The sequence below is a fragment of the Lotus japonicus genome, chromosome 1, assembly GCF_012489685.1.
Source record: "Lotus japonicus ecotype B-129 chromosome 1, LjGifu_v1.2".
Taxonomy (NCBI): domain Eukaryota; kingdom Viridiplantae; phylum Streptophyta; class Magnoliopsida; order Fabales; family Fabaceae; genus Lotus; species Lotus japonicus.
Window position 1 is genome coordinate 19,137,322 of NC_080041.1, and position 70,898 is coordinate 19,208,219.

General features: G+C 37.9%; 9 protein-coding genes across 10 annotated transcripts; 3 read left to right on the forward strand and 6 right to left on the reverse strand.

Annotated features, from left to right (window-relative positions):
* The first annotated feature begins 29 nt into the window (after nt 1-29).
* LOC130734003 (zinc finger CCCH domain-containing protein 25-like) lies at nt 30-5,142 on the forward strand. Of its 2 annotated transcripts, XM_057586291.1 has the most exons (5): nt 30-265; nt 359-568; nt 820-929; nt 1,169-1,356; nt 4,206-5,142. In XM_057586291.1, the coding sequence occupies exons 2-5, from the start codon at nt 396-398 to the stop codon at nt 4,920-4,922; spliced, it is 1,188 nt and encodes a 395-aa protein (XP_057442274.1). In that variant the 5' UTR covers nt 30-265; nt 359-395; the 3' UTR covers nt 4,923-5,142. The 2 variants fall into 2 exon arrangements, with proteins under 2 accessions (XP_057442274.1, XP_057442275.1); XM_057586292.1 differs by having other exon boundaries at nt 30-568.
* Nucleotides 5,143-5,732: 590 nt separating this feature from the next.
* On the reverse strand, nt 5,733-7,387 carry LOC130734002 (UDP-glycosyltransferase 71K2-like). Its single transcript, XM_057586290.1, has one exon. It carries the CDS (start codon nt 7,315-7,317, stop codon nt 5,908-5,910), a length of 1,410 nt encoding a protein of 469 aa, XP_057442273.1. The 5' UTR covers nt 7,318-7,387; the 3' UTR covers nt 5,733-5,907.
* Nucleotides 7,388-8,694: 1,307 nt separating this feature from the next.
* Nucleotides 8,695-15,944, reverse strand: LOC130734004 (uncharacterized). The gene is made up of 6 exons (XM_057586293.1): nt 15,768-15,944; nt 15,406-15,506; nt 14,907-15,241; nt 10,037-10,132; nt 9,201-9,260; nt 8,695-9,106 (listed from the first exon to the last, which is right to left on the reverse strand). Exons 2-6 carry the CDS (start codon nt 15,497-15,499, stop codon nt 8,915-8,917), a joined length of 777 nt encoding a protein of 258 aa, XP_057442276.1. The 5' UTR covers nt 15,500-15,506; nt 15,768-15,944; the 3' UTR covers nt 8,695-8,914.
* Nucleotides 15,945-18,227: 2,283 nt separating this feature from the next.
* On the forward strand, nt 18,228-20,056 carry LOC130734005 (UDP-glycosyltransferase 71K2-like). The gene has a single exon (XM_057586294.1). It carries the CDS (start codon nt 18,352-18,354, stop codon nt 19,759-19,761), a length of 1,410 nt encoding a protein of 469 aa, XP_057442277.1. The 5' UTR covers nt 18,228-18,351; the 3' UTR covers nt 19,762-20,056.
* Nucleotides 20,057-20,514: 458 nt separating this feature from the next.
* Nucleotides 20,515-22,152, forward strand: LOC130729242 (uncharacterized). Its single transcript, XM_057580921.1, has one exon. The coding sequence runs from the start codon at nt 20,515-20,517 to the stop codon at nt 22,150-22,152; it is 1,638 nt and encodes a 545-aa protein (XP_057436904.1).
* An 11,224-nt stretch (nt 22,153-33,376) lies between these two features.
* On the reverse strand, nt 33,377-35,258 carry LOC130734007 (UDP-glycosyltransferase 71K2-like). Its single transcript, XM_057586295.1, has one exon. The coding sequence runs from the start codon at nt 35,133-35,135 to the stop codon at nt 33,741-33,743; it is 1,395 nt and encodes a 464-aa protein (XP_057442278.1). The 5' UTR covers nt 35,136-35,258; the 3' UTR covers nt 33,377-33,740.
* An 8,160-nt stretch (nt 35,259-43,418) lies between these two features.
* LOC130734008 (UDP-glycosyltransferase 71K2-like) lies at nt 43,419-45,004 on the reverse strand. Its single transcript, XM_057586296.1, has one exon. It carries the CDS (start codon nt 44,955-44,957, stop codon nt 43,554-43,556), a length of 1,404 nt encoding a protein of 467 aa, XP_057442279.1. The 5' UTR covers nt 44,958-45,004; the 3' UTR covers nt 43,419-43,553.
* Nucleotides 45,005-51,645: 6,641 nt separating this feature from the next.
* LOC130734009 (UDP-glycosyltransferase 71K2-like) lies at nt 51,646-53,277 on the reverse strand. The gene has a single exon (XM_057586297.1). It carries the CDS (start codon nt 53,166-53,168, stop codon nt 51,759-51,761), a length of 1,410 nt encoding a protein of 469 aa, XP_057442280.1. The 5' UTR covers nt 53,169-53,277; the 3' UTR covers nt 51,646-51,758.
* Nucleotides 53,278-66,357: 13,080 nt separating this feature from the next.
* On the reverse strand, nt 66,358-67,149 carry LOC130729258 (uncharacterized). The gene has a single exon (XM_057580947.1). It carries the CDS (start codon nt 67,147-67,149, stop codon nt 66,358-66,360), a length of 792 nt encoding a protein of 263 aa, XP_057436930.1.
* Between the last annotated feature and the right edge of the window lie 3,749 nt (nt 67,150-70,898).

The following is a 70,898-nucleotide window of genomic DNA, read 5'->3' on the forward strand; positions in this document are numbered from 1 at the left end:
GGCCAAATAAACTTACTACTAAAAAATCACAAGAGTCCGTTTATTTCACAATTTCGCTGCTACCTCTCCACCACTTCTCTTCCCTGCGCCTCCCCCCTTCGCTCGTCCATCCGCCGTGGCGGTTGCTATCTCGGAGGCCGTCCGCGTCGTCACCACCCCCTCCGCTCCTATCTCCGTCACCGGCACCCTCTCCGAGGCCAGTTTCCAAGCACACCTTCATCTCCACAGTCTCCTCCAAGCTCCGACACCGAATTGAATTTTTAGGGTTTGTCAATCCCCTCCTCATCCCAATTCAATTTCTCAGTTACAGTACCTTTCACCCTAACAATTTCCCTTTTTCCTCTTCCACTTGCATCAGTGTCTGTGAATTTGCGAGTGTTGAGTAGCAGAGAGAGATGAACCCATTAACCCTAGTGAAGCGAATCCAGAACATCAATTCAAAGGAAGCAGCACTTGGCATCGGTGAAGAAGCTTCATGGCACGCCAAGTACAAAGATTCAGCTTATGTGTTCATTGGTGGCATTCCCTTTGATCTCACTGAGGGTGATCTCCTCGCTGTTTTTGCTCAGTATGTTTGTTTCTTCTCTTTTCTCTTCGATTTAGCCCTTGTTTGGAAGAGCTTATTTGAGCTTATCGGATAACATAAGCGCTTATGCCAGTGTTTTGGGAGAGCTTAATGCAAACAGCTTATGACCTGTTTTGAGATTAATAAGCGCGCTTATGTAATCAAGCTGTTTTTCCAAATGGGGCTTTAATGCAAATTTTTAATCAATTTCTGTGTCAAAGATTGAAAATTTTGATGAATTTTGTAATACCCAGATATGGAGAGGTTGTTGATGTTAATCTTGTGAGGGACAAAGGTACTGGCAAATCATTGGGTTATGCTTTCCTTGCATATGAAGATCAAAGAAGCACAAATCTTGCTGTGGGTTAGTCTCTTTTCTCTGATCCTAATTTTGTTTTCCTTTTCATTATAATTTAAGCTGCATTGCTTTACAATTATTATTAATTTTTGATAGGCAAATGTTAGTTGTTAGTAATGTTAGTATCCCTCCTCAGGGTTCGAACCCTGGACCCTTCACCCTTCATCCCACCCAACCCTTATGTCCCCTAGGCCCTAACTCTTACCACTTTCTAATTATTGTGTTTAATTTTTGTTTTGTCTCAGATAATCTAAATGGAGCACAGATTTTAGGTAGAATTATTAGGGTGGATCATCGTGATAAGTATACGAAGAAGGAAGAGGAAGATGAAGAGACAGAGAAGCAGAATCGGGAGGCACGCGGTGTTTGCCGACAATTCCAAAGAGGTGAATGTACTCGTGGTGCTAGCTGCAAATTTTCTCACGATGAGCAAGTAAGATAAGCATTCTACAATCACATTAGCATGCCACAAATTAAACCTTGACTTTATCTGGAAAACTTTAACATTAGTATTTGATTTTTCTTCCTAAAATGCTTTTTGGCTTATTTGAATATGATGTTGCTCTATGATAAGTCAATATTTTGGGAATGAAACTTTTGTCATGGTGTTATTCTTGTAGAAGATAATTACACCCAGAGCTGAATTTGATTTTTTTATTTCAGTTGTTGATCTGCCTTTGCTACCATAAAAGTTCAGTATTTCAGCTAATAAACAGATTATTTCTAGTTACTTGCTACAAGCCTACAACCTTAACAACAGGCTTGTCTTAGTTTTGTTGAAGTTCATGTATATTCTCTATCAAGCCTTTGCGACTATAAAAGTTCAATATTTCAGCTAAAAACAGATTATTTCTAGTTACTTGCCACAAGCCTACAACCTTAACAACATGCTTGTCTTAGTTTTGTTGAAGTTCATGGATTTTAAAGGGTGTCTGGTCAGACTTGTGAAGGGACTGTATATTCTCTATGAGTTGATGCATATTCTTTTTTCTACATTTTCCCTGTGTTTTTTCATAGCCTATTGAGGACTGACGATCCTCTTATTTTGCACTCCTGACAGTAGTCTCTCATTTTTCGATGAAATTTTCTTTTATCTAGAGGAACTTTTATTTCTGGAGAAACTCATCTTGGTTGCTCAATCAAGTCTTTGCCTTCTCTCTCGGCTTTGCCACTCTGTGAGTGATTGAATCTCCCAACCCCTCCAGTCACTGAACGCTGCAGCTCTGGCCACCAATTAGAAAACAGTTCTTCTGCTCTAGTCAACCACTAACTTCCGCAAGCCACGATCTTTAATTTCTTTTTACCTTTCTTTCTTGTTGCTTGTACTTGGTCTCCCTACTCAATATTTCATACGTTTATGATTATGTTTATTCTCTTTCAGTGCTATTATAGAAAACCAAATATTTCTTTCTGCATGCTGCTTGCTGGGCTTGCTGTCTGGTTTAATTTTTCCTGCCATCTCTGTTGCTGACGGAGCGGTTTTCTTAGATAGAAAAAGTGATGCATCAATTTCCTCCTCCTAGGTTTATGGATTTGGAAACTCTGTTGATGTTTCATTGTTCTTTATAGTTTCCTTTTAAATCATAGAGGATCCCTTATCTTTCCAATTCATTGTATTTACCTTCTCATGCTCTTAATGAATTTGTTCATATATATATTATGATTGAATTATTGAAATCCACAAACCAGAATTGAAAGAATAAATGGAAAATAGAATGAACAAGAAAGAATATATTATTACTGAATGAAAAATGTAGAATCGGAGTTTCACCTTCAGAAAGGATTTCTCCCTTCTCACGCATGTCAGAATCAGAATAAATCCTCTCTACCATCTTTCCCTGTTAATCTAATCGAATCTCCTCTAAGCTAACTAACTTATCTAATCCTAATTGCTTTGACTACCCTGTTATCCTAACATATTATGTAATTCATCAAGAATGAAAGAAAACTAAACAGAAGGAGGATCACAAATCCTCCTAAGTTGCAAATAAACTTCAGTGGTAAGAAAAAGAAGAGAAAAACATCAACTCAATAAAGTACACTAGACCCTTGGCATGTCTTTACTTGATAAAACCTCTAAAATCACTTGTGCTGGAGCCTATGATGCAATAAGAAAACAAGTCTGTCTCATTAAAGCTTTGGAAATGATAGAAATTCTGGAATCACACTCTAGCAAAGAGCAAAATACCAGAGAAACTGATTTTCCTTTCTACTCGTGAAACCATATAACGAGTGGAAACAAGAACATTGATGGTCATATTTAAAAAAGTCTTCTGAGTAGAATGGAGCAGAATGGTTGGTTAAGAAATTCAACATCGAGTTTAATAACCAACTGTGAAGCTTGTTGAATAAAAATTAGCTATTGCAAATTTTTTTATGATTGGTATATACCTTTACTGATTACTGATAACTTCACTGAATAAAAATTAGCTATTGTAATTTTTTTATGATTGTTACATACCTTTAATGATTACTGATAACTTCACTATTATTGTATGGTGGCCTTATTCTATGATGTTCATTAATGAAATAAAAAAGCATTACAAGTTATGTGTGGTGGGGTTGAAATCATTTCTTGAAGAATGATTTAAATTTGAATCTTTGTTCCAGGCTACAAACTCTGCATTTTAGGAGTTGAAATATGAATATGAATTTTAATTCTCTATCCCAAACATTGTGCATGTCTAAATATAACAGATTAACAGTAAAACTAATTTCGACCTTCGTAGAATTGAATTTGAATTGTATCCACATTTTGATTATACACCAAGACCTCTAATTTCTATAACAGTGTCTGGCACAATAAAAGCATATAATTTACACATTCCTGAATATGTTCTTATAGATTGAAGCTGTATTGTTTGACTACTGTTTCTAAAAAATTGCTGATTTTGATCTGGAAGCTCATTGCTGGGAGTAGGACCGATTTTCATTGATGAGTTTTAGTATCTCCTGCCTCACGTAGTGATGAGGAAATCAATGTCATGATTAAGCTTGTGTCCTTGCTGATTGTAATGTATAACTATGGACATGTCTTCAAAGTTCTTACTAATCTGCATTTTTTTCATGACCCTGTTTAATTCTTTGTTGCTTTTGTCCTCTGCTCTGTATAGTTTTATCACTTTAGCTTTATATTTAGATTTAGTTCAACTTTGGGTTTTTCATGGTATAATTTGTGCTGATATTCAGGATAAAACCTTGGCTTAAGATGCAATGATTTATCCAGCTACTTACTGTGTTGTATGCTTTCAGTTCCTGACTATCTTTCTTGTCTTTTTCTAGAGAGCTGCAAACACTGGTTGGGGTCGTGAAGAGGACAATCCAAAATGGGGTCATGACAAATTTGAGGGTCCTAAAAAAGAAAGAAGACCTGGCAACAACCAATCAAATCGTATTGGAGAAACTATAGACAGAGATTCACGCTCCAGAGCACAGAGTGAGATGGGATTAGACTACCAACCCAAGAAAAGTGATAGAAGAGATGAGAAAGTGTCGCAGAGGCATGATGGTGATGATAAATTTGAGGGAAGAGAAAATAACAGTAGAAGAGAAGAAAAGAGATCAAGAAGGCATGGAGATGATGAATTTGAACACATACCAAGAGAAGATCGATATAGGAGAGATGACAAAAGAGCAAAAAGGAATGGTTATGATGGTATGGAACCTGAGCCAAGAGATCATCATAGAAGGGAAGCCAAGAGGTCAACAAATCCAGATGATGCTGAGTTTGAGCCCCAGTCTAGAGATTCTGATATAAGGGAAGAGAAAAGATCCAGGAGGCATGATGATGATGATTTTGGAAGTAAGTCACGACAAACTCATAGTAACAGGGAAGATAGGAGACCGAGAAAGCACACTGAAGATGAATCTGCAGCAAGGTCAAGAGGAGATTATGATAGGAAGCAAGATAACAGATCATATAGAGATGATACTGATCGATCAGAACCAAAAGCAAGATACGGTTATGACAGGAGAGAAGAGAAGAGGTCGAGTAGGTGAGGTCTGGGGTTTTTTTTTTGGTTAAGCCAAATATATATTAATATATTTGGTCTGGGTCTGGGTATGTGCCTCTCATTCCTCCTCTGTTGTGGAGAGAAATGAGTATTGGAGTAAGTTGAATATTTTTTTATAACCTGTAATGTGACTCTTTGCTTGTAATACTTACATTTCTCTGTGAAAACAGGAACAATTTTCCTTTTGGAATGGTGAGTTTGATACATATTTTGTTTGGCTTCATGGTCTCCAGACTCCAGTTACCAATGCTAATGCTATTGCTAGAGAACCATGCATTCAATATATTTTCTCTATATGATCTTTCAATTTTTCTACAAGCTAACAAGGAGCAAAATCTCTTGCATGTCGGCTGCGAATGTTTATGGTGATAGTCTACAAGATCCAAAACATTACGCATGATTATGGATAGTTTGTTTCTTTTGATTTCTTCGTCATTTAATTTATAATTGTAGAGTTGGACCCTGAGTTTACATACGAAAAAGTGTAGACAACATAAATCAATACCTTTGGAAACGTTTTGGGGAACTTAAATTAAGGTGTGATATTGAGTTCATTGACATTCTTTTTTTTACTTGAGTTTGGTTGGGAGATTGCTTTGGAGCAAAAATAAACAAGGTTTGCAAAAATACTTACATAATTAACTTTAAGCACATCAAAGAGGCTCAGTAATAGCTAGAAAGGGAAACACATGCATGTATGCAATGTAGGGTTTTACTTTGGAACCTTTATTATAAAAAGCAAGACCTTTAACATTTTAACAGGTTCGTGAGGCTCAGTGCCATTAAAACCAAAACAGAAAGAAAGCAATTTTTTTCATACATAGACTGCAACTAGTTTCAATTTTCAGTTTAGATTCAGTCAACATTTTCCACTAGAATGATAGCCTGTTTCAGGAGATAGTTGTTTACATATGCTATGACATCTTTATGCATTTATTCTAAGATGTAGCTACTGCATCTATGAAAAAGCATCAGTTTCTGTTCATCATATTATCAATGAGTTTCCTAACAGAAGTAAAAGAAGATCCACCGCTAAGGACAGCTTTCCTGGCCATCTTGTTCATCTCTTGCACCTTCTTGTGCACCATGTTATCTTTATCCATCAAGTTTTTCAGCCCTTTCTCTATCTCCTCTGCCATTACAAGAGCACTACCCCATCTATAGTTCAATCTCAGCTCCACAGCCAATCCCCATTCCCTCACCATCCTGAAAGCATTCAGCTGTTGTTCTGCATAGATAGGCCATGTCAATGTTGGTACCCCAAACCACAAGCTTTCCAAGATGGAATTCCAACCACAATGAGACACAAACCCACCAATGGCTTTGTGAGCCAGAACCTCTACCTGGGGTGCCCATCCACATACCATTCCCCTACCTTCCAGTTCCATCCATTCTGAGAACCCTTCTGGTAAAGTTCTATCTGCATTATCTGTTGTTGGTGGAGAACGCAAAGCCCACAAGAACCTAACCCCACTACCTTGAAGTCCCAGTGCAATCTCTCTTGTTTGAGATGGAACAAAGCTTCCCATGCTCCCAAAACAGAGAAAAACAACAGAGGAATCTGGCTGCTCATCTAGCCATTTGAAGATACGTTCATGCTGTGCTTGGTCTAACTTTGGATTTGGATGGCCTTTAAGATCAATCACAGGACCAATAGCATAGATTGGAGGAGTATGATCATCAGATAATGCATCAATAACATCATGCTCCAACTCAGAAAAAGTGTTAACAATAATCCCTCTGGTTTCTCTGAACCTCTCAGCAAGCTTGTAATAAGCAACATATCCACCATCTTTGTTAAAACAAGCATCAGGTAAAACACTTGGAGGAACTAGATTGGTGAAACCAGGAATCAACAACTCAGGATCAGATTCATTGAACACATCCTCAATCTGACGTTTCAGATGGGATAACATGAGACCCAAAAATCCAACATTTGATGGAATAAATAAATAAGAAGGGATACCAAGTTCATTTCCCACATCAATTATGGGAACACAGAAGAAATCTAGTACCAACCCCACAACTGGGTTTGGATTAGATGATAAAATGTTTTGTACTGTAGCTTTCACATGGGGTATGAGGCTCTCCATGAAGGTCAGGATGTAGTGTTCAGGAGACTTCAGAAACTCCTCATTAGGTGGTTCTACTTCAGGAAGATCAATGAGTTGGATCTGAGGCTGTGAAGACAAAACTGTTTTGATGTATGAGTCTGAAGGAATAAGAGGGAACCTGATGTTGAGGACTGTGATGGAAAGATGGTTATGACGGTTGATTAAGAGCTGTGCAAATTCCAGGGCTGAGGCCAAGTGGCCATGCCCAGGTGCAGGAATGAAGATAAGCTCTGCTTTCTTGTTCATCTCACTCACATTCGAAGCCATTCTCTTTGTTCTCCTTGTGTGGTAGGAGTGGGAGATGAGTACAGTGTTTTATAATGTGCACATTTAATGTTGGTCAAAGTGTGTTGGTTCATCATATACATCAAATTTGGTAGGGCTAGTAATTAACTGATAAGTCAACTTTTGCATTATTACAGTAGTGCGCTTAATTTTTAGAACTGCAACAATCAATCTGGTTGGGCTAGCAATTTGGTAGGGCCAGCATTCAATAGCGTGCTTAGTTTAGCGGATAGGGTATTTAGACTTGGTATTAAACTTGCAATGTCACGCAAAACAATCGGAAACTACTGCTGTGAGGGAACGATGGTTGAGTTAAGGGTAATTGTAGGTGAAGGATTAGGGTTCGAACCCTGAGGAGGAATCATTTATACTAATTTATTAACAACTAACATTTGTCTATAGAAAAGAAATTTTGTGAGGGCACACACAACTGTTGATTAAATAGCCATAGCATTATATCCATCTGATCATATGTAAAATTATTGAATTCCTTGTAGTGGTCCATAGTGAAGATGGACTTGAGAGTTCTTTCATTACTTTTTCTTGGTGGTGTCTAAAATGGGGCAGGAAAAGATGTGTCTCATGGTGCACTGCAAAACATTTGGGGTATTTTCAATTTTTTGCGCCTTTTGTATATTTTTATACAACTTCTATGATTTTTTACAAACCCCTTTGAGCCTCTCGTCGGAAACCACTTCCACCACCACTACTGCTTCCATCTCCATCTTCGGCCCCTAGACCCTCTGTCCAACCGCCATCATCTCCTTCTTCCACGATGTCTCCTTTGACAAGCTTCGATGTCATTGCAGAGTTCATTTTTACAATCAACCAATTAATAGCCACAAATTAGGCCATCCAAAAGGTAATAAAATAAATTTTTTGTAACCTGCTACGTAAAGATGCTCTAACATAAACATCAAGAACATCAACATGTCTAGCCTTTCAAGAAATTACACATCCTATTAGCTGCTCTGCCAAAAGATCCTCTACCATAAACATCGATTTTAATTTAACATAAGCTTCAGGTGGGAACCTCCACCAGAGGGGGGAAATTTCAGGAGGACAGAAATTTACTTCTTTCACCAGTACAAATAACCATCCATGAATGGTTATTATTTCCTACTATTTTTAAAGTAAATTGAAATCAATTCAAGCATAGCAGTTACACACAAAAAGGTACTGCGTTCTTAGCACCATGTTATCCAGAAAACCGATCACGCTGTAGACAACCAAGTTATTCAAATATTCCATACGCCCCATTGGACTTCAGAAATAGAAAATTCCAATTCATATTACAAACGAACATGACTTCTTCATGCAAGTTGAAAATCTACTTATGATTGAATTAATTAAACCATATTTAAATTTAAAATCAAACCTATTTATTGATATCATAAGAAAATCTGTGAAAACTCCTTACAAAGATTATTCATCTTGCACTTTGGGATGACAATCCTTTGTATTCTTCAGAAAGAAGTAAATAATACACCATTTGGGTTTAGAACATAACAAAGTACCTTAGTAGTCAAGGTAAACAGGAGAGGAAGTTAAAAAGTAGAAAAAGTTCTTGCCGGACATTTCAACCTTCCATATCAAGTTCATGGACGTTTCTAACATCACTCTTGTACGCGAAGTCAGCATCAAGATTCTCCATGGTTTTCCCAAAAGCAAATGACTTTGTACCCATTGTTGTAAACGGCATTAAGCCGAAAGCTCGGGCAGTTTTAATCTCCCTAGCAACCTTCCTTTGAGCCTTTGCACTAATTTTAGTCTAGGCAATGAACAAGAAGGCACAGTATGTAAGATCCCACAATTTAAAATAAGATTATAATATACACAACAGGCAACAGTACATTAGAACTCACCATGCTTCTCTTTTTAAGAATTCCAGCCTCTGTTATGAAGTTTGCCAGGAATCTTACATTCTGCATAAGAACATTAAAGACTACTAAGATCCCTTCCAAAATTAGCATTTATAAATCAACATTACTTTAGCAGAATAACATAACAAGAAACAGGCAAAAGATTTAGGAATGAGTTGCATACGAAAAACAACCTGAAATGTTCACACAATTTTGTAGAGATACCAATCTGGCTCTAAGATTTAAAGAAGTCAGGCACACTACTTAAGGAGAAACTGAGGATAAATCTTCACCCTTGTTCAAAAGAATCTGCAATCTATACAAATGATTCTTTGTTTATATTGGGTAACATACAAAGTCATCTTTGTCACAGCACCAATAATACATATTGGAGAAGCTGAATGTCAAGTTACGGACTTCCACTTGACTCATACACCACCAACAACAACAAAAGCCTTATCCCACTAACTAAGGTCGGCTATATAGATCACACTAAGCCAGTGAGGTTGACTCATACACCGTTTCCAAAAAACAATTCCTAAAATTATAAGATAGGGGGCACTGTCCACATAACTTAACCAATCTGTATCAGATATTTTTGACAATTGTCATGCCTAGCTTCTATATATTACAACACTATATCTCAACAATAACTCTGCAACAATCACACACACATTAACAAAGTTTGTATTGTTTTTATTTCATTATATCATATAATAGTTAACTAAAAAATAAATTCATGTACGTGACAATTTTTACTTTAACACAGAAGCATAAGTACAAATAAAATATTCATACAGACTCTATTATAAAGGAAACACTCTGACATAAGTGCTAACCCTGAAATCTGCCTGACTAAGAACTTCTTTCGTGGTTACTTTGAATTCGGGCCTGATTGGAGGTTTTTGTACACCAGGTTTTGTAAGGTCGAGATCCTGTATGAAAGGAGATACAGCACGAATCAGAAAATTAATACAATAAATTGTATAGAAAAGAAACAACAATGGAGAACAGGTCACATATGCCAAGCAGGGAACGTACATAACCATAGCATTTGTCAAGCTCAAAGGCATTTATCAACATTACTAGTTAATCATACCACTGAATGAATTTTAAGAATACAGTGTGTATATGTTATTTCATGTCTCCTTTAATGAATTGAAATTATCCACATTATGACCGCAATTTGAAAAGGAAAAGATGCAGAGAGAGAAAGCATCAGTAATCATGTCCAGCTACCTAAATTTCTAAAAGTGCCACTACACCACACAATTTTTCTTGTTAGGAATATCAGCAAGAAAAGGTAGTTTTATATATTTCAAGATCATACAAGACGAACACAGCCAGTTAAGTTTCTCCCGCGCATATGTTGGCTTTTTCTAGCAAAAAAAGTCCTGGCTTCATTTTCAACTGATATCAATTGATCCATTCGATGCAGATATCTCATGATCATGAAAATAAAATAAACTAAGTGGTTAGAGATGCCTACCATGTGATTTCCAATATCCATTGATCACAGGCTGAACATTCCATGAAACATCAAGATACTGTTCAACCAAACTATATCTATAAATATAATAAAGAAGAAGATTTGGCAGCCTTGAAGGTAAATAGTAGTAACAATAAATTAATCCACATGAATCGCAAATCTTGCATGGTTATATCTGTAAATTTATGAACACTCCCTCCATTCCAAAATATAAGTTGTTTTAGCATTTACACTATGTTCCAAAATATAAGTTGTTTTGCAAACCCAAAGCATTTTTTCTCACTTTCTTCCGTATATACCCTCATTTAATATTATATCTCTTAATTACCACCTTTAATTTTCACCTATCACAACTCTCACTATGCACTTAACCAATAATAACATTTCTCTCTCCTTAATATAACACAACTTTAAATAGGGGTATTTCAATCAAAATATTTATCAAATGATGAGTTCTTAAACAATGTCCATAACCTTAAACAACTTATATTTTGGAATGGAGGGAGTAATTTAATATGAAATCAATCTTGACCATTGTTTAGTTTTAATCTTCACCGTTAAATCTTTTGTGAAGAGTCCCAGCATATGCTCCAGCTCAATCGTGTTTGTCAGTTTCAAATTGTGTGGGTTCTGGTAGGCAATAAAGATTCTCCATGGCTTCTGCCTCTATCAGGCAATAACAGCCCCCACCTCCATATAAGAGGTTGACTTAATTTTATATCTTAATATTTTTAAGATTGTTAAAAGTATAGGGCTAGTCTTTCAAATATAGAGAAGGAAAAGGAACACTCAAAATAATTGAAATCTATTATCGATGGTGAAGTGAATGATAAGAGATATGTTACAAAAATAAAACACTGATCCTAATTTATATCTAACTAGACTCTTAATCCTTAAAAAAAAAACCAAATCAGGAAAATAAGGAAAGATGAAAACAAATTCTAACTGATAATATAATATATCCTAACATATTTTGTGACAGAATAATATTAGTATATTATAGCTTAGCATAGCCTTTGTTTCATTCTGTTATCAGCCATGATAGAAATGAGACCCAAGGAGATGAGGTGGCATCTAGGGAAGTACCGGTACAGCAAGTCATACCTGAAGGAGTACCGGTACAACAGGTCACCAAGGAGGGAATTGAACTTGGAAAGTATATTCCAGAAAGACACATGGTATGGGATCTGGCAAAGGAACACTCAGTGGTGCATGAGAGAAGCATGACACGAAAGGAAAGAGAATGGGTTAGGAAAAGGGGTTATAGGTGAGAGGGTAGAGAGTGAAAAGGTAGAAATGATTTTGGATATAGTTTTTCGGCCTCTTGGCTTGGGCAAGAGAGAGAGAGAGTGCTCTCTTGTTGTTTTTCCCTTGAGTCTGTTTTGTCCTAATTCTTCCATTGTTACTCTAATTTCTGTTCAGTCTCTATCAAGCAACCTGTCTCAGTAGGGTGTTCAAAATAACCAGTTTTTCTGATCCAAACCAAAACCAAATTTAGAAAACCGGATAATTAAAACCGGTCATAACATATATCTATTTTATATTTTAAACCATATCCACAACTAGTACCTCTTTCTCTCTCATTAGAAAAAATTGAAAGTAAGATCTAGTTAGATGCAGGGAGCAAGTGTGGAAACTAAAACGGAAATGTCAAGGTATTTTTGGCAATGCAGTGCCAGTAACCCACACATTTAACACAATACAACAACAAAAGCTTTATCCCACTAAGTGAGGTCGGCTATATGGATCACACAACGCCATTTGAGCTCGATCAAAAACTAAATTATGAGGGATATTATTGATAATGAGATCATCTTTAACAATATCTTCCGATGTTCTTAATTTTTCTATGTACGCTCCGGAATAAAACCTGTTTGGAATCATATCCGGTTTTAAAATTGGTTTTGAACCATATCTAATTTTAAAATCGGTTTCATAACCGGTTTGAGAGGATAAAACTGGTTCAATTAATAAAACCAAACCATATAAGTGGTTTTAAACTGGATATAGTTTGCTTTGGTTAAAAACCATGATATGTCTCAGTATAGGTAACGAAGTCGCAGTGTTGTCAAATCGCGATCGCGGAATATCGCGGCGAGGCCAAAATCCGCTATTTCATTTAGCGGATAGCGTCGCGGGCAAATAGCGGTATCCGCATAGCGGTTAAAATAAGTAAAAAAAATTATAGAAAAACAGCTTGTTTTGCTGTTTGTGCTAGTAAAAAACAGTTGCAAAAAATAAATAAAATTAAGACATCTAATGAAATGCATAAAATGATCATGATAGAACAAATTTTAGAAACAAAACAGGGGAAAAAAAACAGAAAATAAAAAAACATTGTATGTAATGGCAAAAATAAACAAAAGATGATGTGAAGAAAGAACAAATATTAGAAACATAGGTTCACATTCACAATGGAAGAAGAAAAACAGAACAGATCATGATGGGAGAGGAGAAAAAGGAAGAACAGATATTAGAAACAAAACAGGACGGAAAAAAACAGAAAACAGAGTGTGAAAAAAAAAAGAAAAAGAGAGTCTGAAAATGTGCAGAAAGAAGGAAGGGAAAAAGAAAAGTAAAGAAAACAGGGTATGAAAAAAGTAAACAGAGGCTAAAAACAAAAAACGGAAGAGTACGTAAAAGAAAAAGAAAGAAATAAAAAAAAAAACAAAAAAACAGAGCATGGCAGAGTGAAGAGATGGGAGCCAGAAACTCGCCGGAAAAGTCATCAGAAAAGCTATTGGGGTTGCCGGAGATGAGGGTCAGAAGCTTGATGTAGAAGGAGGAAGAGAGAAGGGAAAACTCGAAAGGTTTTGAGGCTTTTATAGAGTGAAGATTTTAAGTTATAAAACTTTTCTTCCATTAATTGGGTACAATTAATTCAGTCGGTGGCTGATTCCCACCTCCCAAGCGGTGCCTTTTTGAAAAAAAGTCCTAAAATCACACGTGATCTTCTCTTCCACCGCTATTTTCGCTTTGCCCGTCGCGGCGCTATTCAGTTTTGCGGCGCTATTGCGTTTATCGCGTTTGCCGCTACGTCGCGGCATCGCGATCGCGGCACGGCGAATTTCCGCTACGTTATAGCGGCATAGCGGCGCTATAACCGCTATTTAACAACACTGCGAAGTCGTCATAAAGAGTAGGGCAATCCTCAACATGAACTAGCTTTTAGGGTAGAGTTAGGCCTAGCCCATATTCTAAGAAATAATGATGAGGTAAGATATTTTTCAACTATCATTCCTCTTCCGACTGGCATTTACTACTTTAACCTTGTTATAAACGAAACCTTTTAAAGAGAAAAATATATAAGGACTTCACAAAACATGTTTGGAAAGTCAACTCAAACGAAAATCGTGCCCAAATCGCATCAGAGATAGAAGCCAAGACCAGACTGCATCTAGGACAAGAGTTGAGGCAAATCATATTTGGGAAAAAGTCGCAGCCCAAACACATGAGACAAAAACCAGGGTCAAGTTGCGGACAAAAGTTGGGGCCAAACAATGAGTAGGAAAGCTAAGGCCAAGTTGAATCTAGGACAGTAAGGGCCAATTGACATCTAGGGTTGCTGAGGCCAAACTATATATACAAGATAGTATATGCCAAACTATATTTAGGAGTTTGGGACGGATAGGAACAAACGGCATATAGGATATATTGGAGTATATATGGTTAAGCTACAATCAATGTAGAGAATCCTGAACCTATGAGTTACTTGCAGTCAGTTAATGACAGTTTATAAGTTAGTTTCAGTTCTCCCTATCTCTCTCCCTCGCTCCCTCCCTCTCCCTCTCTCCCTCTTACTGTTTCCATTATGGAATCAAGATCTTAGCAAACTATCAGTTCTGGTATTCTTCTGCACCCTGTTGCACCTTCCTCTCCTTTATTCATGGTTCTGTGACGCAAATTGGGCTGCTAACCCTGATGACCGCAAATCCACTGTCAACTTATCTTGCCCACCAAACGGATACCAAGAAACCAATGTATAACAATATTCCAGAAAACATTATTAATTATACTTCATGAAATAGTTCCTACAAACTTCTATATATAACTTATACCTACATCAAAGATCAATTCAGACTTAAATTATAAAATACCCTTTTTTGCCTAATATGAATTTTAAAATATTAGAAATAATTTAAATATACACAGAACATGTGAAACTAAATATAAAAAAACAGTGATAGCCAGGTGAGTTTGGGATTGCCATTAAACCATACCTTCGCATTATATGTTGAACCAGGATGAAAAGTGGTATCATATCGAAAAGAATAATCCTCTTTGTCTATTTCCTCTGGATCAAATTCAAAGTAATTGGCAGCCTCCTTGAGTTTTCCATCCAATCCATCAGATAATGTGTCAAAACTTTGCTCTAGATCATCAATCATGGACCTTCCAGCATCAACTGAACTCGATCTATCTTGAGTCTTTCCTTGTCGATTATGCCTATCGAAAATGGCATCAATTTTCGAGTATCTATCAGAACCAAACATCCGCTGCTCATACTCATCAAGAGAGTCTGACTTATTAGTCTTCTGATCAGCAGGTCCATTGTCTGCTTAAACATTGAACAAGTAAGAAGATTATTAATCCCGCATATCAAACCAAGTGCGTGTTATTAAAAATAAAACAGATTTGCAAACTCGAACTTCATTGAAACCCAATAATTAAAATCAATATTATTGAATCAGCAACAGTGAAACAAAACTAACTAGGTACCTGAAAAATTCCAGAGGGAAAGACCTCGGGTCTGGTGAAACCTATGAGATAAATTGCCACTCAAGGACCTGAGTGCAAGTGAAACAATCTTCATTTTTGTCCTGCTCAAACAAAAATGTTAATTTATAAGCTCATAAGCTATTACAGAAATTCCAAAAGAATAAAAACAATTTCACCACTGAAATCAAACTTGTCGAATATCTCCCTATTCAAGAAGAATCATTGCATTGCAAAAGTGTAAAGAAATAGATAATGGTATTCAGTTTTATGAATCGTTTCATTCATCACACCAATGTTCATTTCAGTTTTAGTTGCGGTGAAAGTCTGCATTCGAAAGACACCAGATGGAACAAAGACCATACCTGAGACAGGTGAGTGCGGCTGCCGGCGGCGGCGATGTCGTCCACAACAATGAGCACGGCGGGCGGTGGAACTTGCAGAGGGAGAAGGGGAGTGGAGAGAGTTAGGGCTGCAGAAGTGTTTGGCCCAAAGTTTGTTTTTTTGGGTGAATCTCTCATTTACTACCCATAGACCATAACCCAATTGTGAGGAATTGCTATTGTCACCACCCAACAAATAAATATATTATTCTTAAATTGGAAAAATACTAAAATACTTTTAATGAAAAAAATCTCGTATCAATTGCCCATCACCCCGTCCTCACATCCTCCCTCCTTCTTTCCCATCCTACCCTCACTCACACCATTCATACTCACCTCCATACTCGTCCTTCCTCTTCTCTTTGAATTGAAATTCCTTGAAGTATGTCACTATCACTTGTCACCTCGCTCTCCGTCGTCGTTGACTAGCTTGCTCTCTGTCGACGTTTTTGTTACACTCGAAGGTAAGCTTGTCGTCATTTTTGATTCGTTTATGTTCTGCAACTTAAGACACTTTAATAAAATCTTGAATGAAACTAGTGATCCGATCACATTTTAGCCGATTTGGACTTTGAAATGTGGAAGTTTGTTAGCCTAAATTCATTACTTGAGAAAAATTCCTAGATAAAACATGCTTTAAAAGAGATAATGCAGTTCTTGTTGATGAAAAGAAATTCATACTTTTAAAGAAGGAATATTCGATATGGATATTGAGAGTTTTGCCATAATTAATTAATCTTTTAAGTGATATTTTCGTCCAAAACTTGAAGAGAAAGTCATAATGGATCTATATGCCACAAATATAGGAGCTTCGTGTCAAATGGAGGTAGTGGAGTCAGCGATCAACTTGGGAAGGAAAACTCACTAGATGAGATGACAATTTTTTTTAAGATTGTACATGATGCTATGATCCTAAGTGTTTGTATGCATGCTTATTGTCTAGAGAATATGATAGACTTTATGGAAGACAAATAACTCTCGTAATTAGGTGTGTGTTCCTGCATATATAGCTGTTTTAGACTCATTTGTAAACACAAATCAAACAATTAATCAAATCTACAAATTTCCTGCATTTTATCTTTTGTCTTTTCTTTCCTGCCTTTACCTTTTAGTATTTTAATTCATGTACTGTTTTTCAGCCATTTACATCTCAGTCGTTTACATTAGCCCTTTATTTTTACTGCTTTAAGCATATTTAGCCATTTTAGTCGTTCACTTAGGTTTCATAATTTTAGCTAGTTACAACTTCTCAATTTATAATCACTATAAGTTTTTTTTGGAGTGTCTCTAAAACCTGCATTGAGAAACATAGGCTATGTTTGACACGCTTAGTTGATAAGCTAGCTGAAAGCTGAAAAACTAGCTGAAAGCTTATAAGCTAGCTGAAAGCTGATAGCTGAAGGCTGAAAAACTGTGTGATTGAAACAAAAGTGTTTGGTAAAACTAACTGTTGTACAAGCTGAAACTGTAAAATGACATAAAAGGACACACTTGTATAATTTTTTTTTATTTTACATTACTTTATTTTCACATTAATGATATTAATATTAAAATTATTATAACTTTAAATATTTTAATTTCAATCAAGTTATTTATCATCTTAAAAATATAATATTAATTTTTACTTATTTATTTTCTATATTTTTATTGAATTAAATATAATAAAACATATAAGGCTCAAGGTGGAATTTTAATAAAATAATAAGGATAAAAAAAAGAATAATTTTAATAATTTTTAAGTTTTAAGCTATAAGCTACCTCAATTAGCTTATAGCTTAAAGCTTTAAGCTACTAGAATAAGCTCATTTACCAAACAATTTTAAAGAGCTTTTAAGCTAGTCAAATAAGCTATAAACTAGCTGAAATGACATGCCAAACATAGCCCTAATCTCTTCCTCAAGTAATTGCTTGATTAGAGAATCATTATTCATTACATTGATTTCTTAGCCGACCCACACAATTACTTAATCTAAATCTATTTGCAAACCGACAACATCATAACCCATTTCATTATCTTTTGGTCAGCCATACTAGCCGGCATCTACAAAATTAATTTTAAAAAAAAATCTAAAACTAGTGCTGGATACATTTTTAATGAACCACATTAGATTTCACGAGTAATGTAAAACAAGTGTCTAGTAAAATTAAGCACACTACTTCAATAATGACATAACTCCATGGCCTACCAAATTATGATATTGTCAATTGCCAATGGTTGACATTGCCTCTTACCTTTCTTATCAAGAAAATGCTCTAGCACTAATACTAAGAGTGAGTACTCTAAAGTTATGATTGCCAAGGGTTGAATTTTAACAAAATTTCTTCAATCCAAATTAATATTTCTATAGCTTTCATAATGAATCATGAATGCTTTCAAATTGAAGCAAGCTTTTTAAATTCCCCATGCTTTCTCATAGACAAGTTAAAAGTACTATATATTTCTTGTCTCCATGTCACACTCACACTCAACCAGAAAGTGTGTGTGTCAACACTGTCTTGTGTGATAGAACTTAGAAGTGAACAAGGGCAATTGTATGTAAAACATTGTACATACAGTCTACAGAGAATGACTATGAGTGACATGAAAATGAAAACAGAGCTAATCTTCATTCCTTTACCAGCGAGTGGTCACATGGCCTCAGCCCTTGAACTTGCTCAGCTCTTAATCAACCTTAATAACAATCTTTCCATCACAATCCTCTGCAGCAAGTTCCCTAATGCTCCTTCACACTCACTCAACAGATCAATTTATGCTTCACAACCTCAGATCAAACTAATTGATCTCCCTGAAGTAGAACCACCATCACAAGAGTTGGTGAAATCTGTTGAGCACTACATCTTGACCTTCATAGAGAGCCTTGTACCCCATGTGAAAGCCACTATTCAAAACATTTTTTCATCTGACTCTGATCAGAACCCAGTTGTGGGGTTGGTACTAGATTTCTTCTCTGTTCCCATGATTGATGTAGGAAATGAATTGGGTATCCCTTCTTATTTGTTCATGACAACAAATGTTGGACTTTTGGGTCTCATGCTTTACCTTCAGAAACGTCAAATTGAGGATGTGTTCAGTGATTCTGATCCTGAGTTGTTGATTCCGGGTTTCCCCACTCCATTTCCTCAAAGTGTTCTACCTAATGGATTTTTTAACAAAGATGGTGGATATGTTGCTTATTACAAGCTTGCTGAGAGGTTCAGAGAAACCAGAGGGATTATTGTTAACACTTTTTCTGAGTTGGAGCATGATGTTATTGATGCATTATCTGATGGTCATACTCCTCCAATCTATGCTATTGGTCCTGTGATTGACCTTAAAGGTCATCCAAACCTAAGTTTGGACCAAGCCAAGCATGACCTTATCTTGAATTGGCTTGATAAGCAGCCAGATTCCTCTGTTGTTTTTCTCTGTTTTGGGAGTTGGGGAACCTTTGATCCATCTCAAACAAGAGAAATAGCACTAGGACTTCAAAGGAGTGGCATCAGATTCTTGTGGGCTTTGCGTTTTCCGCCAACCGCAGATACTGAAGAGAAAATTTTACCAGAAGGGTTCTTATTATGGATGGAACAGGAAGGTAGAGGGATGATGTGTGAATGGGCACCCCAGGTGGAGGTTCTGGCTCACAAAGCCATTGGTGGGTTTATGTCTCATTGTGGTTGGAATTCCATCTTGGAAAGCTTTTGGTTTGGGGTACCAATATTGACATTGCCTATGTATGCAGAACAACAGCTTAATGCTTTTAGGATGGTGAGGGAATGGGGATTATCAATGGAGCTTAGAGTGGATTATAGAAAAGGTAGTAGTTCTCTTGTAATGGCAGAGGAGATAGAGAAAGGGCTAAAACACTTGATGGACAGAGATAATGTAGTGCACAAGAAGGTGCAAGAGATGAAAGAGATGGCCAGGAAAGCTGTCCTTAGTGGTGGATCTTCATTCATATCTATTAGGAAACTTGTTGATGATATGATGAGCAGCTAGCAACTGATGGTTTGCTTCGTAGATGTAGTGAACAGTTCCTTAGAATCATTGAATAAAGATGCTATATCATGTCTGTAATTATAGCATATATAAGCATGTATCTATTTCCATAAGCAAAGGCTATATCATTCTAGTGAAGCTGAAAATTGAATAGTTGTGGACTTGTGGTTTGTGTATGTAAAATTTACTTAAGCAGTTGTGGTTAATCTTTCTGTTATGCTTCTCTCATGTATTTGCTCATGACACTATGTATTCCCATTTCAACTTATGAAACAAAACGGAATACCTCAATCAATGCAAAAATTGTGGCTACTTAAACCTTCTAAAGAAAGGAAAATGATACATGTATTACTTACATATATTTCTCAGAAAAGGTTCCAAAGTAAAACCCTGCATTGCTTACATGTATATATTTTTCTTTTGGCGAATTTTGTGTTGCCCGTAGATTTTCTCGGTGTGGTACCTAAATGACACGGGCAAGTACTAAGTTGAGATGTGTTATATTGATTACTTTATTTTCATATTAACATTTAATTAGTTAAGGGTTTATTTGTAACTAGACTTAACATTTTTTTAAGTAATTGTTAATGGATATATTTTTACTATTTAGTCACCCTTATATTAGCTTTCTTTATTTAAATGAGATTGAGTTGTATAAACAGAAAATCACATATATTCTTTTAAAAATAAATAAATGATGAAGTATAAATTGTTGTACAAAATTATACAAACAAAGAAATAGAGCTGCCGGAGATGGACGTTGAGATGGAGAAAGTGGCGCCGACCGCCGGTGAGGATGTTTTCACCCGGAAAAAACCCCCGGAGGGGGGTTCTCCACCGCAACGGATGTCTTTCAAAGAGAAGCTGATGGGGGGCAAGGACAAACAACCCAACAAGGAACGAATTGACTTGTTCGATGCTGGAAAGATGAGAGTCGAGTATGTGGATGACAACCCTACGCTCCCACGCATCAGGGTAGACAAGTCAATCATTGAATCCATGTGTGCACCATGGAAAGAGGCCCTGGTTGTATGCCTGCTAGGTAAACGCTTGGGGTACCGCACGATGAAAGCGAAACTAGAAAGCACCTGGAAACCAACGGGGGGCTTTGATTTAATGGATGTGGACAATGGTTTCTACTTGGTGACGTTTGATCAGGAAGAAGACAAGAACAAGGTCATGGGAGGAGGACCATGGATGATATTCGATCACTATCTAGCTGTATCGACGTGGAGTGCGGAGTTTATCTCGCCGGCGGCTAGGGTACTCAAAACCCTCGCTTGGATCCGAATCCCTGGGCTGAATGTAGCATTCTATGATGAGAGCTTCCTCTTATCAGTGGCCCGAGTGCTTGGCAAGCCTATCAAGGTGGATATAAATACCCTGTCCGGGGATAGAGGAAGGTTTGCAAGGATTTGCATAGAGCTTGATCTCACCAAGGCAGTGATAGGAAGGATTTGCATTGAAGATTTCTGGTACAAGGTCGAGTACGAGGGCCGTCATGTGATCTGTACTAAGTGTGGCTGTTATGGCCATAGAAGCAGAGAGTGCAAAGGAGCACCACCGATGAAGATGCAGAAGCCGACAACAGAAGGAGTACCGTTGAAGGAAAGTGGCTCAGGGGTACCTACGGAGAGACAAACTCAGGCTACGACGGCTGGCGCAGCCGCCGGAGCACAGGCGAGAATGGAAATGGAAGTGCAGAAATCTACGCACGAGAATGTCGCGCCCGATTACTCGAATGGGCCCCAAAGTCAGGCGGAAAATAGGGACGTGGCAAGCATAGCAGTTAAGCCAAACAATCAAAATCCCACGATGGACGCTGCTGAAGTGGAAATTCTGGGAGATTGGATGACGGTGACAAAAAAGAAAAAGAAAGTGTTGAGATCAGGAAGCAATAATGGGGGAACGAATCCCGGGAAAATTGCACAGAAAGAGGAGCAACGGAAACCTACAAGAGGCAAATCCCAAGCTGCTAAAACCAAGGGAGTCGGTGGAGGGAATATTCCACTCAATATGGAATTTCGGAAAAAGGAGGAAAAGGTGGGGACACCAATAGCTATTCAAAGCACTAAGGGAACCAAATCTGGCACGGTGGGGCCCTTTACTGGTTTTCCCACAGACTTCCAAGTTGGTAGCTCAAGCACGGATTGGCTACATTCGAATAACAAAAAACGGCGTACCAGACCAGGTGTAAACGAAAAAAGAGGTGGCCCCAGCCTGGGCCCTTTACAAATCCTCTCCCATCCGGTTGGTGACCCCACTAAACCTGTGGTATTTGGAGTCCAACAATTTGTTGAAGAAAAAGCGCAGGAACACATGCAATGTTTGCCAGAACAAAATGTTCCAATGCCCAGAGAAGGGGGTGGTGCCACCCCAGGAGGCGAATGATCTTCATGCACCTCATGCTCCACCTCTGGGACAAGAGGTCACATCCAATTAGTAGTTTAATGATTGGATTTGAAGAATTTAAAATTCTATCCTGGAATGTGAGAGGAGCCATGCACAGTGATGGCCAATTGTTCCTGCGGGATATGGTGCGTTGTAAAAGACCTGATGTCGTCATCCTTCTAGAGACGCGATGTCAGTTCAACAGAGTTAAACAATTCTGGAACTCACTTGGTTTTTCCCCTGGTTTCATCTCTGAAGCAATAGGTTTTAGTGGAGGAATTTGGGTATTGATCAACAATATTTCTAACTTCTCTTGTCGTTTATTGCAGCTCCATCAGCAAGCGGTGACATTTGAACTGTGGAAAGATAGCTTCTCTTGGGCTTGTTCTGCGATCTATGCGTCGCCGGTTCCAGTTCACAGGGAACTTCTTTGGGATCATCTAATAGAACTTCGGGCGAAGCTGACAGTTCCTTGGCTCATGGTAGGAGACTTCAATGAAATCACCTTACTCTCTGAAGTCCGTGGGGGAGCCTTTCTTCCTAACAGGGCCTTTCATTTCTCTTCCGTTCTGGATGCGTGTAGAATGATTGACCTTGGGGCAGTGGGAGGCCGCTTCACATGGTTTAGAAAGGCGAACAACAAAGTGATACTATCCAAGAGGCTTGATAGAGCCGTGGGTGATATAAACTGGAGGATGGATTTCCCAGATGCTTTTGTTGACATTCTCCACAGGATCCATTCTGATCACTGTCCCTTGTTAATCCACTGTGGAGCACCCACTCAGAGAAGTCGGAATCGTCCCTTCAAATTCATGGCTGCCTGGGTTGATCACCCGGACTTTGCCCCTTTGGTGAATAATGCGTGGAGACAATCATAGGAGTCCATCCAGGTGAAACTGGCATGAGTGCGTCAGGATGCAATAGACTTCAATCAGAATGTGTTTGGTAATATATTTAGGAGAAAACGTCGAATTGAAGCTCGTTTGAAAGGAGTACAGAGGGAACTGAACAAGAAGATCACCTCTGACCTAGTTCAATTCGAGAATGATCTACAGCGTGAATACAGGAGCATTCTTAAACAAGAAGAGCTTACTTGGTTTCAGAAAGCTAGGGATAACAGGATTAGATTGGGTGATCGCAACACGACCTACTTTCATACTCAGGCAGTGATTCGCAGAAAGAAAAACACGGTTCATAGGCTTAAGCTTGAGGATGGTTCTTGGTGTTCAGACAAAACCATGCTGGGAGGGATTGCGCAAGATTACTTTGTGAACCTATTCGTTCGTGACACCAATATGTCTCAAACCAATCTCCCCCAGGTTGCGATTCCCAGGCTCTCAGACGTAGCCCAAGTCTTGCTATCCCATGAGGTTGATAAGGAGGAGGTGCGGAGTGCCCTGATGTCGATGAAGTCATTTACGGCGCCTGGACCCGATGGCTTTCAACCGTTTTTCTACAAAAAATTCTGGGATCAGGTTGGAGATGATCTTTGGCATCTTGTGAAGAAGGCTCTAGCTGAAGGCAAGGTGGATGAACAGTTATTAGAGATCTTGGTGGTTCTAATACCCAAGGTGGATCACCCTAGCACCATCAAGGAGTTCCGGCCCATAAGTTTGTGTAATGTAACTTTCAAACTAATCACTAAGGTGTTGGTGAATCGCCTTCGACCCTTTCTGGATGATATTGTGGGACCTATACAAAGCAGTTTCTTGCCGGGAAGAGGGACAATGGACAATGCGTTTCTTGCACAAGATATTGTTCATTTCATGGACCGATCAACTACAGCTAAGGGAAGTTTGGCCTTTAAAATCGACTTGGAAAAGGCGTATGACAGCATCTCTTGGGATTTTCTTAGGGAAACTTTAATTCTCTATGGCTTTCCACCTCAAATAATTAATCTGATCATGTGTTGTGTGACGTCTTCGCAATTAACTCTGCTTTGGAATGGGGAAAGGCTACAACCATTCAAACCAGGAAGAGGTCTTCGCCAAGGAGACCCAATCTCTCCATATCTTTTTGTTCTCTGCATGGAACGATTTTCTCTCCTCATTCAACAGCTAGTGGATGCAGGTAGTTGGAACCCTATTCGCTTAACAAAGGATGGCACTCCAATTTCACACATGTTCTTTGCCGACGATGTTCTCCTGTTTTGCAAGGCCACTCCTTCTCAAGTGAATATTGTAGATGGGGCCCTTAAGCTCTTCTGCGATAGTTCTGGGTTGAAAGTAAACATTCATAAATCCAAAGCTATCGCTTCCAAGGGTGTGCGTGCGGCAGTTAGGGAAGAGATAGTCAGCATCGCTCCTATACCGTTCGTGTCACACCTTGGCAAGTATTTGGGTTTTCCCTTGAATGGGGGGAGGGTGTGAACTCAAACCTTTAATTTCTTGCTGGAAAATATCCAACGTAAGTTGGCATCTTGGAGAACAAATCTCTTAAATGGAGCAGGAAGAACGTGTCTCATCAAATCAGTGATGGCAGCCACTCCCACCTATGTTATGCAAGTTTTTTGGCTTCCGAGGACGTTACTCAAGCGTATGGAGCAAACTATGAGGACGTTTCTGTGGGCCAAGGGCAACAACAAGAGAGGGTGGCATTTAATCAACTGGAACACAGTCATGAAGTCTAAGGATGAGGGGGGCCTGGGTGTTCGTGATCTCTCGTTGGCAAATACGACTCTTTTGGGCAAGGCAGTTTGGTGTATGATTCATAAACCCCAGAAGCTGTGGGTTCAGATTATGAGACAAAAGTACCTGTGGAATTCTTCAATCCTCCAGGTTGAATCTCGTCCTCACGACTCTCCGGTTTGGCGAGGGATACTTCGCGCGAGAGACGTCCTTCACCAAGGTTTTGAGTTCAAGCTAGGTTCGGGAGAGACCTCGATGTGGTATGCAGACTGGTCTGGCCAGGGGGCGTGGGCTCCTCAGTTACCTTTTGTACATATCTCAGATACCAATCTCTCTTTACGGGATGTTATTCGTAATGGCACTTGGAACTTAAATGGTCTTTATACTATTACTCCGCCAGCGATTGCTGAGCAATTGTCTAAGATCTCCCCAATCCTGACTCCTGATCGCAGGGATAACTGGATTTGGAAGCATAGCCTGACAGGGTACTACACTGTGCGTGATGCTTATAACTGGTTGCATGGGACGTTGACAGGAGACGGAGAAACAGGCTACTGGAAATGGCTCTGGAAGTTGAAAGCTCCAGAAAAAATAAAGTTCTTTGTTTGGATTTCATTACACAATTCTCTCCAAGTAAATGAGTACCGGTTCAGATGCAAAATGGCTCATTCCCCTGCGTGTCCTCGTTGCTCGGCGCCGATTGAGAGTGTGCTTCATTGCCTTAGAGACTGTCCGCATGCAAGAGAGATATGGCTTCGTGTGGGGGCCCTGGGTTGGAACAATTTTTTGACGGACAACGTCTCCCATTGGATCCAATCGCAAGCTTGTGGAGATCGTGGAACCATCTTTCTGTCAGGAATTTGGGGAATATGGAAATGGCGGAATAATGTCGTCTTTGAGGAAGAGAGTTGGAGTTTGGACGATGCGTGGCGTCGGATGGCACACGAACACGATGATATAATGTACAGCTTGAATCCTGAACAGCTAGAAAATACTAGTGCTCTTCTTAGTGATGTTTGGCACCCTCCACCTCCTGGGATGATAAAGCTCAATACGGACGGGAGTTGGAGACAAGGCAGTGCCTATCGTGGTGGTGGCGGCCTCCTCCGTGGCACGGATGGTGTTTGGCTGATTGGCTTTTGGTCCAGAAGGAACAGGGAGAGTGCTTTCATGGCAGAAGTGGAGGCTCTGAGAGGTGGGCTGCGAATGGCTTGGGTCAATGGCTACAGGAAAATCATAGCAGAGGTTGATAGTAAAGAGGTACTACAAGCGTTGAACAATGCAGATACTCACAATTTTTGTCCAATTCTGGGAGATATAGCAACTCTTCTGCATGCTTCATGGCAAGTCAGTCTTAGATGGGTTCCCAGGGACAGCAACGCAGCAGCGGACTGTTTAGCAAAGCTGGGTAGGGGTTGGGATTCTGTAGGCGTTAAGTTTTTTGAGAGACCTCCGGCGGAAGTTGAACCTTTCACCCTGAGGGACTCGTTTTCTTGTAGTTAGTTTGTTTTTCTTGTCTAATTTTCCGATGGAACAAAAAAAAAAAAGAAATAGAGCTGCCTAAGTAATGTGCGGCTTGTAGCAAATCTCAGAATGAAAAAACTGAATAGTTTGGATAACAATCTTATTAGAAAGAATGTGGCTTAATTTGATATAGCAAGCTATTCACTTTTTCATCGACATCAAGTATGAAACTTATATGAACCTTTGTTTAATAAAAATTACCATGCAGTTTTTCAATTGATACTCAACATGAAAGGACGAAATAAGGAAGAATCAGGAGGGCTCCCAAGATTAGAATAAAGTTTGAGCAGAACATAATCTAAAAATTCAGGTAATTCAGCATTCCCATGTGTGATGGAGGAAGTAGAATTTATAGATAAGGTTATTGAAAATCATATGTTGGTGATGGGGGAATCTTGAAGTCTAGCAAAGATTCGAGCAATAGTGATATTTGTGTTAGTCATATCTTGTAAAATAGAGTGATCCAAAAGTAGGAGAGCATTAAGATTAAAATTTTCATCAGGATGAGACCCACAACGCCCTATGGCAACAATTGTTTAATCACGCTTCATTTCTATATATTAAATAATGGTGTCCTTCATATAATCAGTATTCCCTTGGTGGTTCTAAACTCAATACCACCATTTGAGTTGTTGTAGATATGAACATGCTCCACAAGATTATTTGATATAGAGAAGAGGCTTGGTAGGTCCTTTGATCAACCTCTCTTGATGGATTTCACTTATTTTCTTGTAATCATTTCCAGTCAAAGACCCATCAAAGATTGCAAGTTCTGTTGCATCCTCTCCTTGTCACAATTCTTTGTAACAAAAGTAAACACGTTTATATATCTATCGAAGACAAATCTGTGAAATGATTGGAGATTGACTTTCTGAACAATAGTTAAGTTAAAAGACAAGCTCTTTAGAAAGGATAAAAAAAAGCCAGAGCTAAATCACTATTCACTAATATTGCTACTTCGAAATAAATATATGGTGATACACCATCAAGAAATCAATATATAGTAGATATATACCTGGGCTATAGTCTTGCCATGAGTATCCAATTCCTTTTGGATGTCATTGTCCATTGCTAAATTAGCTATTGAAACCCATCCACAGGGGTGAGAGAGTAGTTATGCCAAATTGCCAATACAAGGCCTTTTCCTTACAAAATCTCCAAGTTTCACTTGCATGTTTCCAACCAAGGTTAATTTCCATCTGTTTGGATTAAAATCAATGACTTCTTTCACATTACAGGACTACCCACTACAACATAAATATTAAGTTAAGTGTTTAACTAATTTATGAGCATATAATTAATTAATTACTTGATCGACTGCAGGTGGGGTGGTAGCAAAGCAGAGCAACTTCTCAAGCTTCTTGATAGAGAAGTTGTTGACTCCAATGGCCTTCGTGAGTCCACGTCTTTGGCTTTGCTCCATTGAAGATCACACACCCTGCATGTCAAAATCAACGATCTCTAATACTTCATCAATAGGGTATTTGACGGCTTTAGTAGCAATGGCCCAGTGATGGATCAATCGAATTATAAAATTAAAATTAAAGCACTTGTGATCATCACCTTAGAGATTTTTGCAAAGCAAGAACAATGAGTTCAGGATGGCTGTCAATAATCCACAATCTTGAAGTAACAAAGAGGTCATCTTTTGATGTAATTAGTCAAAGTTGAAGTTCTTATGCTATGGCTGCTCCTACAGACTGCTCCACTCCATAATCCATATGTTGCAGCAACATCAACATGGTTGTAACCTTTCTTGAGACCCATTTGTCATTGTTATAGTTGACTATGGTCCGATCACATTTGAGAATCACCGTCGCCGCTGCCACTTTTACCACTAACTACTCATCTACAACTCAGCCACCAGGTGAGTTTCAAGAGTTTTGAGATTTGGTTGAAAAATGAGAACATTTTCTAATTATTTTATTTAATACTAAATTGATTCGTTTTTAAAATTGTTAAATGTTAATTGATACATTTTTTTTTATCGTTATTAATAGAAACATTACTAATACAATATTGTTAGTAATAATAATTTAGTGTTGTGTGTTGTTACAAAAGTTTGAAAAGACAACAACACATGACAGTACATAAATGGTTTGAGAAGATGCAAGGTAATAGTTTAGATTGCCACCTAGGATTAAAATCTGACATGGAATATTTATATAAAAGTAAAGAGATGATATGACATCGCTACAACCCGCGCTTCAGAATTACTATATTATAATAGATAGATAGATAGATAGATAGATAGATTAGCTTAACTGTTGATCAGTCTCTGAGTAGGTAAAAGTTATTTATGTTGGATTTCACCATGAATTAGATTGATTTTGAAATTTAGGGATTGAAAGAACGGAAAGGGTCTGAAACTCGTTGTTCCTCAATGTAAGGAGCCCGCTTGTCGTGTGGTTTTGGGAATAGTTATGGAGAGTTATTGTCTTCGTAAGTGTGGATTGATGTTGATCCTATTTGTCTGGTGTGTAATGTTGAACTGAAGATCATGTTTTTTCTTTTCTTGTAATGCTCAATTGATTTGGTTTCTTCATCTTTGAGCTTTAGACTTGGTGGTATGGGTACTCAAGGAGGAGTTAAATTTTGAACCGTTTTATGGTGCCTTTTGACTTACGCGTTTCTAGCCCTCCTTCTACTACTTTTCTTCCTTCTTGGTGTTGACAATTGCGAGGTGATTAAGGTGAATATTGGTGCGTTGTGTTATCCATCGAGGGTGGTTGGTTTTGGCCTTCTTGCTCAGGATCATATGAGTTCTGTTTTGGTGGTGGCATCTGCAACTCCGTCTGACGTTTTAGCGCCAGTGGTGGCATATGCTCTCTCGTTTTATGTATGGCACGACTGAATGGACATAAGGAAGTTTCATCAAATTGCAAGAAGGAGTGACACCGCCACAAATATATAACTTGAGAAGAAAAACGGCGCCTCAAAACCTCTATTGAGTAGAAAAATAAAATCCCACCAAAATAACACCCACAACACAAGCCCCAACCAAACAAACCTGAAAAAACCTAGACGACACAAAAAAAGTCTCCAAATAGCCAAGAACACAAGCACCCAAATAAACACTTATAAGTCTCTATGAGAAGAGAACATCGTTCTAATTTTTTTCTCCAACTCATGAATAGCTTGAAGGTCACTACCAAAATATCCAAGATCAAGACTTTCACGAATGCTTAAGTAGATTTTATGTAACACCCCGATTTCGGTGGCGTCACTTTAGTAACAAAAAATTCAATTAAAGCGGAAAAACGTGAATATTTTTTTTCCGATTGTTTTAAAAATAAAAGACTTGTCGAAATAAAGATTCAACCCAAAAAAGTAAACATAACTAATGTACAAATATATTTACAGCCCCCGCTGTAAGTAGCAAGCCATGTCACGAGTAACCTCCAGTGACGGGAAAAGTAGCAGAAAGTATCTGAAAGTAGTGCCCGTGGGCTAATATGTACAAACCGAAGTAAATGTCAAGTATTCGAAATACAGTCCTCCAAACGAAAGTAAGTCAGCCCAAACGGCCTAGACAAGACCACCTAGTCCAACCAACTCTCTGTGATCCCCATAGAGAGAATCACACAAAAAGCTAAAGGCCGAGGACCTACCCTGCCCCAAAATGAGAACAGACGACCAGAGCTATAACGCTACTTCTACTCTATCCACCCCAGAGAAGCGTATCTCAACACTCCTCATCCTACACGCTGGCATGGTCGTCGTCTGAATCAGAATCCAGAACGACTAGCTCCCTGTCTGCATCAATCACCTCCCTCGCTACCGACCGGGTCTCAACCCTAGAAACTTCCGTCACTGCATCCACTATGCAAACGAACACGTCCTCCTTCGTCAGGTGCACCAATGGCACAACATGATAACCACGGGGAGAAGTCGATGTCCTCAAGCGAAGGGTGGCAGCAGCGACAAGATCCTCTGCAGGCATCGCGGGTCCGGAACCCGATCTAGTATCATCACGGTAAGCAACGGTGGGAGAGCTCGATCCCGAAGAAGCCCCTCCCACAGACTCCTCCTCCGAGGGGTCCTCGTCGTCAGACGACGACGGTGGTGGTGGTACTCATGTACCAGGTCCGCAGTGCACGCAGGGTGGTAAGTTAAAGCTGACAGAGTAACGCCTCAGTACTCCCTCCGTCAAGTGTCCCAGATGGTCGACGCAGTCCTCCATTATTCTCCCCGAGTAGATAACTCGGTGGCTAGCGGGGTCAACCACCCATGAGCCGGGGACCATCGTGAACCAATCCGCCATTGACATCTGACAATGGGCGTACAATCGCCAAAACACAAACAGCAGGCGCAAGGGTCAACTCAAGGAATTACATAAATAATACAACCAATAGATAAAGATTACGGGGATAGATACTTAGGTTTAATAGGCTTATAATAGCATCGTAAGTAGTATATCCTCCAATGAAACATAAATGAAAATTACTGACAATTCAACAATTATCAAGTAAGATAACAAATATCAATCACATTCGACAATTAGGTCAGCATGTATGATGAGATGCAATGAAATGCTTAGGACCAAAAATGCTCCGGAAGGATGGGCACCATCGAGTCCGTCCTAGCACCGGCCTTAGTGGGGACCATTTCCCCTCGGGCGTCTCTTATACCAAACAAAATGTAGTCAGATCAGCAGTATACCCGCAGGCCTGCCATTTCCGTCTGCTACTAAGAATCACCGCAATGTTCTTATGTGAAAATCCGGGTCTTATGACCATTTTGGAATCCACCGAGGTCCGGCATCCCACCGTGTATAAACCTCAAAATGTATGAATGATGCAATATGATTAGCCAAACAACGTCTCTGACCTCACTCGTCACGTGTTCTAGCTAACTTATTGTCTCTAAAAAGAATACCCTAAGGTAAATGTCGATTCTGCGACAAAAGACAATTAAATATACAAAGAGTGCAATCACCCTTGATGACTTCTCGAGTCATCTGACTCATCCAATTCCGATGGTCAAAACTACTCAGCGAGCGAAAGAGTACCAATGCACTTAGAACTTATAGTTCCCCGGCTTATCTTTTAGATAGTCAAACAATAAACTGCTCATCGAGCGAAGAGTACCAATGTACTTAGAAACTTATTAGTTTCCCGGCTTATCCTTTAGATAGCCAAACAATAAAACTGCTCATCGAGCAAAAGAGTATCAACATACTCAGAAACTTATCCGTTTCCCCAAAACTTGGATTCGACGACACTTCTCATTTTTCCAAAACTAATATCCAAGCCCTAAGCTTTCATCTGACGTTGTTATCATTATTTAAAGGGGTTCAGAGGTTGTTTAGTGTCTTATAAATTTTCCTTGTAAAATAGTTTCCATTTAGGTTTGTGTCTAATCCTATGAGTTTAAAAGATCCCATCATCCCAAGTAACTCCCAGAGAAGGTCTCGATCCACTAAAACAATAACAAGGGCCCGAACCTCGGTTCGTCCCGTCAAACTTTCTCAAAATCTCATGATGAGTGTGGCATAACTGCTCGTTATCCTCACTCTGACGTACAACAGATATATGTGTAATTGCATAATCAAATTAGCACAATCAAACAGTCATGGTACATATATCAACACATCCTAAGATTAATCATTTAGCACACAACATGTGAATCAATCAACAACAATCAAAGCGATAAGTAAATCTAAATCCCGGCGGCTGCCACAGTCGGCGGAGATCTAAAGCCTCTCGCCGCGTGCACAACTGTTCCTTGACCAACTTCGCCACTGACTTCCCCTTCTTCTCCCTTGTTTGCTGCCTTCTCATTTTTCCTCGCCGCGCCTTTCCTTTCCCGCTTGCTTTCTGTGAGCATCGTCCTCTTCCTTCTTTGCACGCTTTCGCTTGAACGCGTCATCTTCCTCATTCAAAATATACATATTTTCCCGAGCGCGTATCTCTGCCATAGATCGGGCGGGTTTCATGCTCAACTTGTTGTTCTGTGAGCCAGAATCGGAGTCCAATCTTAAACGCCAAGGCACAGGCGCGTGGATCAGAATCCTCAATCTTCACAGACGTGGCGCTGTAGCGCGCCATGTACTGCTTCAACGTTTCTCCCTCGAACTAACGCAGATTGTATAGATCGTCGATCGTCACTTGCCTGACTTTGCTCGCCAAGAATTGGATCGGGAATTTTGATGAGAAGTCACACATGTTTGTGATGGATCCACAAGGTAAGGTTGTAAACCACGCCATTGTCGTGCTCTTGAAGGTAGAAGGGAACATCCTGCACTTGACCGCATCTGACGCTGCACCAATCACCATTTTTGTATTAAAATAGAGAAGGTGATCCTTCGGATCGGTTCTGCCGCTGTAGGACTCCAACACTAGGTTTTTCATGTTATCTGGAATGGTCACTTCTCGCACCTCCGCCGAGAAAGGCTCAAACTCAGCAACTGATTCTGCCTCGCGCACGTCTTCATCCTGCTGCTCGTGGCGAAAGATCTCGAGTTGTTCTTGGAAATACTCATTTCGTTGCCTGATGTTATCGACATTGCGCATCATACGCCGCCAGTCTCTCTGAGTAACGGTCTTTTGTGGCGAAGGAGTCAAATTCTCCGATGGAGCTGGTGACTGTGCCGGAGATCCTTGCTGCGAGGGAGGAGATGGCGGAGTTGGTAGAGGTGGAGTTGGAGAAGGTGGCGGAGGAGGTGGTGGAGGTGGAGAAGCAGGTGGCGACAGAGCCAATTGCTCCCGCTGAACCTCCGCACGACGTGCTCGAACTACTCGTTCCTGCACTTGAGCGCGACACGGAGACGATTTGCGCCTCCGTTCCGGAAAATCGCGACGTCGGCGACGACGTGTCTCCATCTAGAACTGTCTAGAGAGCGCTGAAACTCTGAAAATTCGTCGGAGAACAAGGAATTTCTCAGAAATTGGAGCTTCATTTCACTGTGCAATCAATCCACGTGATCCAAGAGTAGAAAGTTTACAGTTCCCCACAGACGGCGCCAAATGTTCTTGCCGTGAACATTGAGATAGGGTGTAGTACCTATAGTTGAGAGAGATTACACTAAGAGAGAATCTAGAGAGAGTGTGTAACTGCTTAGAGAAAGAAAATAATTGAATCTCAAGTGTGTATTGATCAAATGAGCTCAAAAGTCCTTTACAAATGGTAACCGCTTCCTATTTATAGTTGGGGAGTTGGGCTTAATGTATACAGTTGCGTCTGTTGGGCCGATTTGATCTCGCGGGGGGAGGTCCAATTCCCAGGTTGGACGACCGCCGCTTGACGAGTAACCCCAAGGCGTAGGCCCCCTAGGGGCTCGCCCAGTCCAAAAGGAATATCCACAGTTGCTTAGGTAAATTTTACATACACAAACTCCAACTATTTTAATTTTCACCTTCACGAGAATGATAACCTTGCTTCTAGAAATAATTGCTTACATATGCTATATTTAATCACGGACATTGACATTATGTGCTAGCTGCTAATCATATCATCAATAAGTTTCCTAACAGATATGAATGAAGACCCACCGCTAAGAACAGCTTTCCTGGCCTTCTCTTTCATCTCTTGCACCTTCTTATGAACCATATTATCTTTATCCATCAAGTGTTTCAGCCCTTTCTCTATCTCCTCTGCCACTACAAGAGCACTACCTTTTCTATAATCCACTCTCAGCTCCACTGCTAATCCCCATTCCTTCACCATCATAAAAGCATTAAGTTGCTGTTCAGCATAGATAGGCCAAGTCAATATTGGCACCCCAAACCAAAAGCTTTCCAAGATGGAATTCCAACCACAATGAGACAAAAACCCACCAATAGCTTTGTGAGCCAAAACCTCCACTTGGGGTGCCCATTCACACAACATTCCTCTACCTTCTGCCAATTCTAAGAACCCTTCTGGTAAATTTTTCTCTTCATTGTCTGTGGTTGGTGGAGAACGCAAAGCCCACAAGAACCTGACTCCACTACGTTGAAGTCCTAGTGCTATTTCTCTTGTTTGAGATGGATCAAAGGTTCCCCTGCTCCCAAAGCCTAGAAAAACAACAGAGGAATCTGGCTGCTCATCAAGCCAATTCAAGATAAGGTCATGCTTGGCTTGGTCTAAATTTGGGCTTGGATGACCTTTAAGATTAAGCAAAGGACCAATTGCATAGATTGGAGGAGAATGATCATCAGACAATGCATCAATAGCATCCTGCTCCAACTCAGAAAAAGCATTCACAATAATACCTTTGGTGTCTCTGAACCTCGCAGCAAGCTTGTGATAAGCAACATATCCACCATCTTGGTTGAAACATGCATTTGGTAGAACCCTTGGTGGGACTAAATTTGAGAAACCGGGAATCAACAACTCAGGATCAGAGTTACTGAACACATCCTCAATCTGTCGTTTCTGAATGGAAAACATGAGGCCCAAAAACCCAACATTTGATGTCAAAAACAAATAAGAAGGGATACCCAGTTCATTTCCCACATCAATCATAGGAACACAGAAGAAATCTATGACCAAACCCACAACTGGGTTTGGATAAGATGATACAATGTTTTGTATAGTGGCTTTCACATGGGGTACAAGGCTTTCCATGTAGGACAAGATGTAGTGTTCAGGTGACTTCTGTACCTCCTGTGAAGGTGGTTCTGCTTGAGGAACATCAATGAGTTTGATCTGAGGATGTGAAGCTAGAAGTGTTGTGGTGTATGTGTCTGGAGGTGTGTAAGGGAACCTGATGCTGAGCACCGTGATGGAAAGATGGTTGTCACGGTTGGTTATGAGCTTTGCAAATTCCAGGGTTGAGGCTAAGTGGCCTACTGCTGGTGAGGGAATGAAGATCAACTCTGCTTTGTTTCTCATTTGGTCGGTGGCCATTATCTCTTCTTCGTTCTCGTTGTGTGGTGGGAGTAATGTGACAGAAACATTAATAAGAGATGTGTGTAGAAGAAGAAAATTTGAACTTTTGCATTATTGTGATCTTTTTGGTTCAATGATTAAACACTTTTTTCGGTGGCCATGCATGTTCTAGATATAACTTTTCATGGGTCAATACTGGACTACTAAAGGTGTTCAAACACTTTTTTTGGTGGTCGTTTTAGATTGCTAGAAAGAGAAAAATTTAAGGAAAAAAAAAAGGCAAACTTTTGCATGTTGTCGGCTGAGAGACAGTTATAATGCTGTTTCTCTCACAACCAATAAATGAATGCCAAGTGGAAGCCATGGGGTTAGTGGGTGCCATGTCATCTCAACTTAATAAAAATCAGAGTTTGGTCCCCCAACTATATGAATTAATATAATAGTATATAATTTCTTTTCAATATCAATTATTAATTTAATTAGTCAAAAATAGTAAATCTGAAAAATCTAAATTTGGGGATAATCTTTCAGAACCCTAAAATCAAAATTTCTAATCTCTGCAACTTCAACCATCACCATCGCACTGTTCATCACTGCCGCCCCTGTCAATCACCGCCACTGTCCATCACCGCCGCACCTGTTCATCAAATTTGCGTCGCAGTCGCGCCTCTCTTCACCGCCCGTGTTTCAATCGGATCCCAATCTTCAACCGTGTTCATCGTCTTTGCATCGCCGCCACGCCGTCTCTTCACCGCTCGTGTTCTTCGTCTATTTCATCCAACAAACACCCGTGTTCATCATCATCGTCTTGCTTTCTCTTCACCGCTTGTGTTCATCATCTTCTTCGCCCAGATGACGCGTTCTGCATATCCTTCGTTCGCCTTCTTCGTGGTCTCGCCGCCGTCGCGTTATTCATCCTGGGTTCTTGATCTTCGTTAACGTTGAATTTATATAATAAATTTATAAGAGTGCGTTTGAATGTTCAAACATGGTCGTGTTCCAGTGGTAGGTTTCTTTAAAATACTCCTATAGGTCCCAGGTTCAAGTCCGACCTGTAACGGTTTTTAAATTATTTTAACATTTTATTGCCTGTTAAATTATAAGTTATATATATATTTATAGTTGCAATTTACACTCAAAGGGTTTCATGTCCCAGTGGTATCATGCTTTCCAATTTGTCTACAGGTCATTGCTTCCAGTCCAACCTGAAGCAGTGTTTTTGTTATTTTACCATTTTACTATTTTTTTCCCAGTGAAGTTATAATATATTAATAAAATATTCTTATTTTATGATAATATAAAATAATCAATTAAAAATACATATAAAATAATCTTCAAGTATAACTTTTTAAAATAATCTCCTAATTCTAAGTATATTTTTAATAACTTTTTTAAGTTTTTAAAATTCTTTTAGGTCCATTCTATAATAAGTTAAATAAAGCATATAGTCATTGTTTTATATCGGTTAAGGTATAAGACAATATCACCCTATAGCACTTATAGTCATTGCTATATATCGATTAAGATCTAAGTCAATATTGTCATTTAGCACCTATAGTCATTGCTATATTTCAATTAAGGCCTAAGTCAAGATTGCCCTAAAGAACATAGAGTCATCGCTTTATATCGACTAAGGTCTTAATCGAGGGTTGCACTTTTCTTAGTCGTACTATATCGATGGAGGTCTTAGTTGCCCTATAGCACTTATAATCATTGCTATATATCGATTAAGGTCTAAGTCAAGATTGCTCTATAGAACATGGAGTCATCGCTTTATATCAATTAAGGTCTAAGTCAAGATTGCTCTATATAACACAGAGTCGTCGCTTTATATTGATTAAGGTATAAGTCAAGATTGCCCTATAGAGCATAGATTCATCGCTTTATATTGATTAAGGTCATAATCGAGGGTTGCACTTTTCTTAATCGTACTATATCAATGGAGGTCTTAGTTGCCCTATAGCACTTATAGTCATTGTTATATATCGTTTAAGGTCTAAGTCAAAGGTTGCTCTATAGAACATAGTTATCGCTTTATATCGATTAATGTCTAAGTCAATATTGCTCTATATAACATAGAGTCATCGCTTTATATCGATTAAGGTATAAGTCAAGATTTTCCTATAAAACATAGAGTCATCGCTTTATACCGATTAAGGTCTTAATTGAGAGTTGCACTTTTCTTAATCGTACTATATCGGTGGAGATCTTGTAAAAGTAACTAATTTTAAACAATATATATTAACGCAAAACTTTCAACTTATTATAATGTAGCATAGTGGTAAGCAAAGTAATTGGTTCAATTGACTTGTTATCCACTAGTTAATTACATATATTATACTTCTGTCACCATTAATAAATTAAAGCCAACTAGTTAATTGCACCTACGAGTGATCATTTATATCGATTAAGGACGTAGTCGAGGGTTGCCCTATGCTTTACATTGATTAATGACATAGTCAAGGGATGCTCTATAACACTTTGTAGTGATTGCTTTATATCGATTAAGGACTTAGTCGAGGGTTGTCCTATAGAACTTTTTAGTGATCGCTTTACATTGATTAATGACTTAGTCAATGGATGCTTTATAACACTTTGTAGTGATCGTTTTATATCGATTAAGGACTTACTCGAGGGTTGACCCTTAGGGTTGGCATTGATCGCTTTATATCGTTTATGGTCTTGGTCAAGGGTTGGCCTATTGCAATTGGTATTGATCGCTTTATATCGATTAACACTAATATTTTCGGTTTGACTTATATTGAGTAACACTAATATTTTCATGTAAAATAAATGTGGTGTAGTGGTAAAAAAAGTAACTATTCCATATGAAGTCTTAAGTTCGAATCCTACTTGTAGCTTTTTTTATGTATTTTTTAACATTTGCTCTCATTTAAACAAAAATCAAAGCAATATTATTGTTGATTAAACAAAATATTATGCCAACACGATTCGAACTCGAGTCCAGGCAATCATGAAGGAAAACAGTTACCATTAAACCAACCAAATTTAATTGATTATTTTGGCTTATTAATGTATATTATTCTTACGTGACAGTTAAACATTTAAATAGATATTTATCATGATTTGTCTTGTAGTGCTTTTCATGATCAAAATATATCGATTAAGGACTTAGTCGAGGATTGACTTATAGCACTTGGTAGATAACCCTTTAGATTGATTAAGACTTCGTTGAGAGTTGCATTATAACACTTGGAGTGATCGCCTTAGACTGATTAAGGACTTAATCTAGGGTTGACCTTTGTAAGACTCCTTCGAGGGTTTCCAATTAGCACTTGGAGTTATATTGATTAAGAACTTAGTCTAGGATTGAACTTTATAAGACTTCGTCGAGGGTTTCCCTATAGCACTTGGAGTGATCACTATTAGATTGATTTAGGATTATCTAGGATTTCCCTATAGAACATAGAGTCATCGCTTTATACCGATCAAGGTCTTAATCTAGGTTTTTTATTTTTCTTGATCGTACTATATCGATAGAGGTCTTAGTTGTCCTATAGCACTTATAGGCATTGTTATATATCGATTAAGGTCTAAGTCAAGATTGCTCTATAAAACATAGATTCATTGCTTTATATCTATTAAGGTATAAGTTAAGATTGCCCTAAAGAACACAGAGTCATCGCTTTATATCGATTAATGTCTTAATCGAGGGTTGAAATTTTCTTAATGGTACTATATCTACGGAGGTTTTAGTTGCCATGTATTATTAAAGTAGCTCATTCTAAACAATATATAATAATGCAAAAGTTGTCTTCGTAATATAGTGTAGCCCAGTGGTATTTGAAGTAACTGGTGAGTTTGATGTTCTGTGTTCGAATCCTGACCGAAGTAAGGTTTTTATTTTTATAATCCTCATTTTAACCAAAATCAAAGTATTGTTAAATACAAAAAAAAGAAACCCTACGAGGTTCGAACTCAGGTCACAACACAGATAAAGGAAGGTACTCACCAACAAGCCATCGAAGTTTAATTGATTTGATATCCACTAGTTAATTAAATATACTATTCTTCACCTTCACTCATCCATAACCCACAATCCTCCTGATCTTGAACATCCTCATTCATCAGAAGGTAAAACAACAGGCCTTTCTCCGTCGCATCTTCTCGTCCCAGATCCATCGCCGCCGCTCCCACCACTTCGTCTTCGTCGCCATCGTCAAACGAAAGGCCTTGCTCCGTCGTCGTACCTGTTTGCTTGAGCCTAGCCGCCGCACCTCCTCGCCCCAGCACCCGCGCCGTCACTGCAGTGGCTGCTATGGGTGGTGAAACCCTAGCAGAACGCCAGAACCCAACCCAGATATTTCAATCGAAATCAGAACTCAAAAAACAAGCTATCAACAATTAACAATCAAAATTATATGTTAAAGAGAGACCAATAGTGCCCATTTCTGCCTCTGTTCCAGAAAACCTTCGATCTGCGGCGGAGCTTGTCTTAGAGGGTTTCTGGGAACTCTTTCTTCGTCCTGGAGGATTATCGAGCATCCTTGAGGTTTTTTGTGGTCGGGTTTGAGAGCAAACCCATACGGGGGTCGTTGGGTGGGCTCCGCCGGAAAACAGAGGAGGAGATAACAGTGGTGGCTCGGTTCTGGGTAAGGAAGGAGAGGAATCAGTGGTGGTGAAGTGATGATGGCTGGCTTGGCTGCATTCATGGTGATGAGAGAAAGCATGAAGGAAAAACCTGAAGGAATAAAGGGAAATTTTTAAAATTCAAAAGAACAAATTAAAATATTATTAGTTGGGGGATAAAGTGAAATTTTTAAGAAGTAAAAGGACCAAAATGTGAAATACAAGACTTACTAAGCTACCAGATGACATGGCAACCTATTACATTTGGCATATTTTAATTGGCAGGAAAAGGGGGGGCATGACTGCTGTTTAAAACAGGAACAACATATTTAAGCTTGCCAAAAAAAAATCAATAAAGGAGATATGATAGCAATTGTTCAGATATAGTATTTACTATTATGGATCACACATGCACGGTAGTTGGAGATGATGGGTCTCGGGTGTTTCTCACTATCCTGCTCACCTGTCATTCTTGCTTTTACATTATCAAAGTATTGTGCTTAATTTTGTAATATATACCGCCTTCTGTTCCTTATTAACCGTCATTTCAAGAGTATGGCATTTAGACCCTAATTTATTCCCTTTAAATTTATAATGAAACAACTGTCAACTGTGGTCCATTGTCAAATTTTTTTTTTTTTTTGCTAATGTGGAGGGCTAAAAGCCCCCATTGTCAATTTTTATATACCAAAAATCCATAAGTTTTCATTTTCTATTCAAGTATTTAGGGAAAAAATGGTGTTAATGATAAATAGGAGATATAATATAAATTTGAAAAGTCTAGAATTCACAAGTTTAGTGAAAAATTCCTAAAACTTGAAAGAATTTAGAAATGTGAGATTATGGTTTGAAGATTGTCATTTTAGACGTGTTTGATCCTGCAAAAATTGTGGATTCTATTGTCATTTAAGATTGCGGTTGGTTAAATTTTGTGTCCCGCAATTAAAATTGCAGTTTGTAAAAAAATTGTGTTACGCAGTTCAGATTGCGGTATGTAAAGGGACACGATTGAGACACAATAATACATATCGCAAATTGGAAAGTTCTCTATATAATGAGTACCTCAAATTGATGATGTCGAACATAAATGAACATTTTGTATACCATAATCTATGTTTGGGAGCATAAAAAAATACACACCGCATTTGAGATTGCAATTGCGGTATGTAGAATTATAGGGGTGTCCACCGGTCGGTTTCGGACGGGTTCGGGCCAAAAAAGCTCAAACCGACCAAAACCGACCACCATGGATACTGGACCGTCACCGTCCGATTAGCCAATCGGTTTTCTCGGGTTCCGGGTTGGGCGGATTGCGGGATACTCGGGCGGGTTCATTCGGTTACCTGTTCAGATCTTAAAAAAATTTGGCAAAAAAGAAGAGAATATGAGAGGGGGAACCAGATGCAGAGAATACATTGAGATCTAGATGAAAGTGAAAAATAGAAAAATGAAAGAGAGAGATCGAACGTTGGTGTCGCACCGCAATTGTGCTTCAACTCGAAAGTCTTGCTGGGGGTGAGGGGCAGCTGCGTGATTAGTGCTATGTTTGGAACGGTGGATGGATAAAGGAAAGAAGGGTGAGGGGAAAGAAAACATTATCGAAAATTGTGCACCTCTGTTTGCTTGCATTATTACTGTGGATGGAAAGACTGATTTTTGCGGGACCCACAACAAAAAAGCTTTCCTTCCAAATTGGAGAGAAAACTGCAGCTTACTGGTGCTTCAATTTGAAAAGACTAAATAACCATTTGTTTACTTATTATTACAACTGTTTTTAATTTATTTTGTAATTGGTGTAAAGTATTTATATTTCTGAAACTTTCTACGTAAAGGGAAGAAAAATTTATTTCTTATAATAATAAAAAATTAATGCGTGGAACAATAAAATAGTATTTTAAAATAGATAATTTTTCACATTAGTTTTGAATAATGATTATAATATAAAATAGTTGAGGATGTTTATGTCATTTCATGTATACACACTTTTCTTTCCACTCATTATTTCTTTCCCTTTCTTTTCAACCAAACAACCTTAAAAATCATCTCACTTTCTTTTCTCTTTCTTTCCTTTTCCTTTCCTTTCTTTTCCTTTCTTTCTTTTCTCTTTTCTTTCCGAACCAAACATACCCTAGAAGAAGAAAGTTGGATTGTCAAGCATGCATAAATGACTGCCATGGTTTAGAAGCTCTAACGGTGGAGCATACAGCATACCCACCACAACATCCATCTCTTTACTTTGATCAAAAATGTGCCCTTACTTTTAGTATTATACATAGATAATTAATAAATGAGTTTGCAGCTTTATGCACGTTTTTGGAGAAAGAAATACATATTAAAATGTGTTTGCAGCTATAGCTAGGAGAGAAAGGTTTATAGGCACAGTAGCTACATGTAGTAAAAGTAATGGACGAAGTGACACAAAGAGAGTAAGTACACGGTTAATTATATTAAATGATTTTGATATCACAGCCTTTGAGAAAATATGAGAGGTTGTGCCTGCATCAGAGCTATACAGGTACTCAAATCACATGCCTATAGAGTAGACTACTACATGAACAGGTATGATTAAGTGTCTGTTTGGTTTTCAGTTGGTTGAATGTGAAAGCACATTCACTCAACCCAGCAAGTGAATTCCGTTGGTTGAATGTGCATTGGAAATCGTGATCTCGAATTCCAATGTTTCAAACGCACTTCTTAACTGAAAACCAAACAGACACTAAGATGGGAGCGGTCGAGTCGGACACCGTCAGAATTTTTTTTCAATATCCGCACCCGACCGTGATAACCGTGTCAAACCACCTTTTTTTCACCCAAATAACCCGTTATCCGACCCGACCTACCCATTTGCACATAAAAAAATTCGGGTTTTTCGGTTTTCGGGCGGGTCACGGGTTGGTGGACAGCCCTATGTAGAAATATGTTATCAATAAATGCAATAGTTTTGTGGTGATTTGGAAGAGAAATAAGAATATAGGACTTAGATTAATAAGGTTTGTTATATCACGAAGTGCCTAAAGAATTAAAGGTTTATGGTTTTTTCACCGATGAAGCACTTTCATCATAACGACGAGATTTTTTTCCGTCCAATCTTATCTATTACTAACATCTCTTTAGCGTCGCAATATTACCAGCAACAATGTCCTTCACAACATTACTGGCGGGTCAAGTCGTCAGCCACAAGTAAAAAATTTAGGGGAAAACCTGAACTTTATGCTTTTTGCAAATTTGCACCATGAACTTTTATTTTGCGATTAATCCTTAAACTTCTACTATTGTTATGATAGATGTTTTTATTCATAAATAGTAAGACTTTAATGTTTAATTACAATGAATCGTAAAATTTAAAGATGTTTATTTGCAAAAAGTACAAAAGATTAATATGAGTTTATGTTTTTTTTCTTTCTTGAGAAAGTAAAAATTTATATTTAATTATCATTACTAACTTAACCCAAATCTAATAAAAAATGTTTATTATTAAAATAATAATAAAAGTTTAAAGTTTAATTGAGACAAAATAAAAATTTATGGCATGTTTGCAAAAGACACAAAGTGGTTATAACTCTTTACCCAAAAAAGTTATCATCGAGACCAATACATCACTAAAACTTCAATATTTTTTAGATACGGAAGTATTGCCATCCCAACAAAACATCAAGCAAGAAAAACAGAACATGAAAGAATGTATGACATTGTATGTCCCTTAACTAAATCTGTCACAAACAAACTTCAATTTCAAACATATATTCAAACAACAATTTCTTAGTAGAGCAGTCCAATTTCTTGTCGAATTTATTCATTGATTCTTAGAAATTAGAAAATTCCATCTATGAAGTACGAGAATAGTTATCACTTACTACCTATCATATTATCAACGAGTTCCCTAACAGATAAGAAAGAAGAACCACCATTTAGGACAGCTTTCCTTGCCATCTCTTTTACCTCTTGCACCTTCTTGTGCACAATGTTATCTCTGTCCATCAAGTGTTTCAGCCCTTTCTCTATCTCCTCTGCAATCACAAGAGCACTACCTTTTCTATAATCCATTCTCAGCTCAACTGCTAATCCCCATTCCCTCACCATCCTAAAAGCATTCAGCTGTTGTTCTGCATAGATAGGCCATGTCAATATTGGTACCCCAAACCACAAGCTTTCCAAGATGGAGTTCCAACCACAATGAGACACAAACCCACCAATGGCTTTGTGAGCCAGAACCTCCACCTGGGGTGCCCATTCACACAACATCCCTCTCCTGCTACCTTCCATCCATTCTAAGAACCCTTCTGGTAAAGTTTTCTCTTCATTGTCAGTTGTTGTTGGAGAACGCAAAGCCCACAAGAATCTAACCCCGCTTCGTTGAAGTCCTAGTGCTATTTCTCTTGTTTGAGACGAATCAAAGCTTCCCCTGCTTCCAAAACAGAGAAAAACAACAGAGCAAGGTGGCTGCTCATCTAGCCATTTCAACAAACTGTTGTGCTGAGCTTGGTTTAAATTTGGGTTAGAAGGACCCTTGAAATCAATCAAAGGACCAACAACATAGATTGGAGGGGTATGGCCATCAGATAATGCATCTATAGCATCCTGCTCCAACTCAGAAAAAGTATTCACAATAATCCCTTTGGTTTCTCTGAACCTCTCAGCAAGCTTGTAATAGGCAAAATATCCACCATCTTTGTTGCAAGCAGCATCAGGTAAAACACTTGAAGGAACTAGATTGGAGAAACCCAGAATCAACAATTCATGATCAGAATGACTGAACACATCCTCAATCTGACGTTTCTGAAGAGAAAGCATGAAACTCAAAAATCCAACATTTGTTGTGAAGAACAAATAAGAAGGAATACCCAATTCATTTCCCACATCAATCATGGAAACACAGAAGAAATCTAGGACCAAGCCCACAACTGGGTTTGGATTAGTTGATAAAATGTTTTGCATAGTGACTTTGACATGGGGTTTGAGGCTTTCCATGTAGGACCACATGTAGTATGCTGGAGGTCCAAGTGGTTGCTTCTGTGGGGGTGGTTCTACTTCAAGGAGATCAATGAGTTGGATCCGAGGCTGTGAAGCCAAAACTGATCTGATGTATGAGTTTGAAAAGGGAATGGTTGGGAGCTTGATAGTGAGCACTGTGATGGAAAGATTGTTGTCACTCTTGATCAGGAGCTGTGCAAATTCAAGGGTTGAGGTTAAATGGCCAATTCCTGGTGAGGGAATGAAGATCAGTTCTGTTTTCTTCTCATTCAGAGCCATTCTCTTCAGTTAATTTCTTGGTTTTGTGGAGAGTGAGGGTTCCTATACAAGTAGCAACAATGATATATACACAACTCCTTTTTTACACTTTATTTCCACCTATTTTTATCTCTATCTCTCTCCTCTTATCACTTATCACATCTTATACTTTCTTTCTCTTACTTTTTTCATTTCTTTCTATCTCTCTCCTCTTCCACCTCATTCCACCTCATTTTTGAGGTATAAATAATTATCCATACAAGTAGTATAGTATTTGTCTAGCATTTGAGGTCTTAGTGGTGACATTTTCAAGCCTTCAATTGATCTTTTATGACATAAGATCGCAGAACAAGGACATGGAACTAATCTATATTTTATGAGAACTGGTGTAGTGAAAGAAAATTTGGCTAATCTAATAATCCAATTGATCATAAACTAATCTATTTAATCTAAAACCGACTGTGGATACTTTGTTCAAGAAAAAAAATACATGTGTTTTTATATTTTTTTTTGGTATAAACAAAATTTCTCGTGTGTATAGTTTTTTTTTTTTTTTGAAAGTGTGTGTATAGTTACTTATATCCATATAGTTTATGCATAAGTTTGAACATATAGTTTTGTAAATGCTATGGTGTCACCCAAAAAAGTGGATGCACCGGTGTCCCCTGTTATTTATAAGTCAGATTACTAATTTATCCCTATAGCATTTCTGGCGGTTTATAACCTTCAGTATGTGAAAGATGAAGATCAACAATATCATTTAACAGAAGTACAGAACTACGAAAAGAAGAGTGAACTAGAACCCAGACAGCATAATGAAAATCAACAATGTCATGTAACAGAAGTAGAGAAGAGTGATTGGAACCAAAGCCAGTAAGCCACTGGTAGAAAAATCAAATTTGACAAAAAAATAAAACCCAATAGTCATTGATCTAGAACCCATACAACATTGAAAAATGAAAATCAACTAAAATAAAATCCAGCCATAGAGAAAACAGATCCGGATTGAGATATGGATATGGTTATTAATAAGGCAAACAATCATCATTCGTGAAGTTCCATATGGGTGCTAACATGTTAGTATAGTTGTTTGATCTCAAACTGTCGATCACCATTTTCTAGATCTGAACATTAGAAAAAAAGGCAAAATATAGAGGAGATCGGGAATAAAAAATGAAGCACGAATCTGGAATAATTGCTGTGGAAGAGGAAGGAAAGAACCGGTGCTCCGTGCATGTAGCACACCGGCGATTCCACTACAGAGCAGAACGCGGTGGTTCTGTGCATGTACCAGTCGTGAGGAACCCGTGAGCGATCTTCTATCGGTGGCGAATGGCGTCTGAGTGGAGCCTCACGGCGAGCACAGTGCGACAGCGGCGGCGAATGAGGCACTTGATGTGGGCGGGGATTTGGGTGAGAGTGTGAGACAAAATCCGCCACAAGCTGATATCGAGATACCCATATTCTTCCACATGTTAGGGTTTGAAATGGGTAATAGAAGGAATCAAAATTCTCTCCCATAAATAAAATATATGCTAAGACAGAGATATTGGATTGGTGTTGGGGCTGGAGAAGTTGGGTTGCCGGCGCAGCACAAACTCTCCACCAGGAAGAAGAGGGATTTGGATGAGGCCAATCAAAACCAGGAAGAAGAGGGACTTTTTTTTTTAATGAATGGCGGGGCAATTTAGTAAATCTATAGATTTAATCTAAACAGTTTAAATATTTAATTAATATATCTATGGTATAAAATTAGTTTACATACAATGTCCCCCTTTTTATGAAAGTTTTTTTATAGGTGACACCGGTGCAGTCCACTTTTTTGGGTGACACCATAGCATTTACCTAGTTTATGCATAAGTTCAATCTAGTTTATACACACGTATTTTTTTTGTATAAACAAAAATATATGTGTATAGTTTTTTGTGAGCTCAATCTGATTGCTGGTTGTATATACTTTGTCTCGTCAGACATCTATAGATGAAAATTTCTCCGAATAAAGAAGTTTCCTCCCTCCAATGTAGTCCCACTTTTGTGTCAAGATTTTCTTCATTTTTTTTCTTTCCTATATGTGTTCTTTAATTTTTTCAAGTATAACCAAAAAGTAAGTGAGAACTCAAAAAATATTTATAAAAATATAGATAGATACAAAGGCTTTGTTTGGTTTGGAAAGAAAAGAAAAGAAAAGAAAGGAAAGGAAAAGAAATGTTAAAGAAAGGAAAAATAAATGAATGTGGGGTGATTTCTTAGGTTGTTTGGTTTAAGAGAAGGGGAAAGAAAAAGTGAGTGGAAATAAAAGTTTGTATTTATGCAATGACAAAAATACCCTGATCTCTCTTTTATTTTTAAAATATGTAAATAATCTTTTACTTTCTCATTCAAACTGAAAATAAAGGAAAAATATTTATGTTACAAAAAAAACTAAAAATAAAGGAAACAACATTTATTAAAAGAAACGGAAACTGCACTAGATAATACGTATTACATTTTAAAAAAATTGCATTTGAAAAAATGTATATGATATAACATTTATGATAACATACGTAAGCTTTTTTTTTTTTTTTTACATATCATCAATATAATGGATGAAAAGTTAGTTTCCGATTTTTTTAAATCATAGGCAATATAATGTATAATAAACTGAAGGGTATTATAGTCGTTTGAATAAAATTGTTAAACTTTTCCAGATTTCCGTCCAAATTGGGAGGAAAGTTTTTTGGGGTAGGCCCCACTAAGATTCTTCTTTCCTTCCCCTCTTTCTTCTAATCCAAAGGAGGGAAAGTTTCTTGATTTTTGTGCTTTCTTTCCTTCTTCAATCCTTTCTCTTTCTTTCCTCCAAACCAAACAACCCCAAAGTTTAACATAACAACATTAATAAAATAAGGGATGTCTAAATTACTCATGATAAAGTTTGGGTTAAATAATCCATCATCAAATCCAACTCATTTATCTCTAATGTGATTGAATGATGGGTTATTTAACCCAAACTTTATCATGGGTAATTTAAACATCCCCTAATAATAGAGGTGAAAATAAACATGTTGGCAAGAAGGGGTGCACATGGGCCAGGTAGATCCATTGAACCCGCCCGAACCAATCCAATCCAATGGAAGAAATGCAGGTGGATTGGGCTAACGGGTCAATCAGACGGATTTTATTACAATCCAGTCAACTTCGGATCGGATACCGAATTTAAGAATAATCCACCCAACCCAACCCGAAATCCAAACATACAATAATAATATATTATTTAATATATATTTTTAATAATTTTACCTAACATACATGTAAAATTCTAAACCCCTTATTTTATTTCACTTTTTACATTCTTCACTTTTTGTTTCAATTGTATTTGGCATGTCAGAGAATGGAGACAATTAAATTCTAAGTGTCATGACATTGTCATATTGATTAACTTGATTTCATTGCCGCAATTGTTTTCATGGTATTTGGATATATGCCATTTATGAAATACTATTTCATGCTATTTAGTACAATGTTTTGTGTCTTTTTTATGTTATTTTGTACCATAGCCTATTTACCAATTTTTTCTAATTTTTTTTGAAGTTTTAATATATTTTTTTTCAATATTTCATATGTATTATTATTTTAATATAATGATTCAATTAACCCATCCGAACCAACCCGAAGATCGTCGGATTGGGTTGGTTCGGGTCTGAGGGTGAAAACTCGTGAAATCCAACCTAATCCAACCCAAACGATTGTAATTGGTTCGGATTATGATTAACCTATAAATCCATCCAACCCATGTGCACCCCTATTGGCAATGACTTTTCAAGGTCTTAATACACCCATATTTAAGGCTATCTGAAAGCTTGATTTCACTTAAAAGATTAACATAACAACAATAATAGAGGTGGAAATAAATATATTGGCAAGGACTTTTCAAGGTTTGAACCTGACCGACCCTATTAATTAATAAAGACTATATTTTAAGGCAATGTTTGTTTGTCTACAAGATCGACTTGACTTTAAAGATTATTTTATAATAATATATTTAAATAAGTAATGAGTTCACATTTAAATAAGTTTTATATCAATTTATCAAATATAAGTTTTTATAGCATTTTGGTTACTCATTTATCACGATTTGGTAGTTTTGATTTTCCGTCAACTTCGATCTAATTTTTGGCGGTTTTTATTAAAAAATCAATTAAAAAAATCTAGAAACCATAAAGTGTTAATTAGAAAACATAAAATTATTATTCAAGCTTATTTTTAATTGATTTTTTAATTATATTAAGAATCATTAAATATTGGATAAAAGTTGACGAAAAATTAAAACTGCAATGGCTAGTAAATGTGAGAGACATAATTGTAGGCTAATAAATTCATTGAGTGACCAAAACTATTAAATCGTGAAAAGTGAGGACTAAAAATGCTATTAAGTCCAAATTATGCTGAAGTATTTATATAGGTCAATATGTTTAAATATTGTAATAAACTAATAAGTTCGTAATTTCAGATATTGCAGCTTGTTTTTTATATAAGCTAGAAAAGACTTAAATACTCTAAAGGTCCTTAAGATTGTAAAGGGAATCAAAATCAATCCCTGAAATTTTTTTCCCTTAAATGTTGTCCCTGAAATTTATTTTTTAATCAAATTGGATCATTGCGTGTGTTTTAGTCTGACCTGGCTCCAATTTAAGCTATTCATCATTTCCACGTGGATTTCTTATTACTTTTAATGCATATGTGTAAAAAAATTAACAAATCAAAATTAAAAACCAAATTCTCTTCCTTATCTCCAGACTGCATCTTCTTCTTCTTCTTCTTCTTCCCCCTCACTCTAATAACCATGGTTGCACCACTTCTCTCCCCTCTCTCTTCTTCTTATTTTCCTCCAAAATCAGGCAACAAAACGCAAAGCTTGCAACCCTTGGTGTTATGGATTTACGTTTTCATCACCATTGTGGTGGGAGCATGGGCGGTCCAAACTCAGATCCGAGAGGAGAACGCAAGCGAGAATGAAACGTAGGAGAGAAGAGAAAGTCTTCCAGGCCACATGAGGCTTTGATCTGGGTTGAGAAGCTCCAAGCTTTCACTTTTTTCTCATCTTTGAGCATCAATGTTGAACAATAACCAGATCTGAAAAGAAAAATGCATAATCTCTCTTTGATTAAGGATCCGTGGTGTTGGGGTTGAAGAGAAAAAGGGGGATTTGGAGCAGCAGGTCGATTTAGGGTTTGTTGGGTCATGAAACTAGTGCTGATACCTCTTGATTGGATCATGAATCCAGTCCTCTGTCTCCGAAGTGATGATTGTGTCAAGATGAGGTAATCTTACAGGAAACCAATGGAAAGTTGGGGTGGGTATATGCAACCACATACTGATATTGAGATATTGATTAGGAAATTGTATCACCCAAAGAAGACGAAGCATAGTTTTGGATACGGTGGCACCAGAAAGTTTTCAAATTGAGAAAAATTTGAGAATTTTTGGGGAAAGGTTTGGTACTGGAGATACAATTTTTTACTCATAGTGTAGGCAAATTTTTGATTGGCAGCGCTGGGTTTGGTTGACCTGTGTGAAGTGAGTTACTTTGATTGTTTTTTTGATATGTAAGTGATATGTGATCTGTTGTGGATCATAGTAATGGCTTTGATAGGTAAGCTTGATGAAGATGTAATGTCTAATTTGTTTGAAAGTAGTTTAATTAAGATTTATGAGATTTAATTAATAATTTAAAGATATAATAAGAATTTTTTAATTAATAATTTAGTATTATTTATTAATTACACACGTGGAAATGATGACTAGCTTAAATTGGAGGCAGATCAGACTAAAACACACACAAGGATCCAATTTGATTAAAAAACAAATTTCAGGGACAACATTTAAGGGAAAAAAATTTCAGGGACTGATTTTGATCCTCTTTACAATTTCAGGGACCTTTAGAGTATTTAAGCCGCTAGAAAATAAAAATGGAGTATAATTAGTGGTTAACCGTTTACTGTTTAATGAGAATATTCATAACAAGAGGATTAGTTGCTGCTGTCTTACAACTTGGTTCTTACGGTCTTATTGCTGTCTCCTAATCTTTTCTAAACATAGTTTTGTATGAATTAATCCAATTTAGTTCCTATAATCATGCTTGAATAAACAACGTAAAATTCTATTCAAAAAAAAAACAACGTAAGATTGAAAACGGATAAATTTATTTTAAATCTCTAATTAAAAAAACCTTTAACTTTAATATCTCGATTTAAAGATGGATACATTTCTCTATTTCTAAAACTGATTGATTCTAATGAAGGACCAAAAATAAAGATTGATTTATCTATTTTTTATGGACTGAAAAAGTTTAAGTTAAATAAAAAATTATGAAAAAAATAAGACAGTAAGAAAAAACTAGAGAATAGAGATATAGAAAGAAAAAGAAAGATATAACTGAAAGATAAGAAAAAAAAAAAGATAAAAAATGGAATGGAAATAAAATGAGGTGTAAATGAATAATAACTCGAAAATATATTTAGGTTAATTTTTAAATTAACCCCTGGGTTTGTAACCGAGTTTGATTTTAGTTCTTATGAGAAAAAATGATGTTTAGTGACGGTTAAAAACCACCCATAATTGTAAAAATGACCGCCACTAAACATTATTTTTCTCAGAGGAACTAAAATCAAATTCGCTTATAAATTTAGAGACCAATTTGACCATTAACCCATATATTTATCATACACAAGAATAACAAAAAGTTGCTTACTAGAATCACAATCTTGCTTGTCTTTCCAGAGCTGCTGAAATAATTTGACGTAATGGGCAATCCATATATGAAACAAAACATTAGCTTATTAGCTATCAGTTGCAACCTATCATATCATCAATAAGTTTCCTAACGGATATGAATGAAGATCCACCAGAAAGGACAGCTTTTCTAGCCATCTCCTTCATCTCTTGCACCTTCTTGTGAACCATGTTATCTTTGTCCATCAAGTATTTCAGCCCTTTCTCTATCTCATCTGCCATTACTAGAGCATCACCTCTTCTATAATCCACTCTCAGCTCCACTGCTAAGCCCCATTCCCTCACCATCCTAAAAGCATTTAACTGTTGCTCTCCATAGATTGGCCATGTCAGAATTGGTACCCCAAACCACAAGCTTTCCAAGATAGAATTCCAACCACAATGAGACACAAACCCACCAATGGCTTTGTGAGCCATAACCTCCACCTGGGGTGCCCATTCACATAACATTCCCCTACCTTCCAGTTCCGTCCATTCTAAGAACCCTTCTGGTAAAGTTTTCTCTGCCTTGTTGTCAGTGGTTGGTGGAGAACGCAAAGCCCACAAGAATCTAACACCACTACGTTGAAGTCCTAGTGCTATTTCTCTTGTTTGAGATGGATCAAAGCTTCCCATGCTTCCAAAACAGAGAAAAGCAACAGAGGAAGGTGGCTGCTCATCTAGCCATTTCAACAAACGGTTATGTTGTACTTGGTCTAAACTTGGGTTAGATAGACCTTTGAGACCAATCAAAGGACCAACATGATAGATAGGAGGGGTTTGGCCATCAGTTAATGCGTCAATACCATACTGTTCCAACTCTAAAAGAGTGTTGATGATGATTCCTTTAGTTTCTCTGTTCTTCTTAGTAAACTTGCCACAGGTAACAATTTCTTCTTCATCTCTGGTGTAAAAAACATCAGGTATAACACTTGAAGGAACTAGACTTGGAAAACCTTGAATCAGCAACTCAGGATCAGAATTATTCAACACATCCTCAATTAGACATTTCTGAAAGTGTAGACAGATGCTCAAAAATCCTGCATTTGATGGGAAGAACAAATAAGAAGGGATACCTAGGTCCTTTCCCACATCACTGAAGGGTACACAAAGGAAATCTAGGACTAACCCAACAACTGTGTTAGGATAAGAGGATAAAATGTTTTGCATTGTGGATTTAACATGGGGTTTGAGCCACTCCATGAAGCTCCAGAAGAAGGATGCTGTAAATTGAGGTATAGGTGTTTGCTCCTCCTCTGGTGGGGGTTCAACATCAATGATTTGGATCTGAGGTTGTGAGGCTAAAACTGTTCTGATGTAGGATTCTGAAAAGGGAGTTGCTTGGTGTTTGATGATGAGGATTGTGATGGAAAGATGGTTATCACTGTTGATAAGGATTTGTGCAAGTTCCATGGTTGAGCTTAAATGGCCGATCAATGTTGAAGAAATGAATATCAGCTCTGATTTCTTCTCCATGTCAACCATTCTTCCCCTAATGGTTTTTTTTGGTATGGTAGAGACTGAAAACTGGGGGTTGTTGACTTGGTGTATTGCTGTACTAGTTTGCGAGTTTGCCTTCTTCAACTTCAATTGATCTTTTATAACACAAGACAACAGCAATGACAAGAAAATGGTAATTAGTTTAGATCCTATTTGGTTTGACCATTTCAGAGTTGGAGGAGCATGCATAATCAGAAATTATTTTTTTTAAACCAAGCAAGGAAGACAATTACTAATCCAAATGATCTAATTCAGTAGATATTCTAATTCTAATCATATATAAGTAAATAAAGTAAAAAGAAAAAATTAGTACCCAAAAAGAATATTGTGTAGGTTTGAATTTCCATTTAGCACAAGATCAACCCAGGTTAAATATAATGTAGTAAAATCCTGCTTGTTTGATTCACGTAATTAAACTCAATGTGTTCAGTTTAGGTTAAATATAATGTAGTAAAATCCTGCTTGTTTGATTCACGTAATTAAACTCAATGTGTTCAGTTTTTACTTTTCAGTTGATACATTGAAATAATATAGTCACGTTTGCTTCTGGATGAACGAAAAATAAACAAACAATAAATATAAGTTATATAGCTCCTAGCTAGTGGAGGGGGCACCAATAATTGATGTAGTTGAACCATTTAATTTACAGCGTTTAAATAATCTGGACAATATGTTAAACTTAAAGTAATTAATAAAATATGTATCTAAAATTCTAAATGTTGATACTTTGTGTTACACGAATTTAAATGAATGTTTTATATACTCTTTTGACCTCAATCACACTTGCTTTCACGTTGATTGTGGCATGCAGAGATGAAATTTACAATACCAGTGTGCGAGGAAAGCATGGGAAAACTTGAAATTAAAAACATTGATTGATACTATGGGCCGAGGGACAGGGTGGCCCAGTGAGGCCATGGTCACCCCCATTTAAAAATAGTTTATTCCTTCGACCAAAAAAAAAAAATAGTTTATTCATTGACCAAAAAACAAAAATAGTTTATTCATTGACCAAAAAAAGGTAGTTTAATCTAAAGGATTAACGTTAAGAAGATGATGTAACTTCGTGACTATTTAATAGGCTATCTTCTCATCTACCAACTTCCTTGTGAGTGATTGTTGGGATATTGAATTTTGGCTAGGCCCTTAGTACTCTAGAAGTGAAGGGTTCCCCACAATTAATCAAGTTTTTTTTTTTTTTTTTTCCAAATAACTTTCATACTAACTTCACATTAAATCTCACTTGGCAGAAACAACATCACTTTGACAAACATTTTTTTTATGGAAAATGCAAATTACTACCTTGACGTTTAGCTTTCGTGTAAATTAACCCATCATTTTTTAAAAGGTGTATATATATAACCTTAAGCTTTCTGAAATGTGCAAATTTAACCTTCTATTAATATTTCTGTTAAATTTTAATAAAATTTGTCACATGACATGTACATGACTTTTTCTTTTTCAAAATTACCCTTTGTAAATGAATTGTTGTTGTGTGAAAAAATGCTTGACGCTCCATAATTTTTTTCCACCATTTTTTCTTATAGCCAAGTTTAGTACTTTTGATTCAAAAAAAAAAAAGTTTAGTACTTTATCATGTACTACTTTGTTTTTGATACATTAAAAAACTCGTCTACTTTATTAGTTTTTTCCCGTTGCTTTTATCATTAAGCATGTTATGTACATCAGTTTTCATTTCCCGCGATTTTAGGAAAACTATAAATACTTAACTTCATCATTATTAATTTAAGGTCTACGAATAAGAATACCAAAATCAATATCATTCAACATTTCAACTAAATGAAAAAATAACATAAATAGGAAATATAATTGAAATATTCACCACGTTTGACAAATACAAAATCTGGATTAAGGGCCAAGGAACTCAGGTAATTATTTCATGCTCAGCTGTGGTTTAAGGGTTCTAGCTCAAATTTAACGTATCTATTGTATTTTTGTGCTTTTTATTCCAAATTCGTTGGTCTTATATTGAATTCTTACTTGGTCTAGGTTTTAGATGGAGTGGGGAGAATGCAATGAGTTTTTACTGAAGTTGATCAGAGTAGCACAAAAAGGAGGGTTTGAATTGTGCCCACCTAAATCTTGGTTTTTCAAATGATATAAAGATTCATCATCTTCGTTGGTATCATTTGGTGCAGCTCGTGTAAAAGCAGAGGAGGTAAACAACGCACAACAACAATTTTATCGTGGTTCACCCCCCATAATGATAGGGCTACGTCCAGTCCTTGGCAACACCAAGATTTCATTATGCAAGTATCAAGGACTTGTCTCTACAAGTACTATTGTACATGCCTCTTCAGGCATAATGAGTATTCTTTTACCTTGCCTCTCCACACATTTCAAGTATTTTTTTCTCACTGCCTATTCAGGCATTATCGAGTATTCTCTGGCTACTGCCTCCCCAGACATTGAGTATTGATTTGTCCCTACCTCTCCAGGCAGATGAGTATTATTTCAGCACTGCCTCTCCAGGAATTGAGTATTAGACGGGACTCCTCCCAACAAGTATTAGAAGGGAGTCCTCCCAACAAGTATTAGACGGGACTCCTCCTTTACAACAAGTATTATACAGGACTTCTCCTAAACGATCTTTCTCAAGATCATTTCATCTACTAATAGTCTCTTCTAATAAGAGTGATGGTAGATACATTTAAGTTCAAGAATCATAAAGTATTTTAGATGAGGTTTGACTCTGAGTATATACTTTATGTTCTGTTACATAAGAGAGTTACAAAGAGTTTGATTCTGAGAGAATATACTCTCCATGTTGAAGTAGACGATATTGACGATCATCTCTGAGTTATGAGCTCTGAGGCTTCTTTTCATGCTTAAGTGATTTGAGCATAAAACTCAATCTATGTGAGCATAAGCGCTACCTCTTCAAGTCTTCACCTCTTCCCATTATACTCCTGAATCCTCTATAAGTGAAAGATAGTCGTTGCAGCCCGTTGGAGCATGTACTTCATAAAACTTCTAGCCGTTGGATCAAACAGTACAAAATGTACTTTCATCAGAGTGTGGTCTGTTTGATGGGGACCCTATGCCGTAAAGATGTAATTTGTCATGTAGCAGTTAGCATATGTCTGAACTTCTATCGGTTAGTGTAGAGATATGAAAATTTGATAGTGACACCATGATATTCTTCTTCTTTATCATAGCATTGTGTCAGATCTTGGGATTTCATCTTGAAACTTCTGCACAAAGCTTTCTTGGCTTTATCTTAAACAAGAAGTGTTCTTGGTTTGACTTTGTAGCTTGCTTGAGTGAGAGCTTGAAATTATTCTTTAGATGATCTTCTGCTTTTGTCGTCTTCATCATTCCTTATACCATCTTCATTTCTTCAGAAGATGATGTTTCCTACAGAAGTTTTACTTTCATTGTTCTTCTGAGCTTTGGATGATGCTTCTTTGCATTGGCCATACTTCTTACAGAAGGTTTATCAATTTAGCGCATGCTTCATACCTTTCTTCAGTTTAGTAATTTAGATAATCAGTGGTAGCTTTGGACCAACTCTTCTTTCAGAAATGGATTGTCTTGTGTTTCTTGAATCAGATTAATGTTTGTAGGCGTAGACAATAAGCTTTGCTCAATTCCTTCATTTCTTTCATGACAGAGAAAGAGGAAACTTTTGATGTTGACATGATTGTGCTAGTTTCCTTGGTCAGAGTGCTTTGTAAAGTATCACGTGGGTTCCTACCACTTTGACTTTCTTTTCAACAATGTCAGAGATATTTCCATTTGAATATGATGCTCTTTTCTCTGAACATTTCCTCGTTTGATCAGCCTTGAGATAGACGAAGTATAGTAGTAGAGTTGAGTGTGGTCTTCTCAGACGATCCAGTAGCTTCTCTTGATCTTGCAAGTGTTGATACTTGAAGATTTAGATTCACCTGGAGTAGATGAGCTTGATGCTTTGGCTTCTTCTTCTAAAGACGATCTTTTTTATTTAACTCTTCTTGTATCTTGATCTTCTTCAATTTGAGGAGACTAGCGGATTTAGCGTTTCCTTGCTAGTGTTGTTGACTTTGTACCTCTGATCACCCTTGTCTTATCCATGATGTGCGTTGAAGCTTTGATCATTCTTCTTCTTCTTCTTCTTCTTCTTCTGGTCAAATATGACATTCCTTTGCTTGTATAGTCTTCCTTGATCCTTTGAACAATCTCTTCTTCGTTAATGCTCAGACGATGTGGCATGTTTGACTTTCTTTTACTGTGTCGTCTGCCCTTGTTATTTTGTCCTTTCTTGCACTTGACTGGGTTAACTCATTGTAAAGTCTTGTATACTTCAGCCAGTCTTCTTCTTCTTTGGAGATGTCTTCTTCTTGCGTTCTTCTTTAGACGATTTAGCGTAGGGGTATAAGTGTGATTCTTGAAATACAATTCATAATATATTTAGTCAGTTCATTTGCACTATTGAAAATTGTTATCATTCAAAACATGATGGACAATATGATTAGCGTTTGAACTTAACATTTACAAGGGGTAACTTTGGAAGCGAAAAAGTCATGTGCATGTCATGTTACAAGTTTTAATAAAATTTAACAAAAATATTAACATAAGGTTAGATTTGCACACTTCATAAAGCTTATGATTATAAATACACCTTTTAAAAGGTGACATGTTAATTCGCACGGAAGCTAAACGTTAAAGTAGTAATTTGCATTTTCCCTAGTTTTTAACTTACCTTTGACAAATATATTTTTTGGTGTTATTTAAAAAAAACTAACCATTTTCATATTTTAATATACTCTCTATTTTTTTTGGTTACTCACTATTTATAAACTCATGACTTCATCAGCGTTTAATATATATATATATATATATATATATATATATTTTTTAAAATATAAATTTATTAACTAGTTTATGTTTTCTTCTTTACATCGATTTTTTTCTCAAATCTAAAATATTTCAAAATAATTATTTTCATATTAAGCCTGAATCACAACAGATAATCATCAGTTGTTTGAATCCATAAGAAAGCTAGGCATAATGTATCATAGATGAATTTTTTATATATAAAATTGGAGTAGAAACATAGTAGGCAGTTACACTCTGTTTGGTATGAGAGAGTTAAAGTAGAGAGAAATGGCATAGAGAGAGATAGGGTAGAGAAAACCAAATCACCCTCGTTTGGTTGGGTGTGAGAGGTGGAAAGAGAAAGGGAATTCCTGTAGGCCCCATCACTTTTAGCAGTCTCTTCCTTTTGCGAAGAGATCCGGAGAGAAAGCATGCCCTTTTATCATTTTCCCCTTTATGCCCTCATCTCACAGAGTTCTTCTTCGTTCGATCATTCTTCCCAGTTCTGGCTTCGTCCCACGCACCCATCCTCCAACAAACCAAAGTGACAACGCATTCTGCAATTGTTTTGTATTAATTTGTTGTAGGAGTTGAATCCATGGACGTTGTGCTGCAGCGAAGTTTCAATTTTGTGGGTGAAATCTTTTTATTTTTGACAGGGTAGGAATTATGTAAATGGAAATTAAAGGATTTGATTTATGTTTGTTCTTGATCAAGAGATTTTGTGTAAGTGAGATGCTTTTGTTGTTTTTTTTTAGATAAGAAACATTAATTGGAATTTCTTCTCTTCCATTTTTCCCTCTCATGCTAAAGTCTCTATCTTTCTGCTTTTAAGTCAGTTTAATTTCATTCTTTTCACCTAATGCCTGAAGAACTTTGGGTTACACAGTGGGGATTGTGATTTTTTCATGTGGTGGTAGTGTGGCACATGCAGTTCTTGGAGCATTATGCCAGCTAGAAAAGGCATTTGTGGCGGTCTACCACATCCAGGCCGTCTATCTGAAGTTGGCATGAAATACTCGTTGAGCATATGATGTTGCAGAGTGTGGGCAAAAATGTATTTTTAGCATAAAAGTAACTCTCTCTCTTTCCATATTATCTATCCAACCAAACCAAGGGAGAGAGAAATCACACAACTGTCTCTTCTCTATTTCTCTCATATCAAACAACCTATAAAATCTACTATATTTCTCACTTATTTCTCTCTACTCATCTTCTCTCTTCTCTACTCTCTCTTCTCTATCTCTCTCTTCTCTGCCAAACAGAGTGTTAATGTAAGCAAAACCTCGGTGTTTTTCTTTTTATATTTACTTATATTTAAAACTTTTGACCGTGACCAAGTTAGTAAATATTACTATACTAGTACTAAGAAACACAATCCATATGGAACTCTACAAGCGAATTTGTATACTTGCAAATGAGATATCGATAATGGGTAAATGGTCACTCTGGTCCTCAAAAGTGCTCATCGACTTCACATTCGTCCGTGAATGAATTTTATTCATCTCACAGTCCTCCAAAGTGGCAAACGTCCGTCACTTTAGTCCTTGACGTTAAAAAACACTTAACAGACGTTAACAAATTCAATTTTTATATTTTTTTAATCATTAATTTAAATTTAAAAAACAAAAATAACTAAAAAATTGATTGACTAAACATTTAAAACACAAAATCCTAATCTCCTTCTCATCTTCTTCAACGTACTTCTTTTTTCTTCATCTTCATCTTTTCATCATAACCCAGTTTTTTATCATAACCCAATTTTTCATCAAACAATCACCATCTACTTCTGCTTCTTCATCTTTTCATCATAACCCAGTTTTTTTACTGAATACACAACAACCTCAATCTCCTAACCACAAGAGTAAGACCTACCAATCCCTTGAGTCCTTGACAACTTTTAAGCTCTGTTTCTTCAGCTTCCTGCAACTTCTCCACAACCAACCCAAACCCCAATCATCTCCACGAATACCCACAAAGCAGAGACTCTCCAACTCCAATTCAACATCAAAATCACCACTTTCCCACACCCGAAATTGACCATTCACCTCATCTTCACGCCCAAATCGGGAACTTCCATTTTCATCACCGGAACAGAGAATTGACAACTCTTTCAAGCAGGGAAATTCCAATACCCACCTGAGGAAAATTGACATGGTGAGGCTAATACACAAAGAGCTCAACCACTATAGCATAGTCACCACTTCTACTCATAGCGAGGATTCTATAAGCCCAAAAACCCAGATCACTTCGCACCACAACCACGTACCCCAACCTCCACCGCACCACCAGCCCCAACCCACACCGCTCCACCACCTCCGACCACCACCACCAATGTAAGACCTGGATTTACAGGACAAGTTTATTTCCGACTCACGCGTGGAATCAGTGTAAGCGTGACAGGAGTTTGATGTTTGAGAAAGATTAATGAAGAAGAAAGTTCAGGAATTGCTTGATGATTGTTTCGTAGTTGTTTTCGGAGTTAGTACGAGTCGTCTGCACACTTGCCTTATGGCGAGCGTGTCCAGAATAGGCTAATTTCGCTTTAGAGCAACGTATTAAGTGAGATTTCTAATCTTTGGAAAATTTAAAGATTCTCTTTATTTTTCCTTCGACCAGCGTTTCATTTCGGAACCCTGGACTGTACGCACGATAGTATTCACTTTTCGGAAGTCCGACGACACTAACTTCCTTGCTTCGAAACCCTAAATTCAATCACTGGATGAGGACTTTTTCTATTCGGGACTTCTAACGAAGTTTCCGTCTGCGTTGCCAGATTTGTTTCGACGTTTCCAATCTTTCGTCAGAACAAAGTTTTGTCGTCTGACCATCACAGCAAAAAGTAGTTTTTCGGGACAGATTAACTTACACCGCTTTTGGGATTTTAGATATCGTTTTTCCCAAATGTCTGAGATTTGTTTTGAGTTCTGGAATTTTGACGCCAGAATCTCTCTTAAAATTCATCGGTGAACGTGCTGCAAAAATCGGAATCGCGAAATTTTCATTTTTCCCGCGATTTCACCTTCCTATAAATAGTCGAAAAATCAAAATATCTATCCATTCTTTCCATCCAAGGCCGCGAGTTTCAAGGGGAGAGAGGGAGAAGATTTTTTCGCCGAAACTCGACCGATCTTCGCACAGTTCGTTCCTACTTCAAGGTATCGAGGTAACTAGCTTGATTCTTACCTCTGATCATCGTTTCTACTGCTTTTCTGTAGTCGTTTCTGTGCTCAAAGTTTCGAGCTTTTTGTAAAACTGTCCGTTTTTCCTGATTTCTCTGTTGGGTTATCTTCCCTACGTGCCCAAGAGCCTAGAACCTTCGTCAGTATTCGCCGATACGAATCGAGTTGTCAAGGATCTGAAAAATTGATTCAAAACCCTTTTTGCGCACATTTCGAAACTTTATTGTCGAAAAGTCGTAATCTGACTTCGTGCCTTTAGGATTTGTTGTCACGGATGTCGTTAGGATCATTGCTGTCAAATTTGTTTTCCGAACTGATAACTTTGAGGTTTCGAGCTTTTATTTTGGACCAAAACGCCCCTGAACAGCCGTATTTCGATCCGATCGTCCGAAAATTGTTCCGACAGTTTCTTTGCCTTAGTTTTACCCAAAAACTACCTTGTTAACAGATTTGATCGAAGAAAAAGAGCCGGAGCGCTTTTTCTCTTATGGCCGTGAGCTATGTAGTGAGGGGGGGGGGTTTTCGTTTTCGAAAACTTGTCTTTTCGTACCCGATTGTCGTATTCTGAAGCTTTAATGCTTTGTCTATCGTTTATGTGTTGTATTGCGATCGAACTAATCGATTTTGTTTGGATTCTGCTTTGTTTTCTCCGAGGTTCAGTTGAAGGAACTTTGGAAGTTTCAGAGCATTTGAGTGAAGAAACCTTTGATTACGAGACTGGAACAGCTCGAGGTTAGGGCAACTTACCTATTAGTTATGACTGCATGATAGGCGTCGATAAATTCGACTTATGTTTTGTCTAATGTTGATTATGATGATGAGTTGATGTCATGATGTTTTTCCATAACTTGTGATATTGTGATATTGTTGGATTGTGCGTTTTGACGCGACTTCGGAGTGGGGAGCCTCTGAACTGGTGATATTTGGTATTTCGGGTTGGATGAACAACCCTAGGCAAGTCCAAACGTGGGGTTTGAGACTTAGCCATTTGTTGGTATTCGTTGGAATACTTAGACTTTCCCCGGGAAACTTCTTTTGGTGGGTTTTTGGAAAAAACTTAGAATGAATAGAGTTTTGAAAACTAAAGACTTGGGAAACTTAGACTTTGAGAAATAAACTCATAATTTGACTAATTCGAATCGAAACAAATTTTATCAACGTTTTGAGAAATAAACTCATAATTTGACTAATTCGAATCGAAACAAATTTTATCAACGTTTAAGCATAGGAAAACTAAAAGGGAAAATAATTTTGAAAGACGGCGAAAAGTCGACTTTGGATGTGAGTTTTGGGAGATTTTGGTGGACACCACGGGGGGTGAACCACGGTGATGATTGAAAGTCACCGAGTACCTTAGTACTCTTGTTGTTGGAGCTGTGTTGTATCGACCGACACTTAGTGCTCTTGTTGTTGGGGTTGTGTTGTATTGACCGACACTAAACCCTTGGGTTCTTTTGTTGTTGGGGTTGTGTTGTATTGACCGACACTAACTCCGAGTTGTGTTGTATTGACTGACACTAACTCTTGGGTTTTGATATTGGGTTTGAGCTAAACACTTGTGTGGTGAGGACGATTCGATGTTTGGCTAACCATATTGCATCAATCGGGTGAATAACGGGAATGGTTCACCTGTGCATCTCATGGTGAATAACGGGAATGGTTCACCAATGCATTAATGATGAATAACGGGAATGGTTCACCAAGGATGAATAACGGGAATGGTTCATCCATAGTGAAGAACGGGAATGCTTCACTTGTGGCGAACGGGAACGCGTCACAATCCGGATCATATTGATTGCATTTCACGCATACATTCATTCTGACTGGAATCGTGTGCTGTTTGATTTATTGAAGCATTGTTAGAGCCAATAACATGCTAGGATTATCTATATGTATATATATATACCCTTGTCACATGTTGAGTGTATATCTACTTATTTCCGTGAGTTGACCCTAGCGCCTTGGCTTTGGTTTCATGTTTGTGTTTGGGCGGTCGGCCTGCTGCCAGATGTCGACGGTGGAGTGGGTTTCGATGGTCTCTCCCTCGGGGGGATCAGGTTTGAGTTGGTGGACCGGACTGACGAGCGTGGACGTCTGACGAAAGGAGTTTTACGACGCATGGAGCTGAGCTTCAACTTGCCGACTTCAGTTCGCTGTGGACTCGGTACCGGGAGGGTAGATTTAGGCAGGCGTCATATTTTGTGTAGAGCTCTGATTCGTTTTGCTTTTGGGACAGGGTAGGTTCCCGATGCATGGCTTTTCGTGTGGTTCTCTTATTGAAGGATCACAGTGAGTCAGTCGGACTGTAGGGGACTTTGCTTAGGCCATTTTGAGGCCGACTTTCTACTAGTGGATTGTAATTATAACTTTATCACTCAAACTTCTGGGTCTGTATATATTTGCCTACGGGCACACTACTTTGGAGTCACTGCGAGTGCGCGTGACGGGAGAGTGCAGCTGAGGCTGTACCTGTGTATATTTGTATATCGGTTAGTTAGTGTTGGGTTATGTCTTTATTTTCTATCGCTTTATTTAAAAGGAATCAATCGAAAAAAAATTACTTGTTTTTCCGCGTAAAGTTTATTTTTGGTTACTAAAGTGACACCCGGAAATCGGGGTGTTACAACCAACCCCAACCAAGTGCGGCCACAACATGAGCTAGGTCGGAACACCACTCCACCACACCGCACCACCACCACCAACCCCAACCCACACCACACTACCACCCCCAACCACCACCAAGTTTATGTCTTTCTTCGGATCTGACCAGATGAGAAAAAAAAGGTGAAAGCTTCAAGCTTTTCAACCTACATCAGATGAGAAAGCTTCAGATCTGGCCTCAACACCATGAAAACTATCACCCACAACGATTTGGGGTTTTTTCACTTCTGCAATTTAGGAATTTCACTTCTGAGATTTGAGATTTTTCATTCTCAAAGTTTTTAACTTTCATTTATGGAGATGAGTGTTATTGCATTCATGGATTTTGGTGGGTGATTGAGTTGTAGCGGGGTTTCATTGTGATGGAAGGATTTGTGAAGATGATGAAGAAGGAGATGAAGACCAGTGGTTCACATCAAGAATTTTTTTCTGTTTTAAATTAATTATATTTTAGTTCAATTGTTATTCTAATTTAATTAAATGATTTTTTAGTTTTTTAAAATTGAATTTGTTAACGTCTGTTAAGTGTTTTTTAACGTCAAGGACTAGAGTGACGGACATTTGCCACTTTGGGGGACCGCGAGATGAATAAAATTCATTCAGGGTCGAATGTGAAGTCGGTGGACACTTTTGAGGACCAAAGTGACCCTTTACCCTCTCAATAATAAATTCTTATAAAGCAGCCAACGAGCTCAATATCTACAATTTTTTGACCATCATTAAATTAGCATTTCGACGGTTTTTCGTCGTTACAAACAACATTTGGCCATCGATAATCAACGTTTTTCTTGTAGTGGGAGGGCTTGGTTTTAGAGTCTTTAATAAAGCTCTTTGGCTAAGAATTAGTGGTGTATGTTTATGAATCCTGATTTTCATTCTTGTTGAACGTTTAAGGCTATGTATATTCCAAGTTCCTCAATTAGGGGATGAGACCAAGCGATACCTTGTCTAGTTTATGGTATGTTGGTTGGTTCTTAAAAGGCTGGTTGTACTATTTGGAGAAATGGGAATTGGAAGTTCAACATTTGGGGGAACAAATGGATTCCAACAAGTGATTATGGACTTTTACATCTGGATTTTCGGCTAATGGCTCTCTTGTCAAGGTTTCTGATTTAATTCTCCTTGAGTCTGGAAGCTGGAAGTATCAGTTGATTTCCTCTTGCTTTGATCCTTATGATGCCCAGGTGAATCATGCGTATTCCACTTTTTTGAGGCACGTTGAAGGTGAACTTATTTGGCAGGCTAGTGCTAATGGTCAATAAATATACTACAAGGTTCTGGCTACAATTTTGTTATAGACAAGCAGCAATGGGAGTTAGTTTGGACACTGATCCTAGGGAACAGGTTTGGACAAAACTATGGAATGTTCAAGCTCTTCCACGGTGCAAGGAGATAGTTTAGAGGGTGTGTACGAATATCTTACCTGTTTGGTAATTCCATGGCAGATTATGTTGCCATTTTGGCTCTTTCTTTCTCTAATAATGTTTGAATTGAGGATTCCCTATGGGTTTACTTCCTCTCCTTTCTCCTAATGTAACCACTGTTGGTTCTGTTAATCTAAACCAAGCTTTAAAAAAATCTCAGTTTTAAAATGGGTGCAATTAATCCCTCTGTTTCTAAAACTGTGCTATTTTAGTGGAGAACAAAAATAAAGATTCTCTTATACATAAATTTTATGTGCAAAAATCATATTTTGTTTTCAAATAAACCCAACATTTGTTGTCATGACAAAATAAGAAGGGATACCAATTCATTTCCCACATCAGTCATGGAAACACAAAAGAAATCTAGGACCAACCCCACAACTGGGTTTGGATTAGATGATAAAATGTTTTGTGGCTTTCCATGTAGGACCGGATGTAGTATGTTGGAGATTCATGTGGTTGCTTCTGTGGGGGTGGTTCTACTTCAGGGAGATCAATGAGTTTGATCTGAGGCTGTGAAGCCAAAAATGATCTGATGTATGAGTTTGAAAAGGGAATGGTTGGGAGCTTGATAGTGAGCAATGAGCAGTGTGATGGAAAGATTGTTGTCACTCTTGGTCAGGAGCTGTGCAAATTCAAGGGTTGAGGTTAAATGGCCAATTCCTGGTGAGGGAGTGAAGATTAGTTCTGTTTTCTTCTCATTCAGAGCCATTTTCTTTAGTTAATTTCTTGGTTTTGTGATGATGAGGGTTCCTATATAGTAGTAGTATTTTTTATTCTCACATACATAAGAATAAGGTTTGAGTCCTATACCAAAAACATGATACTTGTCTTCTTCTCCATCTCATCTTTCTCGTTGATCTTGAAGATATAATCAATTATTCGATGATAGAACTTCACCACTCTACACATGGACATTCACATACCAGTAAAAATAATGAAATCAAATCATTTATGTGGTTTTACGTACCCAATAGTTTAAATTTTTAGAATAATTGATTCTTAACATAGTATCATAATCATGACGAAGTGATTTAGACTTTTGAATAACGAAACGACAGTTTCATTAAATAGTAGAATAAGTGTCTACAAAAATGGCTTCTGCAACAACTGTAGGGGGGATTCCCACCAAACATGAGCTGCATTATTTGCCTGCCTATTCACATGAGAGTAAGAGATTGAACTGAAAGTTTGAGCCAGGAACTTGAAGTCTTGAATAATGGGCTCCATGTCTGGTTTGCTTCGCTGCTTCTGCATGGCTTTGATCACCATTTGAGAATCTGACTCGATTAATACGTCCTCCAGTCCCAGCTCAGCTATCGTAGAGAGACACCAACGCAGGGCCATTGCTTCTGCTACAGTTGGGTCTAAACGAAAAGGTTCCATATGAGTTGTTGCAGCCATCATGCGAGATTCATGGTCACGAATTATCAATCCAAAACCTATTTCTGAGTTGCCAGTCCAGCCCGCATCAAAATTTACTTTGAGCTTGTTTGGAGGTGGGGGGTTCCAAACCCTAACCGCGTTGTCCAGCCATGGAGATTGATCATGTCCTTGAGCCTCAGTCAATTCCAGAAGTGAACTAATAGCACGTTGCATTGCTATTGTTGGGTCTGCAAGCTTGCCATTGAAGTGGTGATCATTGCGAGCCTTCCAAATAGTCCACGTACCCTGAAAAAGCAAAGCTAGATCCTCTGGTTTTTTCTCTATGCACCACGCTGTGATCCATTGTAGAAAACCTTCTCGAACTGCATCTGTGATAATTCCCATAGGGTGAGCAAACCAGGCAGCTTTTGACCATGGGCATTCAATAAACAGGTGCTGAAGCAATTCGGCTAGATGGAGGCCACAAAGAGCACACTCATCTTCAACTCCCATGCCTCTTTTCCCCAGATTCTCGCGACATGGTAGGTTGTTATTTATGGCTCTGTGCATGAAGTGTTTCACCTTGATGGGGACAGGAGCTGACCATAATTTTTTCCATGGGAAGGCCTGAGAGCTTGAGCTTGGTATGTGTGAGTGCCTCTTGGTTTGTAGCTGCTAGTACGTGGATTTGACCTAGAACATGCCATCCCTACTCCATTGCCAGTAGGGGAAATCTGTGATATTTCTCAAGCTCAACGGGATTGCTATAATTGCAGCAGCCTCTAGAGGATTGAAAATCCTATTCACTGTATGGTAGTTGTTGGTCAATCTGCAAATGTACAGATATCTCCGGGTTTTAATATCGAATCCATAGGGATTGTGAGAGTAGTGGGTTTAAGCACAAAGTTTGTAGTATCAAAAGCAATAAAAGATTCAATTGTTTGGTTCGGTTGTTGTGACAAATTGTCAAGAAAGTAATTGTTAAGATGATAAAAATATCAATTGATAAAGATGCCTTGGGTTATCGATCATCTAATCCACTCTAGCCAACCTATCCTATGCAAATGAGACCTTGATTCATTCCTTGTTGTTCTAGCCTAGTTAACTACTTGTTGATGCCTCATACAAGCAATTCTCTCAAACTGAAAGTTAGGCCCAATTCCTTGTGTACCTAATCATGCATTTGAGGCTCTAAGTTCTTTATGTTCAGGCCAACAAAACCCAACCCTTCCTCTATTCCTAGTAGCAAGCATAGAAGGGTCAATCTCAATTCATGTCCCCAAACTACAACAATCTTCCGATATGATTATAGTCTAGTTTATAGCAAGATGTACATTCAAGCTAAGCATGCAAGTGGAATTGAAATTCAAGGTAGAATCAAGAACAAAGGCATAAAGATAGGAATTATAACTAGAGTTTCATAGAATCACTTAAACCCAAAGCAAAAAGTAAACTAGCCACTCATGGCAAGATAATCCATGCAAGAAATGTAAAGAAGACCTGTAAAATACAAGGTGGAAGCTTCCCACAAGCCCCAAAAGCACTTCCTAAGCTTCAATACTTGGTAAAATTCTAAGAGAGAATCAAAAGTTCTGAACAAAATGGCCAAAAGCCTTATTTAGATGCAAATTAGGCGAACAGGGGCAATCAAGCGCTGCCCTGGGGCGCTTGAGCGCCCATATGGTAGAAGCAAACTTCCAGCTACTGGAAGGCTGGCGCTTGAGTGCCAGGCATGGGCGCTTGAGCTCCAGACTCACGTTCTGATGGTCTTTTCAGCTTCTTGTAACCCCCCTTTGAATGTTTCCATCAATTCTTCAAGCTTTTTGGTCTTCCCTCTTCTTGAGTTACCAGCTGAAATAATTGAGGAACAAGACAAGGAAAAATATCAAGAAATTCAAAGGGTTTTAAAGCATAATAGTCCTCACAATTCCATGGAAAACACATGCAAGTCCTAAACTTTATAAAAATGCAAGAAAGACCCTTATAAAACTACAAAACTACCAAAATTAAACAAAAACTCAAATAAAGATACAAATGCAGAGAATGCATGAAACACTACATGAGGTAAAGAGAAAAGACTCAAAACAAACTAAGAAATGACCCTAAAAGCACTACTAAAATAGGGTCATCAGTAGTCCCATGTGTTTGTATCTTCATGGATCAAATCAGCTACCATGTGGACTTGGTTATTTGCAGCAGTTAGCACCTTCCCACTTCCTGGACCTGGAATCCAACGGTCTTCCCATATATGGATCCTTTTGCCATTGCCAACTCTCCAGCGCACACCCTCCTTGACCACGCTTAAAACATTCCATACACTACGCCAAGAGTAGTTGGGTTGGTGGCCTGTTGGTAAATCCGCAAGTGTACGGAATCCACCCGGTTTTAAATATCGAACCACAGGGATTGTGAGTGACTAAATTCAGTTTAAGCTTTGAGTTTGAAGGTTGGTTTTATTGAATAAGAGATTTGTTGAAGTAGTAATAAGGAAAAAGAAAAATAAAAAGACAATTCAGAAAATAACATGCTTTGGGTTCTTGTTCAACTAGTCAATTTAAGCACATCATTCTATGCACATGTTCTCATGGATCTCTCCTTGATGATATAGCCTAGTTACTCACTTATTGATTCCTCACATAAGCAATTCTCTCATACTAAAAGCTAAGCCCAATTCCTTGTGTACTTAGTCATTTATATGAGGTTTTAGATCATGCAATTTCAGGCCATCAAACCCCAACCCTTCCTCTATTCCTAGTAGCAAGTATAGAAGGGGTAATCCCAAATCGGTTCCCTAATCTATAACAAACTTCCGTTCTGATTATAGAAAAGCAAAAAGCAAGCATGCATACAAGCTTAGATTGATATTCAGAAAATGGGATTCAAGGAAATAAGAAGAACATGTGGGAAAGAACTTAAGATTATAACTTAAACATGAAAAGTCTTACATGAAAACCAAAGCATAAGAAGAGAGATTAGCCAAGCATGGCAAGAGCCATGCTTGGCTAAGAACCTGAATTACAAGCTTGGAAGCCCTCTCTCCCTCTGAATTTTACAAAGTATCAAAGATTACAAAAGAAAATGACTAAAATCCTATTTATAGGCAAAATTCACGAGGTTGGGCTGTTCCGAGCGCTCAGGCGCCAATTCAGAGCGCCTGAGCGCCAATTCCATCCTGAAAACATGCTCTCTAGAGCTGATTGGCGCCTACCCAGCGCCTGCCAACGCCTAGGCGCTCCAGCTCGCTTGGAAAAGACTCTTTGGCTTCTGTAACTCCTCTTTCAATCCTCTTTAAGTCCTCCTTCAATTCCATGCTTCTTGGCCTTCTATTACCTTCAGTTTCTGCTCTCCAAACCTAACCAACAAGTCAAGGAAGAATCTAGAAGCTCAAAGAGCTCCTTAGCACAAGAGGTCCTTCATAAAACAAAACAAAACCATGCAAGTCCTAAACTTTACTTAAAATGCAAGAAAACTACCTATAAAACTACTAAATTACCAAAACAAAATAAAGACTAAAGAAAAGAATAAAAATGCATGAGAATGCATGAAACACTACATGAGACACACGAAAAAGACTCAAAACTAACAAAGAAAAACCCTAAAAACATCATATAAACCCGGGTCATCATGGCCTATCTTAGCGTCCAAAAGAGAGCTCCTGGGGAAATACTTGACTTTCCGTATTTTAAATAAGAGGGTGTCTTCAATGGTGAGAAGCCTCCATACTTGTTTGGCTAACAAAGCTATGTTGAAGTCTTCAAGGTTTCTAAAACCCAAGCCACCCTTATCCTTTGGCATACAAAGTTTGCTCCAGCTTGCCAAGTGTAGTTTTCGTTCTACTTCTTTTTGTCCCCACCCAAAGTTCGCCATGTAACTTTCAATTTTGCTGCAAGTGCCACTTGGAATCTGAACAGCTCATGATATAATTTGGAATAGCTTGAACCACTGATTTCAATAGGATTTCTTTCCCTGCTTTTGATAATGTTTTTTCTTCCCACCCTTGTAGCTTTCTCCACACTCTCTCTTGCACCTTGGAGAAAATTTGCTTCTTTGATCTACCAATGATGGTTGGCAAGCCCAAGTACTTGTCATGAGAATCCACAGCCTTTACTCACATCCTGTTGCGGATCATATCCCTACTGGTGTATGGCACATTTCGGCTGAAAGAGATCTCGAATTTCTCTAAGTTGACTAGCTGTCCTGATGCTTGCTCGTACATACCAATGGCTTTCATAAGGACTGTAGCTTCCTCCATGTTGGCTTAG

What these genes read in the sequence shown, in the direction of transcription:
- LOC130734003 (XM_057586292.1), top strand. Translation starts at nt 396, where the DNA reads ATGAACCCATTAACCCTAGTGAAGCGAATCCAGAACATCAATTCAAAG. An exon ending in CTCCTCGCTGTTTTTGCTCA is followed by an intron (nt 569 to 819) that starts GTATGTTTGTTT and finishes TGTAATACCCAG; the next exon opens with ATATGGAGAGGTTGTTGATG. An exon ending in AATTTTCTCACGATGAGCAA is followed by an intron (nt 1,357 to 4,205) that starts GTAAGATAAGCA and finishes GTCTTTTTCTAG; the next exon opens with AGAGCTGCAAACACTGGTTG.
- LOC130734002 (XM_057586290.1), bottom strand. Translation starts at nt 7,317, where the DNA reads ATGGCTTCGAATGTGAGTGAGATGAACAAGAAAGCAGAGCTTATCTTC.
- LOC130734004 (XM_057586293.1), bottom strand. Translation starts at nt 15,499, where the DNA reads ATGAAGATTGTTTCACTTGCACTCAGGTCCTTGAGTGGCAATTTATCT. An exon ending in TTCCCTCTGGAATTTTTCAG is followed by an intron (nt 15,242 to 15,405) that starts GTACCTAGTTAG and finishes ATGTTTAAGCAG; the next exon opens with ACAATGGACCTGCTGATCAG. An exon ending in GTTCAACATATAATGCGAAG is followed by an intron (nt 10,133 to 14,906) that starts GTATGGTTTAAT and finishes CCTTTCATACAG; the next exon opens with GATCTCGACCTTACAAAACC.
- LOC130734005 (XM_057586294.1), top strand. Translation starts at nt 18,352, where the DNA reads ATGACTATGAGTGACATGAAAATGAAAACAGAGCTAATCTTCATTCCT.
- LOC130729242 (XM_057580921.1), top strand. Translation starts at nt 20,515, where the DNA reads ATGGACGTTGAGATGGAGAAAGTGGCGCCGACCGCCGGTGAGGATGTT.
- LOC130734007 (XM_057586295.1), bottom strand. Translation starts at nt 35,135, where the DNA reads ATGGCCACCGACCAAATGAGAAACAAAGCAGAGTTGATCTTCATTCCC.
- LOC130734008 (XM_057586296.1), bottom strand. Translation starts at nt 44,957, where the DNA reads ATGGCTCTGAATGAGAAGAAAACAGAACTGATCTTCATTCCCTCACCA.
- LOC130734009 (XM_057586297.1), bottom strand. Translation starts at nt 53,168, where the DNA reads ATGGTTGACATGGAGAAGAAATCAGAGCTGATATTCATTTCTTCAACA.
- LOC130729258 (XM_057580947.1), bottom strand. Translation starts at nt 67,149, where the DNA reads ATGGGAGTTGAAGATGAGTGTGCTCTTTGTGGCCTCCATCTAGCCGAA.